This window comes from Zingiber officinale, chromosome 6B, assembly GCF_018446385.1.
Source record: "Zingiber officinale cultivar Zhangliang chromosome 6B, Zo_v1.1, whole genome shotgun sequence".
In the NCBI taxonomy this organism is placed as follows: Eukaryota; Viridiplantae; Streptophyta; class Magnoliopsida; order Zingiberales; family Zingiberaceae; genus Zingiber; species Zingiber officinale.
This window is the reverse complement of record NC_055996.1, coordinates 1,382,529-1,454,617: the sequence shown is the minus strand read 5'-3', so window position 1 is coordinate 1,454,617 and position 72,089 is coordinate 1,382,529. Positions and strand designations below refer to the sequence as shown.

Below are 72,089 nucleotides of genomic sequence, written 5' to 3'. Positions count from 1 at the left end.
TGCATCAAATCCTCCCTCCGCACGGCTGTCCGTGATTCCGATTGAGGGGGCGTCAGACTAGGCCTCTTCTGAGGAACCACTGATAAGCCGCAAGAGGCACCGGGTGGAGGCGACATCGCGATCTGCTTCCTCTGTGGCATAGACCCCCACCAGGACTAGCCTGCGCCTTCCTTACACCGAACGGGTTGAAACCTCGACGCTAGCTCTTCGACCGTTCCCCCTACATCATCGGATCGGAGACCATCCATGTCCAGTCTGCCATAGGGAACTATATTTTGCTTTTATGCCGCCGCCGCCGAACATTCAAAAGTATGGTATCTGGCCGGCATCAACATCTCGGCCATCCTACAGAGCGACCTCGACCCAATCAGCCCCGAGCGGTCATCGCCACATAACGGTGGTTAACCATCTTCCGACTGGGGAATGGTGTGAGTTGGACGACGCTGAATCCCGAGCCCCTAAGCACCAGATAATCATTCAGGGGCCGCGCACATAGATATGGGCAGACGCACGAGCCCGTGCAGCGGTCATGCCTTCGGGGGTGCTCGTGGACAACCATACCCAGATGTCCACTGGAGTAAGTATTTTGTATGTTCTTAATGTATCTCCGATCGACGCTTAATTTTTCCTGGTTCCTCACAGTATTAGGTAGAGAGCCTGACCATGTGACAAAGTCTTGCTTTTCAGGAGCAGGAAGTTAAGCAGCTGAGGGGGTTGAGCGGCCAATCATCTGCTTCTCAGGTGCAACTGGAGCATATGAATGCTGAGATGGCTCAACTAAGAGTCGATCTGGCTAAGAGCGCCAAGCACCTGGAGGCGGAGAAGGAAAAAACACTGAACAGGTCAACCAATTAGCTCGGCTTAATAAATAGGCCAGCACCTATGAATTCAAAATTCATTCGGCCAACACTAGGAAACTGCGAGCTATTGAAGATTTGGAGATCAAAAACAAAGAGTTTCGAGTATTGGCCCAGAACTTGAAGGAAGCTGAAGTTGCCCTAAAAATATAGCTGGATGGATGGTTACCCGAGCATACTGCCTTGAAAACCCAACTCACTACAAAAGATGAGGAGATGGCGGCGCTGAAGGCAGAGTTGGACGCCTCCCGAACGGACTTAGAGACTTATCAGGAGGTCGAGTCAAGTAGGTTCGAGCTCATGAAGCGATCCTACATCCGCTTGGATGCTTTTAATGACAAGGTCACTAATTAGACACTTTGTCTGTTCGACCTAGCGATCGAAGGGACGTTCAATCAACTCAGGGAAGGTGGCTACCTCCCCACCGCTCTATCAAACAAGGTTATTAGTCGGGAAAAGTTGACTGAGTTACTGTCTGATGATGTCTTAGATTATCTGATGTGAGCCTGTTGAGAGTTCTGCCTCTGTAAAAAATTTTGAAGTTTCACTAAATGTTTGTCCATCAGGATAACCTTTATATTCTTCTAGTATTTTAATTGTTTGACTCGTTTTTCAAGCGTCGTGTAAACTAAGTGTGGCCTCGTGTTTCTTTTGATCGACAGTGGCTTATCTACTTAGCCGATTAATCCATTTTGTTTTCAAGGTCGTCGCTTGACCGTTATAGTGTAGACATGGGTTTAAGGTCACCGCTTGACCACTAACGAAGATAGGGATTTAAGGTCGCCGTTTGACCACTGATGAAGATAGGGGTTTAAGGTCGCGGTTTGACCGTTGACGAAGACAGGGGTTTAAGGTCATCGCTCGACCGCTGACGAAGACAGGGGTTTAAGGTCGTCACTCGACCGCTAACGAAGACAAGGGGGTTTAAGGCCGCCACTTAACCATTGATAAGGTCGCCGCTCGACCGCTGATGAAGATAGGAGTTTGAGGTCGCCGCTCGACCATTAATGAAAATAGGGGTTTAAGGTCGTTGCTCGACCATTGATGAAGACAGGAGTTTAAGGTTACTGCTCAACCACTGATGGAGACAGGGGTTTATGTTGGTGCAGTAAGCATCCGACGATCGAACTCGTGTTTTGATAATGGCAAAGAATTCAAAGTTAAGATGTTTTGTAGTCTAACAAGTCTACTTGAGGATTTCAGGAAAGTCCTAGCTGCGGTTAGGCAAAGGGAAAACCCTAGGGGCGGTAACCCTAGGTCATAGGGGGTGGTAACCCTATGCGGAAAGTCTTGGTAGGTCGATGTCTTCAGGCAAAAGTCCTAGGGGGTGGTAACCCTAGGTGGAAAGTCTTGGTGTCGCGAACCAGGTGAAATACTGGACTAGCCGGGGAAGCGGATGTCCAGCAGAAAGTCCGGAAGCATTGAGTGCTGAGCAAAAGTCCAGTCGATCTGGAGAATCGCACTGGCAACAGGTAAATCTCCTGAGTGGAGTAGGTGAGGACGCGTTCCCCGTAGAGGGAACAGTAGGCGTCGGGTCGACCTAGGGTTTTCGGTTGGAAACCCGAAGTCATACTCGGACAGTCCGGAGACTGTCTATACTTCATTTATCATGTTTATTGTGCTAACTTTGTGTTGCAGGATAGTGTTTGGGACTAACGTATCTTGCAGGTGCAAAGGAGCAACCTAAAGCCTCGGATGAACAGTGTCCGAGGCGCCTCCATGGAGCTTGGAGGCGCCTCGGGTGCAAAGGATGAGCTGGCTGCGAAGCACCATTGGAGGCGCCTTGAAGAAGGCAGAAGGCGCCTTGAGTGAGGTTTAAGGCGCCTTGAATGGATGAAATTCGACCAGGTCAGATTTGATCCACGCGGAAGACCAGGCAGCATGGATGCACCTTGAACAGCCTTCAAGGCGCCTTGAACACCCTTTATAAGGGGGTTTCGACCAGCACTTCTACACAACGAATATCAAGTGATCTCTCATCAACGTGCTGCTCCAAAAGACACTCCGAAGTGCTGCTACAAGTGCCCGACGACCCGAAGCTTCAGATTTAGCATTTCTTGTTGTCGGTATAATACTTATAGCTTTTAATTGTACTCATAATTGTAATCTTTTAACGAGCTTATAGTTGTTGCCCACTGAAAGCGATCAAGGATCGCGGGCCTTCGAGTAGGAGTCGTCACAGGCTCCGAACGAAGTAAATCTCTGTGTCCTTCTGTTTGTGTTTGTTTGTTTTTAATTCCGCTGCTTTAATTACTCTAACGCTGTTTTCGATTCCGATACGTACAAAATAGCCACGAGCGCTATTCACCCCCTCTCTAGCGCGTCTCGATCCAACAATTGGTATCGGAGCCCAGACTGCCAGAAGGTTTAACTGTCGACTGTGTACAAGAGCTATGGTCTGATTGAGCCATGTGGGTACAATATTGACCTCGAACAAAGAAAGTGGGGGATCCTATGTTCGGATCAAGAGGACCAGACACCAGGCAGGAAGTCCTAGTTACGACTAGGCAAGGAAGTCCTAGTAGGTCGGGTGAACCGAGGGGCAGGAAGACCTGGTGGGTCGAGGATCGGATGTGGGAAGCCTATGGTCCTTTGTTTGAGGGGGGGCTTGTTGGGGTTGCAAGGTTGCAAACATAGTCCCATATTGGAAACACATGGGAAAGATCATGGGTTTATAAGAGAAAAGATATCTCCATTGGCATGAGGCCTTTTGGGGAGAGCCCAAGAGCAAAGCCATGAGGGTCTAGGCCCAAAGTGGACAATATCATGCTATTGTGGAGATATCTAAATTCTTTTCGATCCAACAGTTTATAGTCACCGCTTAACTTTTAACTTATCCTGGTCGGCCAAAGAGTCTGGAAAGCTTTGATTTTTATTCAAGTTGGTCTTGCATCCAGAAGGCATATACACAAGTACATTTATATTTGCTCACACACCTCTCATCCAGGCTTATAGGATTGGAGATGATTCGTGTTCCATGGTCGCTCGAGTCATCTTCCATTTTCATCTTACAAGTAATAGGCCCCTGAGCAGAGTTTCTGTACGACCTTATAAGGTCCCACCCATGGTGCCTTGAGTTTGGTGATGTCGTCGGCTGGCTTGATTTTCTTCCACACTAGATCACCGACCTGAAAGGACCTCGGGATCACCCTCTTGTTGTAGTTCTGCCTTATTCGTTGTTGGTAAGCCGTTAGCCGCACGACCGCTTTATCCCACGCTTCATCCACCAGGTCGAGCTCCATTAATTTTCGCTCGCCATTTCCCTCATCGTAGAGTTGCACCTGGTCGGATTCTACTCCCACTTCTACAGGAACCACTGCCTCTCCTCTATACACTAGCTACAATGGTGTTACGCCAGTCGCCTCCTTTGGAGTCGTGCGAAGTGGCCACAAGACACTTGAGAGCTCGTCGACCTAGCTACTTCTTGTGTGGTCAAGCCAGGTTCGTAAGCCTCTGAGGATCTCTTAGTTTGTGACCTCCGCCTGGCCGTTCTTCTGGGGGTAGGCGACTGAGGTGAAGGACTGTTGGATGCCATAGCCTTTGCACCACTCCCTGAGCTTCTGACCCGCGAACTGCCTCCCATTATCCGAGACAAGCCGGCGGGGGGATGCCGAACTGACAGAGGATGTTCTTCCATATGAACTTGATGACCATCGGCTCATTTATCTTTGCAAGGGGCTCAGCCTCCACCCATTTTGAAAAGTAGTTCACAGCAACGAGCAGGAACCTTCGCTGACCTATCACCATGGGAAATGGCCCCACGATGTCCATGCCCCATTGATCGAACGGGCAGGATACCATGGGCAAGTTCATCTCTTCGATCAGTCGGTGTGATGTATTGTGATACTTTTGGCAGGACAGGTATGTGGCTATCGTCCGAGCGGCATCCTCTTGGAGCGTTGGCCAAAAGTATCCGGCTAGGAGAATCTTTCAAGCTAGTAAATGGTCGTCTGGATGGCTTCCACAGGAACCTTGGTGCACTACTTGCAAGATGTACGTTGCGTCCTCTAGTCCAACACACTTGACCAAAGGCCTAGAGAAGACTCTTTTGTATAGCTGATCTCTAACCAAGGTGAACCGTCTGGCCCTCTTCTTTAATAGACGCGCCGCCTCTTGGTCTTCCGACGTACTTCCCGATCAGAGAAATTTGATTAATAGTGTTCTCCAGTCGCTCGGAAAGACAACTCCCTCCATTTGGTCAATATGCTCCACCAAAGAAATTTGTTTGATCGGTTGGCTGATCACGAATAGTGATAATGAACTAGCTAACTTACCCAGTTCATCTGCTACTTGATTGTCCGATCGAGGAATCTTCTGTATAGTGACTTCATGAAAATTTGTCTTTAGCTTCTCGAAGGCTTCTACATATAACTTGAGTCGGGGGTTGCTAATTTTGAACACTCCCGACAGCTGCTAGGTGGCCAACTAGGAGTCCAGGTGAATGAGGACTTTTGTGGCTCCGACATGCCTTGCTGCTTGCAAGCCGGCTATCAAGACTTCATACTCAGCCTCATTGTTGGTGGCGCGATAATCCAGTCAAATTGAAAGTTGCATTCGGTCTTCCCTTGGGGAAATGATCAAGATGCTGATTCTGCTGCCTTGTCGGGTGGAAGAGTCATCAACATATATTCCCCAAATTGCTTCTAGCTTGTCATTCTGGATTTCTGTGACGAAATCAGCCAAGGCCTGAGCTTTTATCGCCGTTCGAGATTAGTATTGGATGTCGAACTCACTTAGTTCAGTTGTTCACTTGATCAGCCGACCAGATGCTTCTGGGTTAAGGAGGACTCTTCCCAAGATATTGTTGGTCATCACAATGATTGGGTGGGAGAGGAAGTACGGGCGAAGTATCTGAGCGGCTAGTACCAAAGCTTAAGCTAATTTTTCCAGATCACTATAACAGGAGTTAGCGTCTTTTAATATATGGCTTAAAACATACACAGGTTGTTGCTCTTGCCCATTCTTCTTAACTAATGTCAAGCCAACCACATTTTTGGTGGATGACAGATAGATCCAGAGTGGCTCTCCTGCGCTCGGCTTAGTTAATATAGGCAAGGAGTTGAGATAATCTTTGAGCTCTTCAAACGCTCGGTCGCACTCCGCATCGTACTGGAATTTTATCGTCTGACGCAACACCTTGAAGAATGGTAGGCTCTGGTCGGATGATTTGGATATGAATCTAGACATAATAGTAATATGCCCGGTCAACCGTTGGGCTTCCTTTAAGTTGCGTGGCGGTAACATATCTTGTAGAGCCCAGACCTTGCTCGGATTCGCCTCGATCCCACGCTCAGTGATAATGTATCCCAGAAATCGACCACTCTTAGCACCGAAAAGACACTTGTTCGGGTTCAGTTTTATTCTATAAGCCCTCAGAGTTTGGCAGGTCTCCTTGATGTCTGTGTAAAGATCAACAACTCTTGGAGATTTTATTAATATGTCGTCGACATATAACTCTATATTTCGGTCGATCTATCGCTGGAACACCTTGTTCATGAGCCTCTGATAGGTGGCGCTGGCATTCTTTAGTCTGAATGGCATGACATTGTAGCATAATGTTCTATCGGCCGTGATAAAGCTGACCTTTTCTTGATCTTCTCGGGCGAGCGGCACTTGGTGATAACCTTGATATGTGTCGAGCATGCAGATATATTAGCTAACAACCTACCGTAGAGTACACCATCTGGTCTATCCGGGGCAGCGGATAGAAATCCTTGGGGCATGCTTTATTCAGGTCGCGGAAGTCTATGCAGACCCTCCATTTGTTATCCAGCTTGGGGACCAATACGATGTTAGCAAGCCAGCTCAGAATTTGTACCTCCCGTATATGGTCGACTTCCAGCAATTTATCTATGATCCGCTCAGATGACCAAGTTCTATTCTATGGTAAAGTCCCTTTTCTTTTGTTTTACTAGCCAAGTGTCTGGTCGGATGTGTAGTTTGTGCTGAGCCACACTTGGCGAAATGTCGGATAGCTCATGTGTTATCCAAGCGAACACATCATGATTTTGTCTCAGGCAAGCTACCAGCTCCACTTTTTTCTCATCCTCTAGATCGACGACGATGAAGGTAGTTGCTTCCGGGCGGTTAGGGTGGATCTGAACTTTTTCTTTCTCTTCATAGACTAGCATGGGGGGTTTTTCAATGTTGGCATTCACCTCTAGGCGAGGTGTCTTCCGAGCGGCTCATGCTTCCATTCTGACCATCTCGACATAACAACGTCAAGCAGCCAACTGATCTCCTTTGAGTTCTCATACTTTACGTCCACCAGGAATTTGATCTTCTAACAGTAGGTGGACACTACCGCTCGGAACTCATTGAGTGTCGGTCGGTCTAAAATGACGTTGTAGGCCGAGGGCGCATCTACCACTATGAAATTTGTGGTCCTTGTCCGCTTTAAGGGTTTTTCTCCAAGTGAGATGACCAACTTGATCTAACCGATCGGCAACACTTTGTTGCCTGTGAAGCCATAGAGCGGAGTTGTCATTGGCAGCAGTTCACTCCGATCAATTTGCAATTGATCAAATGCCTTCCTGTATATGATATTTACTGAGCTCCCTGTATCAATAAAAGTGTGACGAACTGTATAATTGGAAATTACCACTTGGATAATTAATGCATCATCGTAGGAGACCTCCACTCCCTCCAAATCCTTAGGCCTGAAGCTAATCTCGGGTCCCTCAGCTTTCTTCTTGCTGCAGCCAACAGCGTGGATTTCGAGCCGCCGCGCATGCAACTTCCTTGCTCGATTAGAATCTTCGCTGGTCGGTCCGTCGACGATCTTTACTATCTCCCCCCGAGTGGCATTACTTCAATTCTATTCTTCCCTTGCAGACGGTCTGGTCTGTTCGGAGGAGGCTCGAGCAGGGATTCGGTCCCTTTGTGGTTGGTGGTGGCGTGGCCCAGTCGTCCTTTCCGAATTCCTTCGTTCTGTAGATCGGCTTCGGTGACACCGATTCGGAAGTGGCGATCATTGGAGTATCCGCGCAGAACTGACCTGCTAGCTGTCAGGTCATAGCAGTCCCTAGTGTTGTGTGTCGTCGACTGGTGGAAGGTGCAAAACATTGGTGTCCACCTCTTGCTTCTTGGATGAGCGGTCGCCACTTACTGTATGGCATGTGGCTAAGTCTCCTGGTGTGGAGTGGCTCCCGACCAAGGCCCTTTAGGTGGTTGATGACTGCCCCGCTCAGATGCTCCTATAGGCTTGGTGGCTACCTCCTTCTTCCTTGCCGCCTGAGCTTCTTCCATATTAATGTATTCATTGACCTTCTTTTAGAGATGACTAAAGTCCTTCGGCAGCCGCCGAATGAGAGAGCGGAAGAACTCTCCCTCGATGAGCCTTTGGGTGAAGGTGTTCACCAACACATCTAAGGAGACTGCTGGAATGTCCATCGCCACCTGATTGAAGCGCTGGATATAGGCCCTCATTACCTCTCGGGGCCCTTGCTTCAACAAGAACAGATTCATGCTCATCTTCTGGTGGCGGCGACTACTAGTAAAGTGATGCAGGAATGCCGCTCGAAAGTCCTTGAAGCTCTAGATCGAGCTGTTCGGCAACCCTTTGAACCATTATTACGCTGCTCCATATAAAGTGGTAAGGAAGACTCGGCATTACACCCCGTCCATATACTGGTGAAGGGTGGCTGCGTTGTCAAACTTGGCTAAATGGTCGTCAGGATCGGTTGCTCCATTGTACTCCCCGATCGACAGCGGGGTATAATGCTTCGGCAGAGGGTCATTTAGGATCCTCTCCGAAAATTATTGATTGACCCGCTCGGGCGAGTCGTCTTCCCTCAGCGCTTTTCCCTTTCGTGCATCATGCACGAGCACCTTATCCGAAGAAGATCCCCGATCTCTATCCGCTTAGCCTCTTTCTTCTGGGGGAGCTCATGATAGCGCTTGGTTGAAGGGGATTGGTGCATTACGGGCCTCCCCATAGGAGCCGATCGATCTCTTATTTGGCTCCCGAGTGGAAAGTTGATCCGCTCGATCTTATTTTTCTCTTTCAGCCTATCGACCTGTTGCAGAGGCAACCGGCTCATGCGTTGCCTGATCGACCAACACTTGTTGTTGTTGCTCCAATATCTTCGTCACTCGAGCTTGTATTAGTGCATCGAGATTCTCTTGCGTTAGCGTCACTGTTGTGAGTCGTCCAACATCTTTCATCTTCTTATTCGGATACAGGCCATGTTCCCACAAACGACGCCAAAATGATCCTGTACGAATGAAGGAAGCTGGAAAACCGGGGATGGGGTGACTACTGACGAGATGAAGATCTCAATCCTGCAAAACAAAACCAAATCATGGAAGGGGTCTCCGGCGTTGGCCCTCCGACACTCAAGTTAGAATCAGGAAGAGAGAATGAGTAGTTTAGAAATAGATAAATCTTGCATGCCTTTCCTCATACCTGGTGTACTCTTTTATACCTTTCTTTGTGATCGTTCATCTGTCCTTATTTAGTGATATTAATTGCCAGAGGAAGGTTTTTTTGTCTTGACTTTCGTGCATTAATGATAAATGGAGTGTTCTTGGTCTTGACTTCTTCATATTTAATTATAATAGACGAAGTGTTCTCTTTTGTTTTGTTATCTCCTCCTATGTAGTGTCATTCTTGCATCGAACGGGCAATCTGAACGGCTCGCTTTCCTATCGGGCGGACGGTCTGAGCGGCTCATTTTCCGACCGACCGAAACAACAAACTACAGGTTGTCCATTTGTCTGATCGACTCATGATGTCCATTTATCTGACCGGTGATCCACTCGGCCACTCCTTTGTCGACCGGGATAACCAGACAACCACCTTTGGCCAAGGCTCTTTCCGTAAGGCTCGACGTTGATCGCCTTAACTTTGACCGACACCGTATCAATTGACTCGTGACAGGTGGGGCTCTCCGTTATCGCTGCATCAATAATAATAATAATAATAATAATAATAATAATAATAATAATAATAGTTGCACGAGTTAAATAAATGTTTAACTAATTTATAAAAAGAAAACTCGAACTTGAGTTGAGCTCGAAAAGCTTGAAGTACCCAACGGTTGAGTTAGGTCGATTTACACCCCTAATGAATAGTGATGAGTAGAGAGGACCACGCATGAAAGTGCCCTTTAATAAGTTGGAGCGAACCCACGAGACCATCTAACCCACCCACCCACCCACCCGCCTGCAGCAGTGCAATTATCCGGCCCGGCCCGTACGTACGTTCTCCATTTAACTATATACGCAATTACTCATCTGTATATTAATGCATCAATCAATTGAGTAGATAAGATATATAGCTAGGTGGGTTGTTAAAGATCACATGCAACGAAGCTTAACCACAAGTCAAATAACTGAACGCCCGTTTCTTGAAAATCTATATATTTATCCATGGAGATTGATCTCTCGATCGTCGAGGCATTTAATTTAATTTGCTCCATGAAACTTTCAGTTGCTGTTCTAATTATTTGTGCAGTAGAAGCTAGGCAAGCCATGAAGATCGAGCTACCTCTCATCATCTGGGTTGATATCCTTGCTCTGGTCTTGTCAAGTGAACGGTCCTTACTGATGCAACTCTTGTTCATTGTCTGTTCGACCTTGAATATAATTGAAGCTCAGGTAATTAATTAATTATATGATTAATTAACAGGTAGTTCATATCTCAATCGATTCAGATAGAATGATTAATTATATTAACAAGTAATATTTAGTAAATACAATTTGGTGCAACTTAATTGTCTATAATGATAACCTAGCTACAAATTGTAATACATATACAATATATATATAGAGAGAGAGAGAGCATGCATGCATAATCTTTCTCTACCAAATATTATGGTGTTTCAACAATCTAGCTTTTCTTTTTGATCTCTAGATACATTTACAGGGCCGAAGTCAGAAATTTCATATTGTAGGCTAGAGGTGTAAGATATGTGTTTACGTTGACGGAGGACGGCCTTGCCCCCATTCGCCCCCTCCCAGCTTCCCGCCTTCCCATTTCTATACCCTTACACCTCTTGCATTAAACAAACAAGTTAGACTGCTTATATAGGAGTCTTGGTTATCACTGAACATGAACATTCTGTTTACCACCTTGTTTTAGATCGATCAAACTGGCTGAAAACTCCTTTCTTAATTGCCATGGTCTAAATTAAATCGATCGGTCCCAACTTGATCCGATCTGGTCTACGCCTTCCATTCTTTTGTTCTCCAACTTCATTTTCTTTTGACTTTCCTAACTATATATAAAGAATATGTATGTTCTTATCATGATTTGTTTACTATTGTAATTAAACGTATCGATCTCTTTCGTATTCGTACAATGTATTTATACATTTGGATGAAGTTGTGAGAATATGTAAGAGCTCTCACACAACAATTATGAATTGACCCACTTGAACAAGTTTTCCAAAATAGACCCTAGAGACCTCGATCGATATACCTTTGGCATGTGATGGTGGTGAAGATGCATGGCGATAATACGGGAAGATAAGAAATCATAGAAGAAGATCGAGGAGAGAAACTATTGAAATAAGTTAGAGATTGCAACTATAATTCATAAAGTATGATGCATCAACATATATACATGACCACAACAATCAAAGGTTTGACAATTTTATTATGAATCATCTTGCTCACATGAAAGCATACTATAGTGAGGAGATAGATTGAGTATGCTCATGAAAGATCCAAAGGGGATTAATTAACAACGTGATGATGATGACAAGGAACTAAGATTTTGTTAGGAGCAATAGATGTTAAGCATCATCAAGAGGTTGTAGACATACACTTTGAGAGTAAGTAGAAATGGAGAAACCATCAACTTTGGAAGGCCAAGAGAGATCTTCCCCCTACTCAAGGGCATTTGATTTGATTATACAAGGCATTAGGGTTTGATAAATCCCAAAGTCGAAGAGAGTAGCAATTAGCAAATTTCCCAAAATATTGTATCTGCCAAAGAATAAATTAAATTTGCTCAAAGAAGCCAGATAAATTTTGGATTTTCCAAATGACCCATCCTTCCTTTTTTTTTATCCAAATCACCACCATATCTTTTTACAGACCTAAAGTACCCTTGGCTTCGCATTATTAAAATTCCTTTTTACTTTTATTTTTTCTGTCAGCTTTATTTTTATATATAAATGCCGGTATGCACGCACGTAGTTGGCGTAGCTACCATGCAAGCACATGCATGACCTAATTAATGAAAAAGGAAACGTTTAATTATTGGACGTGTTAGTTAAGTTAGTTAGCATTTATGATTAGGTAGGAAGTAATCTACATGCAATTCGAGCAATATGAGGTTAACCTAAAGAAAATTATAATCCAAATACACAAACATGATACAACTGATCAATATAATTATCACAAGACACGTTGAGCATAATTATTTTATGACCTAACCAACTTCAAGGTCGAATAGACATGAAAAATGAGTGTTAAATGAAGGACCGCACATTTGACAAGGTTTGGCATGGATAGAGCACCAGTTTAGCAGTTTGTATTCTATCTGTTTTGCTTGGTTCCTTCAAAGAAGGTATGTATGCTACAAATTTTAATTTTATTTTGCTTAATGATGATTCTTAATTACTTGTTCCCATGTTGAGTCAGTCTTTATTCTGTTGTATGCTATAAGTTCTTTGTAAGATGCTAGAAAGCATTATTGAATGAGTACTCTAGATATTCAAAGTTAATAGTGTTTAGTGCAAATGGATTTATAACAAATATTTGTCAACAAATTTTTTTTGTTTAATCGTTTTAGTTCAATTTCATTTGTTGATGCATCATTTATGTAATCTTAGTACATTCATGAATGACTATAGAAAAATTTCTAAGAATAATTAGTTTAATAAAAACATTATACACTGCTAGAAAACATGACTTTAGAGACAAAATATTTCATTTTTGAAAGTTGGTTTTTTGTCTCTAAAACATGTTTGAAACGGAATAATCCATTTCAAAATTTCATTATTGAACTATTTATAAATTTGTATATAAATTTCTCTCTAATTCTATTTTAAATCTGTTATTAGTTTGTCTTAAATTATATAGTAAATGTAAATGTAATCTATTTATAAATATGTTTATAATCATGTTTATAAATTCGTATATAAATTCTTTTTCTAATTTTATTTTAAATCTATCATTTCAAATATTATTTTACCAAAAATAATCACACATTTCAAATAAATTAAAAATATTTAAAACATCCAAAAGTATCATATAATTAAATACTCACATCATCCAAATATTCATATTATCTAACTAATTCTAATTTTTTATTTTGTTTATCACGACGCTCACGGGACCAAATCTTCCTAGATATAAATGATTTATATATCTCACATCTAGAATCATCTTATGAACCATCTCCTTGAGATTTTCTTCTCTTTGTCTACCTTCCTCGATAAGTTTTTCTTCCCCATGCCTATTTTCTTTCATAACGAGTTCCAATTTTTTTTTTTTTTACTTTCAATAAATTTTTTCTCCATCTTCTTGCTAGTAGCACACATGTTTTCAATTTCTTATGATAGTTCTTTGTTTTTCTCATTGGTGCACATTTCATTAAAAACTTCCATTGTATGATATTCCAAAGTATTGATTGCATCCAAATCTATACACCCTCCCCTTACATTGGTCACCTACTGTTGGAAGCGCTTTGAAGCATACGCGAAGGAGGACATTGAGACAAGTTGTGGGCTTGAATGCATCCAAGGGACGAGAGCTAAAAGGAAGAAGGCTTGAAGGCAAGAGTCGAGGGAAGCGACTTTGAGGCATGCGTGAAGGATGACATTGGGACGAGTCGCGGGCTTGGATGCATCCGAGGGATGAGAACCAAAGGAAGTAACCTTGAAGACAAGAGGTCAAAGCTGTGAAAAAGAGTCAAGTGAGTCGTGAGGGTCCGAGTGTTGAGAGAAATGTACTCGGAATGGGAAACCCTAGGTTTAAGGTTGTACTAGTCAACTAGCACTGGGATCAGTCGACTGGGGGTGAGCAAGAGCGCTTCTATGCCCGAAATGGCTAGGATCAGTCGACTAGTCCGTGGACCAGTGGACTGATAGAGAGCCGTTAAAAGAGTCGTTGGGCTGCCGCCAGTCGACTGATAACGGCAAAATAGAAGATTTGTTTTCTTCCAAGCTCTATAAGAAGGAGCTTAGGATGGCCGACCAAGGCGACGAAACTAGTGGTGGCTAACCCTAATTAGTAGTCAACAAGTGCTTAAGGTTCTCTCATGTCCAAGTGTTCTTGGTTGGTGTTGTGGTGAGATTTCTCCACCCACAAGGAGTTGCTTGAGTAGCCGGAGTTTGCCGGGGGCTAATCCACCGACGGATAGGGATCACCCACCTTAAAGATAGTCATGGAGTAGGGGTCCTAATCTCCGAACCACGTTACATCGACGTGTATTGGTTTGCATTCTTTCCTTTAGTATTTAACTTGTTTGTTTTGTAGTATTCCACTGCGCAAGCTAACATACGTAGGAAGCTATCGAATTGGGGGCACCATCTATCCAACACCCCTTCTAGCCGGCCACAAGATCCTTAACACCTACCACATCACACAATGATTTGAGATTGAAGGAAGGATGAATAGAGTGATCATCAATATTTTGCCTCTCTCTCTATTGTTCCTGTCCATATTACAGTAACTCATATTAGTTTAATAAATATAAAAAAAACAAGTGGGATGCCAATATGATATAATAACATATTAATGAATAATTAACTATGTTAACTTACACTAGGGCTGATTTGTTATTCACAAACTCTCTGGTACCTCGCTTCCTTTTATATATTCGTTCAAAAACTTCAAATTCATACACTTCTCATCGCAATTTTTTTTCTACAATCATATATAACATATGTTAATATATAATAGATCATATGAGATACATTGAATTTAAGTCTAAATATAAAAATTTAATATATGAGATGTGCAAATTATTGAAATAAACACATAAAAAAGAGTTTTACCATCCTCTCCCAGTGTGCTCCAAAAGAATTTGATCCCTCAGTATGTTTGGTAATAAACACATCCTTCATTATCATTTTATTCTTATGAGTAATATCACATTTGATCTTGTGATCTTCTCTATTCCACTAATTGTTAACTAGGTCATTCCAGATATTAGCCTCTATCCATTTAGGTCCCCTACCTATTATATCTAATATATTGGCTCCCTTCCTAAATCTTCTTATGCCAATGATAATGCTACTTTCTTAGCCAAATGAATTGTTATCTTATATCTCTCACTTGCATTTTCATTCCATATCTTTTTCATTTCAAAGTCCATAAAATTATCCTATTTATATTTCAACTGTATCAAATTCAATACACAATCAATTGTTATAAATAATATCAATGGTGAATTAATTCATACAAAATGAGATTTATTTTTTTAGAATTTAAAATATATTACTTACCTTAAAATTTTCCCAAAGCAAATCCTTAATATCTTCATACACATTTTTTCATGTTGGCCACATTCCTTTAATAATTCCTTTGATATAATTCCTTTGATATCATTTGTAATTTCACGAGGAACCTCAATTTCAAAAAAATCTAAAGACAACAAAATTAAAAATATTATAATAAGAAAAATAATTTATTACAAAATAAGCACAAAACTTATAAAATTTAAAGGTCATATGACTCACTTATTCATAGCCACATTTATTTTAGTTTGTTTATCAATATTTGATGGAATCTGAGATCCTTGATAAGGTCCTCTTCGTCGAACTACTAATGAACCACCTTCTTCATATCAAGCATCATTGATCATATCATTTTCTAAAATTTATCTTTCCTCCTCATCCTATGACAAATAAATACATATAATTAATGAAATTTAACAAATACATTATCAAGATAAAATTTACACACCTGTGTTTCATTTGGTATGTTGTCAAGTTCATATCATGTTGCCTACATATATCATCATTAAAGTAAATATTATGTAACTCAATAATTTATTCAAATTGTATACCATTAATAAAATTAAATATACATACTCATCTTGTATTGTAAGAGATTGACATCTATGTCGTCTTCTCCCCCTTGATCTTCTTTTATTGGAACCAACATCGGTTTCGTCCCTCTATTTGATAGCCTGCATCACATAAATAAAAAATTCAACAAAAGACTTCAACAAAAGAGAATACAAGGAAAAAATCAGCAAAAGAGAATTGTCGTAAACAACAAACAATTCAGTAAATAAAAATTCCTAAAAACAATTCTTATAGTAACAACAAATAAAATTCAACAAAAGACAACTGCAGTAAACAACAAATTTTGTTGTAAACAACAAAAAAGAAAAAATTCTATTGTGCACAATGAATAAAATTCAGCAAACAAGAATTGTAATAAACATACTTAATGCAACCTACTTGGAGAATTATATTTGATGTAAACCACTTGTTTTCATGTTGAAGACCAAAAAGAAAAATATGTTACATAAAATTTGAATGTGGAATATTAGAACTTGACATGTATTGCTAGAATAATATTCACAATAAATAAATAATTTTAAGACAGAAATCTGGAAATGTTGCTAGTTGAGATAGAGCTTAAGAATAAAATTCAAGAAAGTGAGCTATCTTTGTAAGACATAAATCTGAAAATTGATTTTCTCTTGATTTTCTTAAGAAAGAGATAGAATCTTTAAAACAGGAAGTCTATAAATCATTGGTGAACATAAATGATCTCAGGCATACAAAAGATGGAGATACTATTCTGGATACTATGAAATCTGAGGCACCAAACCAAATACTAAAGCAGAATTTATTGAAGCATGCTTCTGAATTTGTTGAAACATGCCCAACAAACTAATTTCTAATAAGTATTAACAATCTTCTCGTATCAAGGATAGCAATCTCACAAATTAATTTCTAAAATGTGGTAACTCGCATGTCCAACGTGGCTTACACTCGACAGTGGCCGCTGACACACAGAAAGAGGAAGAAGATGAAATTAAGGATTACCTTCTGAGAGAGAGCAACAGACGAAGTCGGTGAGATACATAAACCTGGCGAGATACACCTTCTGAGAGCAGCAGATGAATTTGGCGAGATACACATACAAAGTCGGCGAGAGAGACGAACGAAAACGAAAATGAAAATGCAAATGAAGGATTTAGCATAGGGTTTTATTAAAATAAAATAATAATAATAATAATAATAATAATATTAATTTAATAAATTTTGTTGTAATTTATATAAATTAAAAACAGAATTTATTTCAGTTTAAAAATTTATAAACAGATTGTTTTACGAATCAAATTTTGTATCAAATTCTATTTTTGAATATGTATTTATTTTTATTTATAAAAATTATTTTATAAATTCATTTTTAGCTCATTTTAAACTATGTCTCAAATATTTTTTGTATATTATATTTTATTAAAGTATATTAGATTAATAAAAATCTATTTTTAATTTACTAAAATTTAAAATAAATTCTAATTTCATTTTAAAAATTAATTTATGGAGCCTTGTTTCTTGTAGTGAATTAGAATGATAGCTTATGCAATTTATTTTATTTATTAAAAAGTATGGAGCTTAGCTATAAACTGATTCGGTGCTGCTGCAATCTTCTTATAGATTATCAATTTAGTATGTTAATTTATGATTTATTTGTTTATTTTTGCAAAGGTAATTAAACACTCAAGAGCAACTGTTCAATTGTAAACAACATCTGGTGTTCCAAAAACTCTAGATAATTCCTATTTTAATCAAATTTTAAAAATATGAGAAAATGGTCCTTCTTATTTCTTAATTAATAATTATTGATATAAGATAGGTTTGTTTGACAGGAGAATACATTTTGCATCCATTACTATTAATCCAGGGAGCATCAAATGATCGAATTTGTATTTTGATAATGGTAAAGAGGTTTAAAATTAAATTGTCTTATTATCTAATAAGTTGAACTAAATGTGCAAGAAAGTCTTAAGTGATTTTAGGCAAAAGAAAGTCCTAGCTATGGTTAGATAGGTGGAAAGTCCTAGCTACTGCTAAGTAACGAAGTCCTAGTCCGAGAGATTGGGCGAAGTCCTAGCGGATTGTGGAGACGTTTCTTGAGCAGCATGCAAAAGTGGAAGTCGCTCGGAATGTTGTGCTCAAGTTGCTAGTCGAAACTTTCTTTTATAGTCCACTTTGGGTGCCTGGAACCTCCCCCGGCCGCTCCCACAGGGCTGACGTGGTGTGCTCTTGTCGAAACTTGATCCAGTAGAAGTTATCAACCTCTGAGCGCCCGGACCGCCCTCGGGCGCTTGGACTGTGACGTAGCCCCACCAATCAGTGCGCGCCAACTCACTGGTCGATCATCTTTTGGTCGTCCGGGCGCCTAGAGCAATTCCGAGTGCCCAGACCGCCAGGGGGCCTAGCTAGGAACCTTGCTCCGGGCGAAGCGAGTCCGGGTGCCAGAGCACCTCCGAGCGTCCAAACCACCATTTTCATGACTTTGTCTTCCTGCAAAATTAGGTTAGTCCAGCAAATATCATGTAAAGAATGATAAAATTTGGCAGGACTATCCAGTCCTGGCTTTGAGTTTCGCTGAAACTCTAGATCAGACTGACACCTACTATTCCCTCTTCAAGGAATGCGTCCTCACTTACTCCTCTCAGGAAAAATTACCTTTTGCCAAACCGGTCCTCTAAACTGTCTGGACTTTTGCTCAACGTCCGAAACTTCAGGACTTCATGTTGAACGTCCGCTCCATGACTCGTCTAGTCTTCTACCTGGTGTCTGCGACCACCAGGATTTTTCACCTAGAGTCCTTGATTCTAGGATTTCACCCAAAGTCCTTAACCCGCCAAGATTTCGCTGAGTGCCCTAGACCAGGACTTTGTTGCCTAACCATATCTAAGACATTCTATCTGCCTAACCGCAACTAGGACTTTCCTTTACCTAAGATCATTTAGGACTTTCCTACACACTTAGTTCAACTTGCTAGACAACAAGACAGTTTAACTTTAAACCTCTTTTTCATTATCAAAACATAGATTTAATCATCTGGTGCTCTCTGCACCAACAATCACCCCCTTTTTGATTATGACAATTTGCTTCAAAAGTTAAGTAAAAATATACAAAATACTAATGAAGAACAATTAATGAGTAAATTTTCAAGTAATATGTTTCAAGGAAAAAATAAAATGTTATTCACATCCCCTTAAGTATTACTTTTGTTCAAAATAAATCCCCTTAATATTACTTTTTCTCAGAATAAAACTTTTTTACTTTACTTTTAACACATTTCCCCCCATTTGACATATATAAAAAATGGCTATTAGGTAGAGAGAAAAAATATTTTAAATTTAAAAAGTTAACTTTTTTCATCTCTTTCCTTTAAACACCCTAAAAATAGTACTTAACTTTTCTTTTCAAAAAATATATTTAGCTTAAAGAATCTTAGCTAAATACTTACCTTAAAATAAATTTCTTAAAAAAGTTTCAAAGGAATTTCTTTGAAAAATACTTAGCTTTGAAAAATATTTATTTAAAAAATACTTAGCTTTAAAAAGAATTTAAAAAAAAATTAACTAAATACTTAGCTTTGTAAAAGGATTTTTCTTGTAAAAAACTTAGTTAATTACATAGCTTTAAAAAAGAATTTCTTTTAAATTTTTGAAGAAGCATTTGATTTAAAATGATAAACTTTCTTTTGAAATATCACCCCTAAAAAAAATTAACTCCCTATTTCTCTCTCTCTTAAAAAGTTCAAGTAATTTATAGAGGATAGTGAGCTTAAATAATTTAATTATTTCCTTAATTAATGTCTTGATTAATGACTATGACTCTAGTGTTGGACGTTGAGAGGAGATGAAGGGGCATTGCTTCCCCTTCATCTCCCCTTTCTACAATCGTCAAGGAGACGAAGGGGCGTCCTTTCCCCTTCGTCTTCCTCTTTCTTCTTATAAAAAGCGTCCAAGATAAGATCAGCGGAGTGATCAAGGAGGAAAGCAAAGGTGGGAGGTGATCAGTGTGCGAGCAAGAGAGAACGTCTTGGGCTCCGGGATTTGGTTCGTGAAAAAGTTCGAGGAGGTTCCAAGCAGTGATCTTCTCGGTGACAAAAGCAACAGCTTCTTTGACGACATCTTCTGTGATTTCTTCGGGAGATCAATGTAAGTCATTTACAGTTTTAGTTTTTGGTTTTATTTCATGCTATCTGGATCAACAATGGTATCAAAGCCAAAATTATGGTTCTGAAGCATGAAATTAACTGTAAAATAATGACATTACGATTTCGTAATAATCGCCAATGCTGTCGAAGTCGCGATTTCCTCCCGGACATATGACAGCAGAGGAGCGCTGACGATCGCGTTAAAATATCGGTGGAAGTCGGCTGCGGGACGCCTCGTGTTTACCGCGAGAAAGCTCGCGTTTTTTTCTGTCACGAAGAAGATGAACAGTGAGCACTATTCATCCGTTAAATGGCTTGATCGGTTAATCAATTGATTCAATTGAATTGAATCAATTGAAACTCATTTCAATTGATTCAAAAACGCGCACAATTCTTCGATCGATTCATGAATCGATTGAAGATTGAAAGAAAGAAAAAACGACATGAACAGTAGGCTTTGACAGAGATCACTTGCATGTTTGTTTTTTTTTTATTTTTTTTTTCTTCTTCACATAGATCAACAGTTGGACGGTTCACCCTTGTCAAAGATCAGTTGTATAAAAGAACCTTCTCCAAGCCCCTTCTCAAATGCGTCGGGCCAGAAGGTGTCGAGTACATCTTGAAGGAAGTACATCAGGGCTCTTGTGGAGGTCACCCGGGCGGTCGTTCGCTGGCCCGGAAGATACTGCTGGCCGGATATTTTTGGCCCACTGTTCAAGAGGACTCTGCTCGGACAGTAGGCATTTGCCTGTCCTACCAAAAATATCAAAATATTTTGCACCGCCCGACTGAGGAGATAAAGACGTCTATTGTGTCTTGCTCATTCGACAATGGGGCATGGACATCGTTGGGTCATTCCCCATGGCGACAAGTCAGCGGAGATTCTTAATCGTCACGGTGGATTACTTCTCGAAGTGGGTGGAAGTCGAGCCGCTCGCGAGAATAACCGAGCATATGGTCATTAAGTTCGTTTGGCAGAACATCATATACCGATTCGGCATCCCACGTCAGGTCGTATCAGATAATGGGAGACAATTCGTCGGTCAGAAGCTTAGAGAGTGGTGCGAGGGCTATGACATCCAGCAGGCCTTCACCTCTGTGGCTTACCCCCAAAGCAACGAGCAAGCGGAAGTTGCCAATAGGGAAATCCTCAGTGGGCTATGGGCTCGGCTCGACCACACCGGAGGCTGCTGGGTTGACGAGCTCCCCAATGTGTTGTGGGCCCTTCATACGACCCCAAGGAAGGGGGACCGACGTAACTCCTTTCCACTTAGTATACGGTGGCGAAGCAGTCATCCCTATAGAGGTTGGAGTGGAATCCGATCGGGTGTGGTTCTACGATGAAGGAAACGTCGGACGAAGATTCATGGAGCTCGACTTGGTGGACAAGACGCTGGCTAAAGCAGCCATTTGGCTAATGGTGTACTGACAGTGGATAAAGCAGAACTACAACTGGAGGGTGATCCTGAGGTTTTTCTAGGTTGGCGATCTCGTGTGGAAGAAAGTAAAGCTGGTCGACGATGTCGCCAAGCTCGAAGCCCCATGGATGAGACCTTTTAAGGTCGTGCAGAGGCTCCGCTCAGGCGCCTACTACTTGGAGGATGAGAGCGGAAGGTAATTCGAGCGACCATGAAGCACAAATCATCTCCAATCCTACAGGGCCAGGTGAGAGGTGCTCAAGTAAACACGGATGTATTCGTATATTGCTTCATGGATGCAAGACAAATAAGCGAAGTACACCACTTTTGAGCTGAACCAATAGTCGAGCGACGACCTTAAACCCTCATCTTCACCAACGGTCGAGCGACGACCTTAAACCCTCAGCTTCACCAATGGTCAAGCGGCGACCTTAAACCCTCATCTTCACCAACGGTCGAGAGGCGACCTTAAATCCTCGTCTTCACCAATGACCACTAAACCCTCGTCTTCACCAACAGTCGAGTGGCGACCTTAAACCTCATCTTCACCAATGGTCGAGTGGCGACCTTAAACCCTCGTCTTCACTAACGGTCGAGTGGTGACCTTAAACCCTTATCTTCACCAACGGTCCAGTGGAGATCTTAAACTCTCATCTTTACCAATGGTTGAGCGACGACCTTAAACTCTTGTTTTCACCAACGCTCGAGCGGCGACCTTAAACCCTCATCTTCACCAATGGTCGAGCGGCGACCTTAAACCCTTGTCTCAATAAGCGGTTAAGCGTCGATCTTATAACTCAAGAACGATGAGCAGTCGACCGTGAATACGCGCTACTCAAAAGCTCCAAGTCTTCAAAATACGGTGACCATTCGGGATTATTCTGCTATGACTTCTCGTCACCAATCGAAAGGTCATAAAGGCACAATAATCAACTCGCAAACCTGCTCAAGGTTTTACGTGGCAACACATGAATAACTAAAATATGAGTCAAATCGAAGGATACTAAATAGCGGCAAGGGGATGAATGAATAAGAAAATTAAAGATCGCTGGACGGGCGATCATTCATTAATACTTGAAATAATGATTACAAATAGCTTGCATGAGGATTACAAACAGAAGGGTGAATACAAAATTACTCGAGCAAAGATCACTCTAGATAATCCAAGACATCATCGGACAGCGATTCAGTCAGCTTATCCCAACTGATGACCTTACTCGATAGAGCAGCAGGGAGGTAGCCGCCTTCCCTGAGTTGGTCAAACTTCCCTTCGATCACCAGGTCAAACAAATGAAGTACCTGGTCGGCAACCTTGTCATTAAAAACATCCGAACGGATGTAGGGTTGCTTCATAAGTTCGAACCTCCCCGACTCGGCTCTCTAATATGTCTCTAGGACTCTCGGGAGGCCTTCAGTTCTTCCTTCAACTGGGCAACTCTTCGTCCTTAGCATTGAGCTGGGTCATCATTGAAGTTTTCTCGACCAACCGCCCATCCCTCTCAGCCTTTAGCGCGGCCTCAACATCCTTCAAGTTTTGAGCCAACACCTGAAACTCTTTATTCTTGATCTCCAGATCTTCAATAGCCCGGAGTTTCCTAGTGTTGGCCGAATGGATTTTGGATTTAAAGGTGTTGGCCTGTTTATTAAGCCGAGCTATTTGGGTGGCCTGCTCGGCATTTTTTCCTTTTTCCGCCTCTAGCAGCATGGCGCTCTTAGCTAGATCAGCTCAAAGTTGAGCCATCTCAGTATTCATCTACTCCAGCCATTCCTAAGAAGCAGATGATGTTGGGATGTATACTATAAGCCTAGCTTTTGTATGAACATCTGTTTTGAAATATTTTGAAATGAGAATCACTTTTGTCAAATGTTTGCATTTTATATTTATATATATGTTAATGCAGTTGTTCATTTAATTTATATTGTAGATAAATGGTGTGTGTTGCCACACAGAAGATCATGTTATCGGTTCCTTATAAATTATAAATAATAGCTCACAACCAAGATGGATTGGGACAAACCATTGGAATAGTTGTAGTGTAATTTGGTATCAGTCTGTCTTGACTATAAAATTACACTAGTACACTGTGTGTATTGAGCAGGACTGTTTGAGGTTGTTTGATTTGTACTGACTATATAAAAGAATAAAACCTCTGTTATTATATATGTGCGTCCTCTTAATCCCTATATAATAACAAGCACGTATACTTAGTATTTATTTCTTTAACTTATCAATGGGTGAGATTTATTCGTTAAATCAATAGACCCTAGATAATATTGTTTATATGGTGTGTTGTTGATTATAGAAGGAATTTGTGTCATAATTATTTAGGCTGATGATGTCCCCTTGAGGAGCTCATAAGGATTATCATGTAAACCCTGCAAGTGGACTTAGTCCGACATGATAATAAAGTTGAGTAGTACTACTCTTGGAATCAAATGTTAATTAATTGAGTTGTCAGTAACTCATTTAATTAACGGACATACGATATCTTAAACATAGGGAGATTAACAAACTCATGAAAAAAAGGAGCTCATATTGTAATATGAGATTGGTGCGGTAGTTCAATAATAACCCTTTAGTAGTATGAGTTATTATTGATGGACTTGAGTTGAGTGTTCGGGCCGAACACAGGAAGCCCAAGCCCATCAGGAGACCTAAACCAATTTCTCCTCTAAGTCCCTGTTGTAGTCTTTATATAAAACCTCGCATCCACTCATCCACGGTTTGTTTTTAGTTAATCTCATCTTCCTAGGGCCGGCGGCAAGGATTATAAAAGGGAGTAGGTGGTGCCCCCTAAAACCTAATTTTCCCACAATTCTCTTCTCCTCCTTGCTAGGGCCAGCGCCTCTTCTCCTTGCTAGGGTCGGCGCTTCTCCTCCTTGCTAGGGTCAGTGCCTCCTCCTTTTCTAGGGTTGGCACCTCTTCCTTGCTAGGGTCGGCGCCCCTTGCTTAGCATCCTTTGTGGACAGCGGCTTGGAAAAGAAGAAGAAGAGGAGAAGGTGCCTCATCCTAGAGCTTCTCTTGATGGTTGACGGTTTGGAAACAAAGAAAGGAATGGTGTTTGTTATCTTGGTAGATCATCGCACACATGACATCCAAGAAGAGGAGAGGAATATAATAGAAGATCAAGAGGTCTTTAGCTACAAAGGAAAGGTACAACTAGTTCTTTGATTCCGCTATGTAATTAGTTTAGTTTTCTTTGTATCGATCCTGAATACCAACACAAGAGGCCAGCGATCTTGTACTTCGATCAAGGCGTGCTTTGATCCGTCAAGAACTTGCTTGATTGATCAAACACATGTTTGATCGAACATGCGGGTTGCTAGAAAAAGTTCTGTACTTGTACAATTTTTTTACAGGGGAAATTGAAACAGAATGGAATGATCAGATGACTAGCCGCCCCGCGCCTTCAGTTGCTTAACCTCCTGCTCCAAAAAAGCAAGCCTTTGGCATAGATCCAGACTCTCTACCCAATACTATGAATAACTAGGAAAATATAAGCGTTAATTGGAGATAAATTAATAAAATACAAGACTTACCCCAGTGGACATCTGGGTGTGGTTGTCCGCGAGTGCCCCCAGATGCATGACCGTTGCACAGGCTCGAGCGTCAGCCTATATTTGTGCGAGCGGTCCCTGAATGATTATCTGGTGTTCAAGGGCTCAGGCTTCAGCATCATCCGACTCACGCCATTCCTCGGTCGGAAGATGGAGAATTACCGTTATGTGGTGCTGACCACTCAGGGCCAAGGTCGCTCTGTCGGACGACCGAGATAATGACATCGGACGGATGCCAGACTTTCAAATCTTTGATGGCGGTGGCATGAAGGAAACTGGCGGCGTGCAGATGGTTCCCTGTGGTAGACCGGATAGGGATGGTGTTCGATCAAACAACATAGGGGGAGTAGTCGCCGGAGCTGGAGCTGGGGTCGATGTTTCAACCGCTCGGTAGAAGGGTGCGGGCTAGTTCTGGTGGGGGTCTGCACCACCAAGGAAGCAGATCGCGATGAAGTCTTCGCTCGACGCCTCTTGCGCCTTATCAATGGTTCCCAGATTAGGCTAAATCTGATGCCCTCTCAACCAAAATCGCCGACAGCCACTCGGAGGGAGGGTGCGCTGCACCAACCGCTCCACCGCTGGACGTCCGGCTGGATATCCCTTCACTCACTAAGGCTGGAGTTGCCTTGCTCTCATCATGCGGGTCTTCTTGTGAGCCAATTGACTACAGACCGCGGCTCTCCAATTCGGCAATGGTCGTCGTATTGATCTCAATGTCCGCAAGCTTGGCCTTCCCGACCAGACGCACACGTAGCATGATATCAACTGCAAAAGAAGAAGAGAAATCAATTAAAATCAAAGGAAGAAGTGAAGAAGTTGCATACCCAGGCTGTGGATAGAAGCCTTGTGTGGATCGGACTCAAGCCGAAAATGTAGAGGACACCCTCCAGCAACAACTTGTGGATGCCATATTTCTGATCAGCCAACATTGAAGCTGCATTGAGGTAGTTCGATTGGCTCTTGTACCTTTTTAGGGGAGGCTGACTCGCCACTTTAAGCTGCCAGTCGGTCGGGAAGTCTGGCTGCTCGGGAAGGCACACAAAAAAGAAGTACTCCCTCCAATGCTTGTTGGAGGTTGACATTTTATCGAAGAAAATTAAGCCCACTTAGGCTTGGAAAAGAAAAGTCCCCGGCTCGGACAATTTGGGATAATAAAAATAATGAAAAAGTCGGGGAGTGAGAGGAATACCGTGTAGGCAGAACAGAACCACGACCCTGCACAGCAGTCGAAAGGAGTTTGACACTAATTGATAAAGAGAGATGTGAAAAATATTTACATACAGCGTGAAAGAATGGGTGGATTGGAAATCGTAGACCGGCGGTAAACTGATCCCTAAAGAAACAAAGACAGCCGGGCGACGGAGCATTTGGTCGATCGGAAGGAGAAGGAAGAAGAACTTGGTAATTAGAAGGAAACTCATAGGCGGCTGTCAAGCTCTCACCATCGTTGGCGTCAAACCTGGACTCAGTAGAGGTGTACCAAGGCCCAGGGATGACTACGGGAGGCTATGAAGAACTCGCCATCGTAAAAAGCAAAAGAAGGCAGTGAAAAGATGTGATTGGAGGGAAGGAAAGCTTACTGGAATGTCGCGGGAGGAGCAAGAGAGGAAGGATATCGCCGAGAGACAAAGGTGGAGTATCGCCGAAGAGCTCGAAGATAGAAATATATGAAAGGAGAAGGCGGCGAGCACGGGTTTATAAACCCCAAGGCCAGTGATCGTCCGATCTAGGGTTGCGGAGACCTAGGAAGAAATCTGGCCATTGAATTCAAAGCGCCAAAGGTCACATCACCAGAGGATGTCCGCCTGTCACGTCAAGCGTGCGGTGGTAGCAGGAGGGACATGTGATGCTGGGCCACGGGATGGCATTGAATGAAGGCAATTAAGAGGCATGAAGGCGTGGTCAACTATCATGAGCAGGGATTTACACGATCTCCCAGAAATATGGATGACGTAAACCTAGATCGTGCCCACATCCCCATCTTGTGTTGATCAGCATAAGGAAGCAGACGTATCACCGAACGACAATCTTCAACAGGTCAATCGGCAAAGAAACTTCCTAACACATTTGTTCAGTTACAAGGGAGCAGTCACATAGCCGACCGTCGGGCTACGTTAGTTCGATCAGAAGCTAAGGAGTGTCATAAGCTGAGCGGGTGAAAAGCATCATTGACAATTTGTCCAGTCAGTCAGACTTACATCCTCCTTCGGCTAGACTTGAGGGGGAGGCATGTGATGCGGCGATAAGGAGGGGCCCACCCTGCAGGGGTTAGTGGCCACGATGGAGGTCAAAGTTAGGACGTTCAACGTTAAGGTATCAATGGAGTGGTGTTGGACGCCAAAAGGAGGAGGGGACGATATGCAGAATCCTGGCCGAGCAGCTACCCGCCCAGCTAGACAACAAGACTCGACACGAGCACAACAAAGTTATGGCCGAGCAGCTACCCCGCTCGGCTCGGCTATAGGATTCGGCACAGGCGCAGTAAAGTTCTAGCCGAGTGGACGCGACGCAGGCGCGGCAAAGTTCTGGCCGAGTGACTAACCCGCACAGCCTAGCAACGAACCCACTATGTTATCTATTGACATCCTTTTGGGAGTTAGTGCCGCTGACATCAGGCATGGTCGACAAGAAGATCGTACGACAGAATCTTCCACTGTCACATCAGAGATATGCTCAACTTATTAAAGTATTGTGTTAGAGACACTTTACTGGCAAGTCTTTTCAAGAGAAATTTCGAGAAGCGTGCTCGTCTGGGGAAGCGTGTACGTGCACTACATGAACTCTATATAAAGGGGGGTCCAAGCATCGACGGAGGTACGCGATATACACTATTTACGCTACAGTGTTCATTCTTGTTGCTCCGCCTTCTACATCATCGTCGGTGACTGACTTGAGCGTCGGAGGGCCAATGTCGGGGACCCCTTCCCTGGCTCGGCACTGACGTCATCTGTTTTGCAAGGCAGAGCAGAGTCTACGGGCGGTCAATGGGACATCCACATCCCCAGCTTTCCATCTCATCAACTTTCAGACATGATCATCATACATAGATCATGTAGCTATAGTAGGTTTTCTTTTTAAAAATACTCATTTTGATGTATGTCATAAATTATCATGCATTACTTTAATTTCTTGTAGAGTAAGGACAATGACATTAATCAACAAGTGACATCCTAGGTGAATGATTAATTTTAAAATGCCTAGATAGAAATACATCATCCCTTAGTTTAGGGTAAAAATAAAATCTACATCTCATAAGGACTATAAGTTGACTTGTATGTGTCTTGGTGCACATTAGATACAAGCGAGATGTTAAGAGGATGAAAAAACTCAAGATGTTGATTTAGTGTATCTTTTTTAGTTTTAAATTCATCAAAACATATAGTTTATGTGTTATCCAATCATGGGAAAGCAAATATATAAGTCATGTGCATTTAGTCCAATGATCATGGTTAGAAATTTGGTTTTGACAATAATTTTAAATATATATAGTTTGGAAAACCTTGGTGAAAACTATCTTTTGATAGGAATCACCATTGAAGAGTTAGACACAAATTTGGAAGAAATATTGAAGTTTTCAGAGTTTCCAACTTTGTTTCAATCTTTGAAAATGTGATATATTTTCTTAGAAAATTATTTTTCCATGATAATATATGACATAAATAATGTCTATATAAATTTCCATGATTTTTAAAATTTTATAAAATTATTTATGTATTTCTGAAATTCGACTGAAATTGATTTCAGAAATTCAGAAATCGTAATCGATTAGGGCAATTGATTAAACAACCTTAATCGATTAGGTCAATAGAATAAGTTGAATTCTAGTGAGCACAGTGGCTCACAGAATTGATCACTATGATCGATTAAGAAGGTTAATCAATTAGAGTAATCGATTAACACTCGGTAATCGATTAAATCCCAACTTTAATCGATTAAGAGAGGCTATAATTGACTGATAGCTGACACCAATCAATTAAGCACACTATTTTGGCTGAAATGGAATAATTTTAGTCTATTATACCCTATTTAGTCATGTTAACCATCCTTAACCCTAAGAAATTTATTTATGAATATTTAAGGGTAGTTTTCTTATTGAAACAAGAAAAGATTGGTTAAAAGAAGACAAAGTTAGAGTTTAAGATGAGGTTTAGTTTCAAAGTTGAATTTTGAACCTCAAAACTTCAATTTTAGATTTTTTAAAGGTTTAGAAATTTTAAATCATTATTGGTGCAATGACAGAAGGTTAGAGCATGTTTTAAGGGGGAGCTACTCCTTAAATACATGACTTAGATTTCTTTTTATCGAAACAATTGAAGGTTGCAAACCTTCATTGTTATAAATGCTCAAGGTTGAGCATGGGAGATAATGAAACATGGAAAATCTTCATTGTCATGGATGATTAATGCTCAATGGTGAGCATTGGACACAATGAAGGGTATGGAACCTTCATTGTGGTGTTGTGAATAACAAGTAAGGTTGTAAACAACATAAGATAACTCTTGAGGAGAAGAGTTTTGATATGTACCAAAGGGGGAGAATGTAGGGTTTAAGTTAGAAATTTCTCCATATTCACATGGAGAGATTGTGAAACCCTTTTGTTAATGGGGAGAATGAAGGAAACTCTCATTCATATTTTGGCATAAAGAGGAAGTTGAGGCTATGAGATTAGCCTAATTTAAACATATTATCAAATATAAAAAAGAGAGAGATTGTTAGCGCAATTTCCTTAGGTCAAAATTGATCAGTTTGACTAAGTTTGAATTGGCTCAAGTTTGAGTCTTAATGTTTAAATTTTGATATTTGATAATATATGAAGATTGCAGGTGCAATTGTCTGTTTGGGGAGATTATTGGTGTAATTCCCCTCTGGTCAAGATTTGACTAGTTTGGTGTAAAGAGCCAAGTAGGTCAAGGTTGACTGGATATTTGATTAGGAAATCCTAACTGGAGATTAAGCAAGGGTAAGACCAACAGGAAGGTTGACAGAAGAAAAAAATCTAAGTGGGCCAATGTTGACCAGACACTTGGTATGAAAGTCTTAATGAGTGAAGTCAGGTAGTTGAAAATCCTAGTGAGTGAAGCCAGGCAGTTAAAAAATCCAAGTGAGTAAAGCTAGGCAGTTAGAAAATCCTGGTGAGTGAAGTCAGGTGAAAAATCTTAATGAGTGAAACTAGGCATGAAGAAAGTCCTGGTGAGTAAAGCCAGGTGAAAAGTTCTAGTGAGTGAAGGTAGGCAGATGTAAGTCCTGGTGAGTGAAGCCAGGTGAAAAGTCCTACTGAGTGAAGTTAGGAAGATGGAAATCCTAGTGAGTGAAGCTAAGTGATGAAAAGTCTTGGTGAGTGAAGTCATGTGAAAAGTCCTAGTGAGTGAAGCTAAGTAGTGAGGAAGTCCTGGTAAATGAAGCCAATCAGTTGAAAATATATATGAGTCAAAGGTTGACTAGACACTTAGTGATTGGAAATTTAAGTGAGTCAAAGCTGATCAGACACTTGGCATGAGGAGAAAAGTCCAAGTGGGTCAAATGATTGATCGGACACTTGGTGAAAAAAGTCCCAGCAAGTCAAAGTTGATCGGATGCTAGGTAAGGAGGAGTTCCAACATGTTATGGTTGACCGAATGTTAGGTGAAGGTAATCCTAGACTTAGGTTTGGAAGTTAGGGTTTGGTAATCAATTACACCATGTGTTAAGCCATTAAGCTGTTGGCTTAATTACTTAAAGCCCAAAATTGTGGAAATAGAAGCTACTTGAATCACTTAGGTTAAGCGATTCAACATGGCTTAATCGCTTAGGCTAAGCTATTAAGGCTTTTCTGTGAGGAAACAAAAAGGGTCGTAATCAATTAGGGTAATCGATTATGGCATGCTTAATCGATTATGTTAATCAATTAAGCCAGTTTTCACAAGTGAACAGAAAGCTTCCTAATCAATTAGGCTAATCGATTAGGAAGGCTTAATTAATTAAGGTAATCGATTAAGCTTCAGACAAATAGTTGTTATGCAGGTTGCTGACATGGTAAGCGATTAAGGAGATTCTTAATCGATTAAGGTGACAACAGTAACCAAGAACAGGGGAGTCGCGTGCATTATTCATCATAACTCTCCACTCTATCTTCTCCGCCCATTCTTGGAAGCTTAAGGCTAAGGTGTTGCTGCACTTCTAAGCTTATAAGAGGCATTCACAAGCAACAAGAGATCAAGCAAGAAAGTTTTTCATTTCCATTTATGTATTTACTTCTTGTTTCAAGTTGTATTTCTTGTTCTTGAGTTGTAGAGGTTTCTCCACATCCGGATTGTTATGAGAAGGAGTGTATTTCAGAGTGGAGAGTGTGTTCGGTGTGGATCCTTGGATTAGTCACCTCTTCTTAAAGTGGATACCAAGTAAATCTATTTGTTAGCATTGCTTTGAGTGTATTCCTCTACAAATCATCATCGAAGCGAAGCGAGCGAGCTATTCACCCCCCCCCCCCCCCCCCTCTAGCTCCGAAGTGTCCCAATAGTATCCTAGTCAAAACAAACCTTAGTCGATAATCTGCCTGAAGAAACCAAAGAAGGTTTCTAAATTGAGATCAAGACAGTCTTAACTGTCATATTCATGCATCTTTATTATCTATTGTCTATCTCTATTTTGCATGATCATTATTTGTATTAGATCCCGGGAATGATCAATAGACGTCACGTAGATAAGAGAAAATTGGTGAAAACTATTAAAGTGGTTCTAATAAAGGAAATTTTAGGACCTCCCGGTCTCTCGGGCCTCCCAACCCTGACTCTTGGACCTCCCAGCCTCTCAGGCCTCCCAGTCTCTCGGGTCTCCCGACTCTCGGGCCTCCTGGCTCCTTAGCCTCCCTGCTCTCAACTCTTGGGTTACTTAATTCCCCTTTGGCTTCTCGGCCTTTTGGCGACATAGAACCCAAGACTATTATAGGAAAAGAATAAATCATCACACAAATCTTAGATTATTTCAGGAAAAAATAATGGCGTGATCAAGTCTTGCATTATTTAAAAAATTAAATAATGGCAACATGGAAAAAGGAATAGAAGGAAAAGGTCTATGATATCCTTATAAAAGCTAATCTTTTATGGTATCCAGGTACATACGCACACTTACATATATCAAAATCCTAATATTTATCTTCTTCATCCTCTAACTTGAGCGTGGGAGTGGCTACGCCAGGGAACCCCTGGCCATTATTCTAACCCTCTTTCTTATTTGTCTTCGCCAAGGCTCCTAACCACATCATCGTCCTCGTTATTACTCGGCTATATTGGCAATTAAGTTGGCAACATAGCCAACTTATTGGTGATTCACTCATCGACGTTCACAAATAGGATTAGTATTGTTTCTGTGCTAACTTTGTTTTGTAGAAAATCAAAGTTGTCATTGACCGAGGGGTTTAGTCGACTAATCAGGGAGGTTCAGTCGACTGATCCAAAAGGTTATTGACCGAGGGGTTTAGTCGACTAAACAGGGAGGTTCAGTCGACTGATCCAAAGGGATAAGCACAAGCAGGATTCGAGATATGGTAAAGAAGCAAACAGGGTTTAGTTGACTGATAACGGTGATTAGTCGACTAAACCATATTTAGTAAGAGATGTCAAATTTGATCGGATCGTGCAAGAAAGGAAATCCCGAGGTTTTGTCAATGGATAAAATTGATCAGTCAACCAAACAACATAATTTATGGGATCAAGCGGATCGAATCAGATCAAAGTAAACAAGGAAGGGCGTGGAGATTAGTTCATGGATAGAAGGTTCCATCAACGAAAAGTATCAATTGACGAAACGATTTATAGTCAATCGAACGATGCCTATAAAAGAATGCCTAGGGGTCTGATTAGAACAACAATCCAACTAATTCATTTTGCGCTCTATCTCTGCTGCTACTCATGCAAGCTTCAACTATTACGACGCTCCGACAACCTACGCTTCATCTAGTTCATTTATTGTCAGTATATTATTTTGTACTTGCATTTATTATAAATCTCATACTTGTATGAATCTATTTTTTCTTCAAAAATTTTTCAAAGAAAAGAACTATATTAGATTGCTCATTGAAAGCAATAAAGAATCGTGGGTCTTAGAGTAGTAATCGATAGATTACAAATCAAGTAAAACCGATTGTATTTTTGTGTCTTTGCTTTTGCTTTTAATCCGTTGCTAACTTACTTTGATTCAATTTTAAATTTTAAACAAATGAGATTCACCCTTCCAGTCTCTCGACTTATTATACGATCCTACAAATTGATCCAAATACAAGTTTGACATTGTTTCGAGAAGATTTAAATATAGTTACCTCATTTACGGAAAGATTGATTAAATAGAGACTGGTTAGAGATTAATTAAATGAGTAGATATAGAGAGCATTTGGTATTAGTTATATTGTAGATGAATTAAATGAGTAATTAAGTTTTTGAATTCAGTCAAATTTCATTTTATTCACTTGCTAACACTATTGGAAATAATAATAATAATTTCATTATTTTCACTTGATCTCCCATCAAATATAATATGCAAGGATCAAAGATAAGTGATATACGATGTGATTAAGCATAGACAAGAAGGCCAAGAACTGATTTCCCCTTAAAATAAGTCATTAAAGAACTCAATTTTTCAGACATGTAAACTAAAAGAAGAGCTCAGTTCTTCCTCCTACATGAAATTGTGCATGTTATCGCTCAGTTGACAATAAGAGCTGACGTATCATCATCTTGAATGGTGCTTCGCTATAGCTCATTTATTTTGGTTGAATAGGAAGAAAGGGAAAACAGGGAGAAAGACTGATCATTTTTCGCAAAATTAAAGCTTATTCATTCTCCTCCCTTTTTGTTGCCTCCTCTGTATGATTCGAAAGAACGGTACAAGTAGGTAGGGGCAATCGATGAACCGACCGGAATATACAGCATAAAACAGACATCTATTCTCATCTTTCTTGAGCAACCTTTGTTGGCACATTCAACTCTTGTTCAGTGGGACGACAGAGAGGACTCAAGGCGACTACTGGTCAGGGACTGTAAGGAAGTAATTCGACATGGCTTTTCTGAATCTTTTCTTGTACTGCAACGGCGATATAACAGTCGGAGGTGCATTTTTCAGGCTGCCGAGGATTCCTGAGGCCTTCACCCATGTTTCGAGCTGCTTGTCCCATGTATATTGCCGCATGTAGTCTATTATTCCTATAACAAGCTCCTTCTTTGTCTCATCAATGCCAGCAAGCAAGGAATAATCCATGACATCGATAGCCTGCAAGGCATGTGGAGATGGTATTTAGAAAATTTGAATGAAGAGAAAAAAGAAAACGTAAAGATTAAAAACAAGATAAACACTATCAGAAAGAGTATTTTATACATGAGATATTTCTGGTTAGTTTTTCCATTTTCAATAGTGAAAAGAATAATAAATAAAAAGATAATCTTAATGAAGTATCAAACAAGAATCCTGCAATATCCAACTGTTTGAATTTCACAGAGAAGATGCTTATCCATGAGCTGCTGAACTTGTTTTCGTATAAAGAGATGAGATCCAGCAGTAAGACAAATGTGTATTGAAAATTCATGCATGCCATGAATCCTGTCAGATGAAGATTAAATAATGTTCCTTGGATCTGAACTAGTTTCTCCATTAGTCCATAAATATGTATTCATTAACCATTGGGAGTTGGACTTTGACACTTAAAACTATAATCAATAGTATCCTCCCTCCCCAATTTTACCTAGAGAAAAATTAATATAATCACAGTGAATTAAACAAAAAATAGAGCAAGAATTGAGCTCAATTGGAGTCCAAAATCATCCCTAATTAGTAAAACTCTAATTCTATTCATTGAGCTAATTGAAACTTTGTCGAACAAAAATTCAAATCGTTAAACCTAATTTACGTCTAATTCCAACTAATTGATGAAATAAGCATGCATTTGAATTTAATTAAAGGCTTAGATACTACAATGACTATATAACAAAGCTATGTAATTGTCTAAAATTATTACATTGAGGAAGAATAAACCTTTTCAAGTTGCATTTATGCAATATGATTCAATTTACTGACATACAAGTTGGTATTGATATTATACTATTCAGGACATAGGTCGAAACCAATACAAACTCTAAATTTTATTCCTTTAAAATAGCCACTATTCAAAACCTTGCTTACATACAAGGTAATATGTCCTCAAATTGGAGACATTTTCGTATGCCTAGTTAATAATAAATATAGTGCATAAAACTACTCAAATTTGGGACATTTTTAACGAGTCACATCAATAATATAGCACCCTAACTCACAAAAAGATTTGATTGTCTCTAATCAATTTGACAACTACAGAATAGGAAATGAGGGAAGAGTAAAAGGAGGCTATGGGTCAGAGAGAACGTACAGAATCGATGTTATAAGTTCACAGCTATGAAACAGATAAGCCAACTAATACATGTACTTCATAGTCATAATTTACATGTTAATTTGTGCACTATCATAAAACAGCAAAAAGGAATGAAGAAAAGAAAGGATGATAGAAGTTTCCCATATTCCCATAGAGCAAGCGAATGAAGAAAAGAAATGATGATAGAAGTTTCCTATATCCTTCCATGGGAATAGGAAGGTGATTACTGATAATGCAACAAGGTTTTTGGTATAAATCCATAACCAAGTGGATCCTGACCTCCAATAAACTATATTCATATTAGCACTTCATCACACTAGAAAATCAAATGCTTACTGAGGTCTAGTACTATTTTTAATCATACAAGTGCTAAAAGTTTTTTGTGTGTATGTGAATGTGAATATTTATGTTAACAATGTGCACAGAAGTATGATATTTCTGGATACTTTCTCCATCTGTGTTACCCAATCACTCTGTTATTTTGCAGCCTCATATATAATAGAAGGCAGCTAAATCCAAATAAACAAGTGAAATTAACTTATAATTTATAGGTTAAGGAATAAGCGCTGTGAAAAACATGGACCACCATACACCCAAATGTCCAATGATAACCCTAATAATATAATTGCATAACTAATGCATGAAAATCTAACCTTGAAAAAATTAATTGAAGCCATTCATATTCAATCATTACAGTGCAGGCTAAGCCAAACACTAGCAAAATTTCCAAAAAACTAATCTTTTGAAGAAATAAAATCAGAATGCAAAAATCAATGTATCCCAATGAGAGACAATTAGCAAAAGTGTCATCATAGGCATTAACAAAGACAACCTATTATGACTTCAAGTTTTGATACAATGTGAACCGGTTCTCAAGATAAAAGATATATAAAGTATTTTAATTGAAATTCAATAATATGAAGTTATATACTACAATTAATAAAATATAGCATAATGCATAATAGGAATAAACTTCTTACTGCCAAGAAAGAGGTATCATTCCAGACTGCACGTTCCAATTTTCTTTTTGCTTTGCTTCCTATAAATATTGGTTTTGCCTCTAATAGATTCAAATCTAGTAGAACTGTATTGTTTCCTGAGGTATCAGGGTTGTAACGAGAGCGGACTGATCCTTTGAGATCATAAATTCTTGAAACACTCCTATTAAAGAACAGATTCTCCATTACCATGACATCAATTTTCATTTCCCTTCCACCTTTGAAGTGCTTAACAGAAACCTGATGCATGTATGAAACAACCATAAATAGTGATGATTTACTAATACGACAATGTTAATTGATGTATAACAGTAGCAGACTAGCAGTTACTAACCTGATAAATACCAAGGACTTTAGCAAGGCTGGTTGGGATACCAGTAGTTATAGATTGAGTTAAATATTTGAAATATTGTGAAGCAAAATCTTCAAAAGATTCCAACTCTGTTTTTGTGATTTGCTTTATGATCAATCTCTCATCTAGTGACTTGGCAAAATAAACATTGCTTTTACCACCTTGTGCACTCCACCTCTTGCAGCGGCTTAAGGAGCGTATGTAATCCAATTCACTTGGGCAACATAACTTCCTCAATGCATGAAACTGTTTTGTGAAGTAACATGTAACAGAAAAGTTTGCTTTGTTTGAAGGTATGGAATATTCATCATCAAAAGAAATTCTGAAATGTGTTTCCTTAGAATCTAATACCTGAGAAACTTGAGGCTCTTCAGGTCCATCAGAATGATGAGATACTAAACTTGTTCCATCTGCATAGTTGCTGCCATGGTTACCAAAACTACTAGTTTTCCTCATACTGAAGTCCTCGATCTTATCCAAACAAGATGTTATATAGTCACGATATTGTTGGGTGGTCATAGCATAGGATATGATACTGGAGGGTTCATCATCATAGACTGCAATAACAATATTGTCAAGAACACTTTGTGGTAAAAGTAAACGTGCTCCTGCAGCCATCTTATCCATAATTGATGTAATATGTATAAGCGTGTGAGTAAGAAGATTATCCAATCTCGGAACCGGAGAACTTTGTGAGTAGGCTCTTCTCACTCTTATAAGTGAATCACGTGTCATGCTTGGAAGAACTCCAGAGGAATCATAGGATTTCATTGAACTTGAATGCAAAGAAGCAGGAAAGAAATCGCCAATTACTCTCTTACGAAACCTTAAAGAAGAATCAAATGAATGGACTCTTAATGGGGAATTAACCCTCCTGTAGGATGGAGTATCCTTTAAAAGAACACTTTTATCAACTTCTGAACCACCTTTGGGTTGATCTACCAAATCAATTTTAACTGATAGGGTAGATGTGGGTAAAGTTGAATTCTCTAAAACTGTACTTCCACTGTCACTAAACACTGGTGTCTCATATTCAAATTGACTAGAGACAAAGTTAAAACCTGATGAACCTACATAACCCTCTATGGATTCAATGGACAAGTCCATTTCAACAATGTTGTTTGTATTACAGTCTAAAACCTCCAAGCTAAGATCCTCATTCTTCTTCTTCTGAAAACTTGACTTTTCAACAGTACCTGAAAAGGATGACTTCGCAACAGCTTCTCCAGGTGAGTTACTAAATGATTCATTCTTCCAAGATATTTCTTCCCTCAAATCACTCAGATCGCTTATAGAGGAAAAGTTTGCAAATTGTGAACCAGTCAAAGTACAATTTTTCTCCTTGGACAACAAATCCAGTAAATAGAGTTTACGATCCCATCTGTATGAATCAAGTAGAAGTGCACGTCTCAACCTATTAAGCTCTAAGATGTCAAATGTTTCCTGAAGGGGTTTATTTCCAAATGCAACTTGTTGAAGCATGACCTATGGACACAATAGAGAGATACTTTTCTTATCATACGGTTTTGCCCTCGAGAAATAAATTCAGATAGACCAGCAAAGAACATTCTGAAGTTGCAGGAGCACTTACATCATAGTCATATCTGTCTTCATTAATTAAATTCTTCAACTTGTTAATATGTCTCTGAATGCTTGCTTTCAAGGGTTCATTCTCAGATATTGTGATCTTCCTCTCAATTGTATGAAGCACATCAGATATCTTATCATGCAAAATTTTTATTTTACTAGATAACTGAGGGAAGAAAATTAAAGCCTGTTATCATCACACCTAATATTAATCTAAACAAACCTGCCAAGCAATGTAAAATAGTTTACCAAAAGTGCCTCGTCTTTCAACCATATCTGCTTAACATGGCAGTTGAAATCCAGAACTGATGGTGGTAAGCAAACAGATAAGATATCTACAGGGGAATAATGAAAGAAGGCAACCATGTTGCCAAACCTGCCACATACAAGGAAAATGGTCTGAACTTTGCATAAGAGTCGAATGAATTAGAGGTTGAATCAAACAAATTTTATTTTATCAAATACCCATAAAAACGAAGGCAATCTCTTTGAAGTGAGTGACCACAACTTGCAATACGGTTAGCAGTTGCATGGCTTGAGAAGCTAAGTTCCAAGAATTTCCCAAAAGAGAGCCCCCGTGCAGCATCTGACATGATGACTCTCTTCGCAGCTGGTGGAACTCCATCCTCATCTCTTTTGCACTTAAGGCATCTGTGCCACATCCATATCCTTCCATTATGTTCACCAGGTAATTTTACAGAAGGAAGTCGTCTGACCATGATAGTAAGGCTGCCATGTGGGTGAGTATAACACCGAACGTGGGCTTCTGTTGGCTCTTTACAAGACGGACAACAATATGTCTGATCAAAAACAGAGAGATTACAACCATCAGGCAATGAAAAGAAACAGGAAAACATATAACAGAGTTCTACATATTCCTTCAGCTAAATAACTCACCTCATCAAACAAATCATCACGGAGATATCTACCAAGTGGCTTATCAAAACTACCATAAAACTTGATTCGGAAAAGATGGAATCGCTCACAAACTCGGCTTTTTTTTATACAAGTGCTTGATAAGGAAACCAATATGCTATGGTGGTTAATAAGAAGCCAATCATTAGAAAGGTAACTTCTTCCTTTAACTGATTGTTCAGGTATCACACCTTGGTGATTGCTAGCATTGGTAAATAAAAGTGAAATATAAGTAGGTTCCTTGCAAGAGAAACAAGTTTTTGTCCCACTTGACCCACAAAGGCAAACATGGGGAGAGGATCTGAAAAAGGTACCATTTTGCTCAGGATGTGGATTAGAGAAACCATTCATGTCAGGAATGTTAGTTAACTCAAACAAGGAATTAGAATTTTGTGGATCTGAAATATGCTCAACTATTTCTTTGTTTGAATGGATGACATCCGAAGATGAAGACACACTCTCTATGCCAACTTTGGTGCATGACCTATCATTTTGATGATTATTACTGACAGTTTCGTCAGAAGCAGTCACACTGGAAACTGTCGAGTGAAATTGATCAGCCTCAGTAAGTTTCTTAGGCAACTCAATTGGCACTATAGGAAATTTAGGCAGGGAAGCACCCTCGTCTACTAGGAATGATCTCTCTAATGATAGATGATAAGCTGCAAAGCTTGCATACTGGATAACATGCTTTAGCTTCTTCAATTCTTCAAGGCATGCACCCCTCAAAAGAACCTATAAATAAGCAGAGAAAAATTGAATTATGATAGAATAAGTAAGAACCTTTTTCACATTATTAATGTTGAATGATAACTTATTATTTCCAAATCCAGATTAACACATACAATAAGACTTCCTTTTCATGTTATTATTGTACCAGCAAAGAAAAGAAATATATATCTCTCAAGTCTAGATCAGGGCATATAAAATCCCCTAAATTTTACAGATTAGCTTAACCTTATAAGCACAATTATACAAAAAAAAAAAAAAAAACCTTATAATAATTGTTTTTAAAAAAAAACAATCTCTGATAGTCTGACCTTTAGTATCTGGACTTAGAAAACAGAAGGAACATAGAGATACCAACAGGGACTCGAAGAAGTCTTGGAAGAGAAATTAACATAACCAGACCCAAGTGAATCTCTAAAGCTTAAGCTCAAGTATTTAAAGATATTGAAAAGCTAACATATTACAAGGTTGCATGAATGATGCAAATTCGAAAAAACAACTAAAAGCCAACTATATAAATGCTTGTTGACGAGAATAGCCTTACACAAGGAATAATATTTTCATAGTACCATTACAGCTCAAATTCCATTCATGGCAATACAACCGCAAGAAGAAAATAAGCATAATTATTTAGAAAAGAGATAACACTAATAGGTGGATCTGCATTTATTTTCCTTTTTTGACCAATTGAAAAAAAAAACTTAGGCAAGAAAGTACAAAATATTTTTAGCCATTGAATGGTTGAAATATAAATAAGAATTTATGAATTTAAGTATAATGGCGAAGGAAAAAAAAATATGAGCAAACATAACCAATTAACAATAAGTTCTTTTATAATAATCTACCCGATGGAGGAATCCTCAAATATTACTTTGAAGCAAGTGGCCAAAGTGGTTAAGTTGTTGACTGTCATACACCTATCATGGTTTGTGCTGAACAGAACTATCGTCACATGAAACCAATTGACATGTTCATGACCTCCATTTGAATTTGACACTCTATTGAGGCAAGGTCCAACTCCAAATTTATACTAAAAATAATACCTAACAGGCTATAATGTAACATTAGACTGATCCTAGAAAGTCACTGCCGGTATGGTTTCATATGTTGCAAAAGGTTCAATTTGATTTGGATTTCAATGTCACAATCTAATCGGAGAACGAACCAATCAGTTAACATGCCTAAATCATTTTCCAATGGTTCAAAAGACATACTTCTCATAACCATGTGTGCATAGTAAGAAACACTTCCCAGGTTATTGCTTCCAGCAGAACAATTAAAGATACATCCAACTTCAACAGTATTGCTAACACAATAAGTATCGAAGCCAATTTGAGACATCTAATTTCCTAGCCATTCAAAGAAATACAAGCTTGTACAAGGATTCTATCCTATTTAACATGCAATTGTCGTGGCAACTACCCAAATTCCAAAGGCTTGGATCGATGAATTAAGCCATGAATACCAATTAAATATGTATAATAACACTTCATTGTATAACGAATTTGAATACTTTTCATATTTTTGTTTGTGAAGTCAAAGCTCATATATATCCATAGCAAAAATGAAAAGCTATGCAAATAAATGATGACTTCCTATGGTTAAGTGCAACCAAATGAGAGTGGCTTGACAAAGGAACATAGATGAAATATAACATGTTCAATTAATACTGATAATCACATTAAATTCATCATTACCGTGCACCCTAAACGCGATGGACAACCTTCAAAAAACATCAATGTTTTGCTAGGCTTCTTTTCAGATGAGAACTCTTCATACACCTTTTCTATCCGAAACATTTCACAATGCCCTAACCTTGCTGAAGAAACACCATCTATAGACGGAACAATTTGAGCACCTGTACACCGTGATATCCTCTCTAATAATGGTTTCTTGACGTTTAGCACTAAAGATACCTCTTTTCTTTCAAAAAGATATTCTTGAGTATATGAGGAAGCATTTTTCTCAACAAGAAGCACATTGGGATGAAGTGCCTCTATCTTAGAAAGCATTGTGTTCATGTAATTGGTTTCCTGCATTTGAGTTTAAAATGAGAAATGAAAACAAGAATATAGATGAATATTACAGGCCAATCCTACAACCTTCTCAAGAACAGACACAATTGAGGCCAACTCATTTGGCGCCTTTTGATACTCCAGTGCACCTCCCAAAAGAAGTAACCTAGGGTTTCTATGCAGTGAAATCATACGTTTGTGCTTTACATTCTTTGTACAAACCACTCCCTTAACTAAGGTACTGTAAAATAATGACCAAACATTAATCTCTCAGTTCTAAAAGAAAAGTATATTATAAACTACACTTAAGTAGCAAAATAGCATACCTATCACTTGGACTTCCTGATGCGATACACTTGACTTTAACATAATCACCTGGATCCATGCTACCACCATGGCTAGTGTCTGGTTTGATGAAATTAGCAGCTTGCCATGCCAATGAGGATATTACCTCCAACCAGCTCTGTCCCTTCTGATCACTTCCAGCACAAACACCTTCTCCCTTCAATAACTGTGATACGAGAGCTCTAAAATGTGCATGAACGACACTCTTCAAAGCCTCCTTGTGAGACTCATTAGCCTTCTCTCTAGTGTCGAGGTGATTACTACTGAAGCTAATAGTTTTAAGGAGCCTGGATGATTCATCATCATCCTCATCAATATATCCAAAGAAGTTAGTTTCATTATCATCCTGCTCATCAGCAGGGATAGGAGGGTAAAAGACACGATCATTCTCAAAATCACAATGTTCTGTAGCCTTTTGACTATTTTGATCATGATATATCATTCCATTCTCAGAAATTGAATCACTGGTATTTTCCAATAAATCCTCAGAGTCTGCTCTGTGTTTGATGTACTGGTGATCTGGAGAATCTTGACTAAACAGGAGAGTCTGTTGCAGGAGAGGGCTAGCAAGCTCCTGCTCAATGGACAAACATGGACTGTGAAAAGGACTTGAATTTGCTGACCTGAGGCTGTACAACTCATTTCCAGCAATGATACTCATAGAATCTATGTCGGAAGACTCTTGAGAGAATGCACTCATTGGCGTGGAAAATTGTTTCCCGTAGCCATCACCCTGGTCGTCTTTATAACCTCTGCAAGTATGAGCAAACAAAACAACACTTGACGACGTAAACGTATCAAGGATATCAACAGATGGGTGTGAGAATCGATGGAGATACCTGTACGTGGAGCAATGAAGTTGGCACGAACAAGATAACTGTTGCAGCTCTACCAAATGGCTGAGCCTGTCAGTGCTAGATCTGGACAAGGGCGACTTAGGAGATATAAAAGGACCCGGGGTGCCATGCGATTGTGCTGCTTCCCAGGATCCATTGTCAACGTGAAAGCATAAGTTACAAAGAACCGGCTGCTGTTCAGTTCGATAGGAGGCCGTGGCAACAGCAAGCACACACTTCCGGCAAAGCAACAGGCCACAGCCCCGGCATCGGAAGCCAAACCCGGGCGAACCCAAACACTCTCTAGACTCGCTGCACATGGAACGATCACCGGCGGACGACATCAAGGATTCCGAGAACATGTCAGGAATAATGCTTGCCCAAGATCTGACCTTTTGTAACAGATCAAGAATCGGGTAATTAGCAACTCCCATAAACTGAAAATTCTAGCAGTTCCCCTTCCCTCCGAAATTCCACTCCTTTTTCTTTTTGGTCAGTCAAGATCTATCGCAAACTCCAAACTGACGAGATAGACACCCAACCAAGAAACAAAAGTAGAGAGAGTGAGAAAAATAAAAAAGCGAACCTTCCAATCCCCTTGAAAAAAAAAAGACGATTGCCAAGCACGAAGCATAGAAACCAAAACCCGTAAAATCTACACCCTCCGGAAGAGACCAAAACTTTCTCTAGCCGGCGACGTGGCGGTAATATGTACAATAGTGCTGAGGCGGAACAGAACGAACACAAACAGCATCCTGATTCCCCCAAAATATGTTCTTGGCTTCTTGCTGCACCGAAATTAGATCCGGACTCCCAGGAAAGAGCTCCAACCCATCAGCCGATCCCCGATTGCTCCACGGAAACCCCACTCGGGCCTCTGACCATCAGAGAAAAAGGCTCGACTTTTGGAGCCGGAGCGAGCGGAGCACGCTAAATGAGGAGGAGGAGGAGGAGGAGGAGGAAGTCGCAAAGAAACGCGAGTTGTCAATATCTCTTGGAGGGGGCCGGCAGGCAGCGGGCGACCATAACTCGGCGGCGAATCCCATCGTCGGCGACGGCAGACATCTGCGCTTCTCGTGCGGAAGGCGACAGGAACTTTTTGGCGGATGGATTTATTTATACACCACCGAAAGCTTTCCCACTGCATTAAAAAATAAACACAAAATTTAAAATATTTATTTATTTATAAATAAATTAATTAATTAAAGAAGTAAAATGGTTTTGGATAATTTTGATTTTGGTAGGCGTTCGCAGTCACGGCGAAATGAAATAAGAACAAACGTTTGATAAAATGTTGAGGGTGAAAAAGAAAATACGCGGAATAAAACAAAATCAATTTGCCCCCTAGAATATATCAACTTCAGAATTTCACCCTTCATATTTGGGAAACAAAATTTTATGTTAGGATTAAAATAAGTAAATAAATATGAGAGAATAGAATGAAGTCCAAAATTCCAAAGGGCGTCTTTCTTTTATTGCAAGTGTTAAATGTTGGACCTCGTAATTGTTTTAATATGATCAACTAAGTTAAAGTTAGATTTTATTTTATTTTAATCCCTGTGTCTAAGTATGTAGGAACTTAGGAGCATAGGAAGTCAAGCGGAAGACACAGTTAGCGAAAAGGATGACACGGGAAGGGAGTCGACGGGTTCGGTGCATCCGAAGGACGAAGTGCTGCGGAAGAGTATACCGGTGGATAAGAAGAACGTACGCGACGTTCGAGGGATGAGAAGCCAAAGCAGAAGCTTACTTGAGGAGAAGGCCGAAAATTGGATTTGGGTGAGCCCTATTCCGATTGGCCGCAATCACCCAGGCGATCGGAGCAGCAGTGAAGTAGAGAGAGGCTGTAAAGACTGCTGGAGGCACCCTCAACAAGGGTTGAAGGCACCTCCGAGGCGCGCTCGCGCCTCCACCACCTTCAGGCGGAAGGCGCCATCCATAAGCATAGAGGGTGCCCTCCATAAGCATCGAAGGCACCCTCCATGCTTATGGGAGACGACCTCGATCAAATTTCTAGCCGTTGTTAAAGGATAAAGTTTTATCTTTTGACTCCTCGCTGGAGGCACCCTCCAAGTCCTTGGGAGGCGCCCTCAAGATACGGATAGGATTTTCAAGAGCTATAAAAAGGCCCCTGGAGTTATAAAATAACACAACAACTGTTGTAATTAATTTCTTAGTCTTTTCTGAGCTTTTCATATATTGTAAGAGGCTTCTCCGCCTACACGAAAGAGATATTTCTAGTGGTGCTTTGCAACCACTTTGGATTAACAATCACCTAGGTTGTAATCAAGTTAAACCTGTTAGCCTCTTTTAATTATATTAGTTGTTCATTTGAGTTTATAATTATTGTGATAGTGCTACTAATCTTAGTTGGAAAAACAGAGAAAAGTTTTGTTTTATTTTTTTTAATAGACGTTGCACCCTCTTATCGGCCCTGCTACGCCAACAAGTGGTATCAGAGCCCAACCGCCTCAAAAGGACTAACCGTCGACTAAAGCATTAAGATCAAGACGATGGTTGGTGCAAGAATTCACCCACCAAAATTCGAGGGAGACTTCGCACAATGGAAACGCCGGATGGAGGTATTCTTCAAAACATATTTCGAAATTCTATTAATAATGAAATATGGTTTTATAGTTCTAAAAGATAAAGAAGAATATCAGTGGACGAAGAAGGAACAAGCCGACTTCGTAGCGAACAATAAAGCAGAATTCTATCTGCTCAACGTTCTTCCGCCCTAGGAAGTCAATCAAATCGGCAGCTATGACTCCGCCAAAGAGCTCTGGGAGAAGTTCATAGAACTTCATGAAGACACTTCAGAAGAGAAGTTAGCAAGGCGAGACATCCTCCGAACCCAGTTGACAAATCTACGGATAAATAATGGAGAAAAGGTAGCGCAACTCCAAGAACGAATCAAAGAGCTCATCACTCAGTTAAGCAATCTCGGAGAATCGGTAACAAATCGAGACTCAATTCGGTATGCGCTCAACGCCTTCACGAGAACTTCAGAATGAGCGTCCTTTGTAGATACATACTACATCTCTAAGGATCTTGAGGTAAGTACGCTAGAAAATTTGTTTTCCGCTTTTGAACTTCACGAATCTCGAATTGCAAATCTAAAGAAATAAAAAAGATAAATATCAATGTTGTCTTAGCATGGTAAATAGTATTAAAATGATAAAGATTTGACTTAGCATGCTTTTTACCATTGTTCAAGGGAGTAGGCTCAATAAATGATACCTTTTTTTTTTTACCTTGGAGACTCCCCCTTGAGGTGTGCTTCCTCCTTGAGCCTTGACCACCTTCTTCCCCTTGGGACATTGACTCCGGTAATGTCCCTTTTGATTGCACAAAAAACACACAATGTGCTCCTTGCTCCTTTTTGTTCCGGGAGCGGTCTCCTTGGGCTTCTCCTTGCCCTTTTATGCCACTTGGCCCTTCTTCTTGGCCAATTTAGGGCATTTACTTTTGTAATGCCCTTTTTCCCTACACTCAAAGCAAATGATATGATTTTTGTTATTTTCTATTGAAATTGTTATATCTTTGCTTGTAGGGGTGGCATCTTCTCCTTTTGATCCGGAGGTAGAAGCTTCCTCTTGATCCGAACTTGATACTCCTCCAATAGATTTGTCTTGACTTGTGGAGGTGGAAGCATCTTCATCCTCTTCTTCTTTTGACCCAGATGTGGAGGCTTCTTCTTGCTCTTGATCCGGTGTCAATGAAAATTGCTCCCCCTCAACCCTAGAGGTGGAGGCTTCCTCATCCTCATCTTGTACATGGAACAAGGAGTATGCTCCCTCCTTTCCTTCTTCATTGCATTCCTTTGAAAATGAAGCTTCTTGGACTTCCTCTCCTTTATAAATTGAGCATATCTCAACTTCGGAGTCCTCTTGCTCTTTATTTTGATCCAATGAGTCACCCTCTTTGGATTTTTCTTGGTCTGGTACAGTGGAGGGGATCTCATGAATTGATGTTAATTTGCTCCAAAGCTCCTTGCCATCCTTGAACTCTCCAATTTTTCCAAGAATGTGGCTAGGCAATAGATTGACCAAAAGCTTGGTCACTTTATCATTGGCCTCACATCTTTGGATTTGTTCTTGGCTCCATTTGCTTTTCTTGAGGACTTTGCCCTTGGAATTTGTTGGAGCCTCGAAACCTTCTATGAGAGCAAACCATTGCTCTATCTCCACCATCAAGAAATTCTCGATCCTTGATCTCCAAAGATCGAAGCTTATCATGGTGAATGGTGGAGGCACCCTCGTGTCGAATCCGAGTCCATCTCGGAATTCCATTTGAAGTTGAGTTTCTTGTGATGAAGTCTTCGACTTGTAGAATTGCTCCAACTTCTTCACCCTCTAGCTTTGCCCCTTCCGACGATGATTCCGATGAAGAGCGGCCTTGCTCTTATACCACTTGTTGGGACCGAAAAGTAGCTAGAGGGGGTGAATAGCTCGTCGTGCGCTTCGTGTTCTTCGTTGCTTGTTTCTTTGATGGTGTGCAGCGGAAATACAAGAAACAAAAACATACAACGCTAACACTTAAGGATTTACTTGGTATCCACCTCACAAGAGGTGACTAATCCAAGGATCCACACACGCACGCACCCTCCACTAATAAAACACTCCTTTACGGTAACTACCGAAGGCGGAGAAGCCCTACAAGACTCTCAATACAAGAAGAAAGAAAAGGGTAGTAAAGAATAAGCAAAAGCTTACAAGAAGTGCAATAAAAGCCCTAACCCTAACTTCTCTTATTCGCCTCTTGACTTAGACAAAACTTCCAAGAATCTTCAAGATCTGGCGTGGAGAGCTTTGTGGAGAAGCTGTGGAGTCGCCTGTGAGGATCGGAGCTATATTACGTGAAGTTCTACCGAAGGAATTGAACGCTTGCAGCTAAATACGACGCCAACGGTCGGATCCCGATCGATTGGAACGCTCCCAATCGATCGAGGAGGCTTTGGATTGATCCACTGATCGATCCAGAGCGCCTCTGTGCTCTCGGGAAATGCTTGGATCGATCGACTGATCGATCCAGGGCTTATCACGCAGAATCGCGACTCCCAATCGATCGGCTGATCGATTGGAGGCTCCCAATCGAACGATCAATCGATTGGGAGGCCTTCTGTTTGCGTGATGCTTCTCCCCAATCGATCCACTGATCGATTGGGGGAAGGCTTGTCGCAGGGACTCTCCCAATCGATCGGCCGATCGATTGGGCATGAGCCAATCGATCGGCTGATCGATCCAGCTCCTTGATTTTTCCCAAAATTAAGTCCAAAACCCCCGAACCAACATCCAGTCAACCATGATTTGTTGGTACATAAAACCTAGCATCCGGTCACCCTTGACCAGCTAAGACTCTCTCACCAAATGTCTGGTCAATCCCTTTGACCCACTTGGACTTTTCTCCTCTTGCCAAGTATCCGGTCAGTCTCTTTGACCTACTTGGACTTTCACCAGATGTCTGGTCAACCTTGACCCATCTGGATTTCCTTGTGCCTGGCTTCACTCACCAGGACTTCCCTTCTGCCTAGCTTCACTCACTAGGACTTCTCTTCTGCCAGGCTTCACTCACCAGATTTTTCACCTAGCTTCATTCACTAGGATTTTCACCTGGCTTCACTCACCAGGATTTTCCTCTGCTTGGCTTCACTCACCAGGACTTTCACCTAGCTTCACTCACTAGGATTTCCTCACTGCCTAGCTTCACTCACTAGGTCTTTCCTTCTGCCTAGCTTCACTCACTACCTAGCCTCACTACCTAGCTTCACTCACTAGGATTTCCTCACTGCCTAGCTTCACTCACTAGGTCTTTCCTTCTGCCTGGCTTCACTCACCAGGTCTTTCACCTAGCTTCACTCACTAGGATTTCCTCACTGCTTAGCTTCACTCACTAGGTCTTTCACCTAGCTTCACTCACCAGGACTTCCTTTGCCTAACCTCCAAGTTAGGACTTTCACCTGACTTCACTCACCAGGATTTTCTTCCTGCCTGGCTTCACTCACCAGGACTTCCTTTGCCTAAACTCCAAGTTAGGACTTTCACCTGGCTTCACTCACCAGGATTTTCTAGTCAAGTATCCGGTCATCCTTGACCAACTTGACTCTCCATCACAATCTCCACACATGAACAATTGCACCTCCAATCTCCATGTGTTATCTACATGTATTGTCAAACATGTATTGTCAAACCATCAAAACATAAACATTAAGACTCGAGTTTGACCCAATTCAAGCTCAGTCAAACTAGGTCAACCTTGACTTGTAGAATATTACACCAACAATCTCCCAACACCATATTCCTACATTAATAATTCCTTTTAAATATTTAATAATTCATTTAACCAAGGATAAATGGGACTCTTTCGCACAAGTTTGATATCGAGCACACATACTTACTGTAAATAAAATGTCAGGTCTGCTTGCAGTTAAGTAAAGTAAACTCCCATTTAAAGATTCAATTCCATGAGAATCAAATAAATCTAAGTGTAATAGGTCTAATATTCGATTTGTTCTGTTTTGATTTGTAAGTTTATGAGTTGATTTAATTTGTTTTCCTTGTTGACAAGAATTACAGAATTTATTTATAGGATTCCCTAACTTTGGTAAACCCTTAACAAAACCAATTTTGTTTAATTTCAGTAAATTCCTAAAGTGAGTGTGAGCGAATCTTCTACGCCACAACCAAGTTTCATCATGATTTGTTAACAAACATTTGGATATTGTTTCAGGTAGATAAATTGAATATATATTTTTATCTCTAAAGCCTTTTAATAATATATTAGATGAGTCATTATAACTTATCAGACATTCAGAGGACAAAAATTTAACCTTAAATCCTGAATCACAGAGTTGACTTATACTAAGCAAGTTGTAATGAAAATATTCAACAAGTAAAACGTTTTTAATTGAAATGTTGGATTGTAAATGAATTCCACCTATACCTATTACCTTTAGTTTGCCATTGTTTCCAAAGGCAACGGATCCTAAGTTTTTGAATTTGATATTTGTAAATTTGTGTTGATCCCCAGTCATGTGTTTGGAGTATCCGCTATCCAAGATCCATTTGTCCAGATCTTTGGATTCCTACAAAAATGTAGGTTTTTAAGCCAAAGTTCGGTTAAAGAATTTAAGTTTTATAAGTATTGTTTGTTTAAGTTTTTAAATTAAGTTTTAAAATAATTTTTTTTAAATAAGTTTTAAAGTAATTAAGTTTTAAAATAATTAAGTTTTTTTTTTAAGTTTTAAAATAATTTTAATTATGTTTAAAAGTAATTAGGTTTTAAAAGGTTTTAATAAAGTTTTAAAAGTTTTTAATAATTAAGTTTTAATATAATTTTAATTAAGTTTTAAAAGTTTTTAATAAAGTTTTAAAAAATTTTAATAATTAAGTTTTAATATAATTTTAATTAAGTTTTAAAAGTTTTTAATAAAATTTTGAAATTTTTTAATAATTAAGTTTTAAAATAATTTTAATTAAATTTAAAATAATTTTTTAAATTAAGTTTAAAATCATTTTTAATTAAGTTTAAAATAATTTTTAATTAAGTTTAAAATAATTTTTAATAATTTTTAATTAATTTAAATTAATTTTAAAATAATTTTTAATAAAGTTTAAAATAAGTTTAATTAAGTTTAAAATAATTTTTAATTAAGTTTAAAATAATTTTTAATTAAGTTTAAAATAGTTTTTAATTAAGTTTAAAATAATTTTAAGTTAAGTTTAAAATAATTTTAATTAAGTTTAAAATAGTTTTAATTTAAGTTTAAAACAATTTTAATTAAGTTTAAAACAATTTTAATTAAGTTTAAAATAATTTTTAATTAAGTTGAAAAAGTTTTTAATTAATTTTAAAATAATTTTTAATTAAGTTGAAAAAGCTAATAATTAAGTTTTTAAAAGTTTTCAAATTAATTGATTATTTAATTTTTATTTTAAGATTGAACTTGAAAAAGGTTATTGAACCCATGTTAGATTCAAACTTAGTTTTGGATTAATCAAGCAGACGTCCTAAGGATAAGCTTTCAGTTCAGTGGCGAGGCATATGACCTTCTTGTGTATCAACGGTGGACCACTTGCTGAAGACTTTCCAAACTGTTCCCGCCCAAAAAACTTAATACTAAATTTTGGTCTAACTAGCTCATGTTTGACTGGGGTAGTTTCGGTCAGATCCACTAAGTCTAGTGCACCAGGTAGAATTCCATATTCAGCCTAGACATGCCTTCGACAAAGTTTCCTTGACGTACTATCATCCCAATTCATTCTGATGCTATGTTGTAGGGTTTGGTAAACCTTTTTCATCTAACCATTCTAAGTAAAAAGTAAACATAATCCTAAGTGTTTGAGTTTGTTTAATCAAGTTGGTTGAATTATTTTTCTAATTGCTCTGCCTGAGTCATAGCTTAGATAAGGTCTATCTAAGTAATGGATTTGACTCTTAGAGATAAAGTAAAGGTTTGGTTTAATTGATTTGATTAAATGTTTTGTTTGGACCCATGCTTGGACTTGACTTCTAACTTTTTGACTAATTAAAGACAAATATGATTTGTTTGTTTGCTTAGGGTTGTAGCCAAGTCTTGATTTTGTTGTACACAGCTCGTTGCGACCCAAGTACCATATTTAGACACTTGGATCCCAGTTCGAACTTTTCCAACATTTTCTTGAGTCGCTCGACTTGTCCTTTCAAGTCAGAATTTTCTTCCTCAAGTTTTTTAACTTGAGTTGAAGTTCTGACTTGAACTTGGTTAGTCGAGTCACTCAAGTTAACTTGTTGCTTAAGGTGGTCTATTTCCTTAAGTAACAAGTCATTTTGTTTTTCCAATTTTGATAATTTTTTAAACAAACACTTAACTACTTTAAGCAAATTAGATTTAGAATAAATCGTTACCATATTTGGATCTTCCGATCTGGGGCTTCTCTCGGAATCGAGGTCGATTTCGGACTCGTACTCTTCATCGGACTCGGAGTCGGAATCTTCGTTTCTTGCCATAAATGCAAGATGGCTCGAGTGCTTCGTTTGCTCTGCGTTGGATTCGTCGAAAGAAGTTTCGTCCCAAGTTGCTTAAAGAGCCTTCTTTCGTCTTGTCGATTTGGGCTTTTCTTCCTTCCAGTTCGGGCAATCGATTTTGAAATGTCCTTTTTTGTTGCACCCGTAACAAATCACTTCTGATTTGTTTTAGGTCTGGTTGAGCGGAGTCTTCTTGACATTTCTTCTGAACTTCTTCGTCGTCAGAAGTCTCCGCACCATGTTGACCAATTCTTCTTCATTTGTTGAGTCAGAGTCTGACTTGCCTTCAGACTCGATCTTGGTTTTTGATTTTGTCTCCTTGCTTAGACCTGCATACAAAGCTACACCTTTCTCGACATGGCTTATATTAGACTATTCGTGTAATTCCAATTCGCAGAATAACTCGTCTAACTTAAGAATTGAAAGATCCTTGGAGACTTTGTACGCATCTACAATTGATGCCCACAAAGCATTCCTCGAAAAGGCATTTAAGGCGTACCTTATCGTGTCGCGGTTTTCCAGGTTGTGTCCGATCAGGTGGAGGCCATTTAGGATGTCCTTCAGTCGAGCTTGTAGTTGCGAGGCCGTCTCTCCGGGGAGCATTTTTATGTTAAATAAATTATTCAAAATAAGTCTCGTTTATTTACCTTCGAGTCGTCGGTTCCTTCGTGTAGTTTGACTAGAGAGTCCCACAATTCTTTAGCATTGTCGTAGGGGTCGACTTGATTCAATTCTTCTATTGTAAGCCCCGCACTGAATGGTGTTGATCGCCTTGTAGTTCAGTTGCGCCTTCTTGATGATTGGGGGAGTCCAATCTTCATGTTCAAGAGGTGTTCCATCTTTTGTCGGGGGAGTATAGCTTTTCAAGATTGTGAACCAGAGCTCGATGTCGGACTTCAAATAGCACTCCATTCTATTCTTCCAATAACTAAAATTTTCTCCTTTGAATAGTGGAGGTCGGACAGTACTATATCCTTCTTGATACGAGTTCGACATCCTTGCAAGACAAAACTCAAAAGAAAAAATATTTCCAAGACTTTCATCTTGGGATTAGTAGTGCTTGAAAGGATAAGAAAAACAAAAAGAAAATATTCTAAATTAAAGAAAAGAAAGAGTTTTAAAAATTCTTTGAAAAACGGTTAAGTTATTTCAGAGCTAACGAGGCTCTGATACCAATTGATAGATCGAAAACGTGAGATAGAGGGGGGGGGTGAATATCGCTTTTTTAAAATTTTTCTTTATCCTTTTTAAAAACAAAGTTAAGCAGTGGAAATTAAACGAATAGACAAGTTCTTTTACTTCGTTCGGAGCCTAGCTCGACTCCTACTCGAAGGCTCGCGGTCCTTGACCGCAACGATGGGCAAACACTATAATCCTTCTTTCCGAAATCTTCAAAAAGGAGCGAATCATACAAGTACAAGAATGTAAGATAGTAACACTTCTACTATCTTATATAAAAATTAAGTGCAATGTAAATGAAATATACCGACAGTAATAATTAAACGTCGAAGTTCGGTAGGACGGAGTAGCTTGCAGGTTTGATGAAGACTTGTAGCACGAGAAGCTTGCAGAAGAGAACTTGAATCGATCAGAATGTTGTCCTGGCCTCAGACTTCGAGCCTCATTTTATAGGTGTAATGGAGGTTCAGTCGACCAATCCATCTGTTCGGTCGACCGAACCAGCTCCCATCCTTTCCTGACTGGAGTCTGACGCTGGCTCGATCTCTAACATTAACTGATCTTTAATGGTTCGGTCGACCGATCCCATTTTTCGGTCGACCGAACAAGATTTTTCCTTGTTCGTTAAAATCTGCCGAGATCTTCAATTAATGCCGCTTTAATGTTGATTGGATCGATCGACCGATCCCTGGGTTCGGTCGACCGATCGACTTCTTTTCCTTTTCTGCTGATCGGTGCTGATGAACTGCTGAGCTGAGTCATCAAGGTTCGGTCGACCGATCTTACTGTTCGGTCGACCGATCAAGCTTTGATTGGGCTTGGACTCTGTTTAGGTTTGATCTGAATACTGAACTGAACTTGCCTGGTTCGGTCGACCGATCAAGTGGTTCGGTCGACCGATCGGACAAAACCTACAAAACAGTGTTAAGCAAAACACCCTGCAAAATCGAGATTAGCACAGTAATATAAAATGCATGAGTAATATAAAAGACAGTAAAACTGTCTTGATCTCAACTTGGAAACCTCCCCGGTTTCTTCAATTGGATCAACGACCTAAGGTCGTTCCTTTCGGGAACCCGACCTCACTGTCGCTCTTCCAGTTTGTTTACCTCAACCTACCTACCAAACTTTGATCCTCCAGATCTAGTTTAAACTTTTCACTCAGCTTTGATCGGCTCCCCAGGACTTTCTCTTGATCTTCGGTCCTCCAGACCTCTCGATCACACTGCCAAGCTTCGGGTCTCCTCGACCTACTTGGACTTGCACCTGGGTTCCACGATCTGCTAAGATTTCTCCTGCCTAGCCTCCAACTAGGTCTTTCCCGGTTGAGTAAACATCCTGCACACTCAGTCAACTTGTTAAATCATAACAAGACTTAAATTGAACATTTGACAACATCAAAACTTAGGTTTGATTCTGGTGCAACTTGCACCAACATAAAGCACTTTCGAAAGATTTAGTAAAATTGGAAAAAGAGAACGTTGATTTAAAAAGATAGTTAGATAAATTAAAATCACAAAATGATAATTTAAAAATTCAAATCAAAAGATTGAATGACCATGCATGCTTGAAATTGAATAGTTGTCAAAAATCAAAGTATAGAAAGTATAGTAGATTAAATTGGTATATTAGACATCACCAAGGACAACTTAGAAGAATTTTCAGAAGATATATATCCTCTCCCCCCCCCCCCCCCCCTCCCCCAATTCTTAATTAACCCAGTAGGTGTTGAGTGCTACTCTGAATTCTGTTCTGTTTTCCCTGTACAAAAATTTTTACAAGCACAAAACTTTTCCTAGCAACTCATGTGCTTTTCAGAAGTTAAATTTGGATTGCAAACAAAACTTAACATTATTAATCCAAGTTCAACTCATGTGTTCATCAGAAGTTAAACCATATTATAGAAGTTGATTAAATATCTATTTCTAGGGTTGGCTTCCAGGTTGTTGGCGAGGCACTCGACCTTCTTGGGTATGGGATCATCCACCACTTCCTAGACAAAGCCTTTCAAAGAAATTGAATATTTAAACTCCTTACAGTAAACCCTAGGTTTAACTACAGAGACCTCAATCGAAGCACAAGATCGCTAGCCTCTTGTGTTGGTATTTCAGGATTCATACAAAGGAAAACTAAACTAGTACACCGCGGAAACAATTTACTAATTATATCTTTCTTTGTATCTTAAAGACCTCTTGATCTTCTACTGTATTCCTCTCCACCTCTTGGACATCGTGTGGATGGCGATCTTCCAAGACAACACCACCCGATCCACTTCTTTTCCTCCAAGATTTTCGGCCACCAAGGGATGCTAGAATAGGGAGCCTCCTTCTCTTCTTCTCCTCCTCCAAGTAACCGGCCACAAGAAGATGGAGCCTCTTCTTGATGTCGTCGGCCCTTGGTGAAGGAAACAAGGGGAGAAGAGAAAAAGAAGAGGGTCGGCCACAAGAGAATAGAAGAGAGTCTTAGATTATGTTATGTCATAAGGCACCATCTACCTCTCTTTTATAATCCTTGATGAATGTAAAAAAGTAAAGATTTAAAATTAAAACCCTCCTATTATGTGTGGTCGGCCCTTATTTGGGCAATCAATTAAGGAAAAATTTTAAATTAAAATCTCTCTTTTAAACCATTGTAGATGACTACAAAAAAGAAAAGATTTTAAAATTAAAATATCTCTTTTAAATCTCTTTGTGGACGGCTATAAAAGGAAATTTTTTAAAAATTAAAATCTCTCTTTTAAATCCCTTAGAGGATGGCTATAAAAGGAAAAATTAAAATCTCTCTTTTAAATCCCTTGGAGGATGGCTATAAAAGGAAAAATTAAAATTTCTCTTTTAAACCATTGTAGATGACTACAAAAAAGAAAAGATTTTAAAATTAAAATATCTCTTTTAAATCTCTTTGTGGACGGCTATAAAAGGAAATTTTTTAAAAATTAAAATCTCTCTTTTAAATCCCTTGGAGGATGGCTATAAAAGGAAAAATTAAAATCTCTCTTTTAAATCCCTTGGAGGATGACTATAAAAGGAAAGATTTAAAAATTAAAATCTCTCTTTTAAATCCCTTGGAGGATGGCTATAAAAGGAAAGATTTTAAAAAATTAAAACCCCCTTTTAATTCCTTGTGGTCGGCCCCTTGCTTGGGCACCAAGCAAGGCTTGGCCGACCACCTCTTGGGATCCAAGAAAAGCTTGGCTGACCCATGCTTGGGCACCAAGCAAGGATGTGATTGACCCTATTACTTGGGTAAGAAATGGACTTGGTTGGATACGAGACTTTATACATAGAGGCTACAACAGGGACCTAGAGGAGGAATTGGTTTTGGCCTCCTGATGAGCTTGAGCTTCCTGTGTTCGACCCGAACACCCAACTCAAGTTCATCAATAATAACTCATACCACTAAAGAGTTATTATTGAACTATCACACCAATCCCATATTACATTATGGGCTCCTTCTTATCATGAGTATGTTAATCTCCCTGTGTTTAAGATATCGAATGCCCATTAATTAAATGAGTTACTGACAACTCACTTAATTAACATCTAGCTCCAAGAGTAGTACCACTCAACTTCATTGTCATGTCGGAACTAAGTCCACCTGCAGGGTTTACATGACAATCCTTATGAGCTTCTCAAGGGGACATCATCATCCTAATAAATAGGACATAGTTTCCTTCTATATTCAACAACACACCATATAAATAATATTATTTCTCAACTTATCGGGCCTATTGATTTAACGAATAAATCTCACCCTTTGATAAATTAAAGAAATAAATATTAAGTACATATGCTTATTATTATATCAGGATTAAGAGTACGCACATCCATAATAACAGAGGTTCTGTTCTTTTATGCAGTTAGTATAAAAGGAACAACCTCAAATAGTCCTGCTCAATTCACACATAGTGTACTAGTGTAATTTTATAGTCAAGATAAACTAATACCAAATTACACTACAATCATTCCAATGGTTTGTCCCAATCTATCTTGGTTGTGAGCTACTATTTATAATTTATAAGGAACTGATAACATGATCTTCTATGTGACACCATACGCCATGTTATTTACAATATAAATTAAATGGGCAACTGCATTTAACTAAATGCAGATATTTGACCAATGTGGTTCTCATTTCAAAATAAATGTTTATACAAAAAGCTAGACTTTTAGTATACATTCTAACAGTAGGAAGAAACCTATATTGGGTTCCAAAATCTTATTTAGATTAAACATTTTTTTGGATTTAAGGCTTTCAGAAAAATTAAATGTTTAAGTTCTTTAAAAGGTTTTGTCTAGAAGTGGTTGATGATCCAATAACTAAGAAAGCCTAGTATCTCGCCACAGCCTGGAAGTCAATTATTGAATTGAATATTTAATTGACAAACTGATAAGCTTGTGAAACTAGATAAATAATGCTTTTAATATTTGTCAATTATTTGAAAATTTCATTACTTGGAAATCGAGCGGAAGACGCAGCTAGTGAGAAGGATGACACGAAAAGGGAGCCGACGGGCTCGATGCATCCGATGGACGAAGTACTGCGGAAGAGTACGCTGGTGGATGAGAAGAACGTACGTGACGTTCGAGGGACGAAAAGCCAGAGCGGAAGTCTGCTCGAGGAGAAAGCCGAAAATTCGATTCGGGTGAGCCATATTTCAGTTGGTCGCAATCACCCAGGCGATCGGAGCAGCAGCGGAGTAGAGAGAGGCTGTAAAGACTGTTGGAGGCGCCCTCAACAAGAGTTGAAGGCGTCTCTGAGGCGTGCCCGCGCCTCCGAGGCGTGCCCGCGCCTCCGAGGCGTGCCCGCGCCTCCGCCACCTTCAGGTGGAAGGCGCCCTCCATAAGCATGGAGGGCGCCCTTTATAAGCATGGAATGCATCCTCCATTCTTATGGGAGGCGCCCTCGACCAGATCTCTAGCCGTTGTCAAAGTATAAAGCTTTATCCTTTGGCGTCTCGCTGGAGGTACCCTCCAAGTCCTTGGGAGCTGCCCTCAAGGTACGGATAGGATTTCCAGGAGCTATAAAAAGACCTCTGGAGCTAAGAAATAACACAACAACTGCTGTAATCAATTTCCTAGTCTTTTCTGAGCTTTTTATAGATTGTAAGAGACTTCTCCACCTACACGAAGGAGATATTTCTAGTGGTACTTTGCAACCGCCTTGGATTAACAACCACCTAGGTTGTAACCAAGTTAAATCTGTTAGCATCTTTTAATTATATTAGTTGTTTATTTGAGTTTATAATTATTGTAATAGTGCTATTAATCTTAGTTGAAAAAATAGAGAAAGGTTTTGTTTTATTTTTTTTAACAGACGATGTGTCTTCTTACTGGCCCCGCTGCACCAACAATAAAAAAAGATTTTTTTAAAAATTTTATCTAAAGGATACTCTATATATATTTTACTTTATTATAATTATTATCATCTTATAGCTACTATGTAATTATAGTAGATTTTATTACTGTTATATCTGTATAAGTAGCTATGATAAAATATTACTATAATATATTATTATTGAACGGTACTAATTAAAAATAATATGTCTATACTATAACAATTATGATTCAAACTGATATAACATGATATTAATTTGTGTTCATTAAGGTTGATAAATGTTAGAGTTCATATTATAAGAGTTATGATTTGTAATTACTATGCCCTTGGGTTATGGTGCAGCGATAAAATATTTAGATTATCATTTAGAAATCTATGATTCAAACCTCAATTATGAAATATTTGTAGGATTTTTTTCTCTAAATAGGGCACGTAATTAAATGATGTTAGACTCCTGGGCTGTCTTTGCAAGCGCTTCCCGATTTATCTTGATGGTCGGTGGAAAATTTTGAGGAGTCGAGTCGATCATCCCAAACTCGATATTACCCAACCTGATTAATTATTTTTTTTAATGAATTATAATTACTATAATATTATTAGTGTCCAAGTATTACTATAATATAATATAATATAATATAATATAATATAATATAATATTAATCAATATAGATCAAAAATAAAGTATTATTATAATATAGTTGATTAATATTGATTACCATTGAAGTTAATATTATGGATTTAGGAATTAATATTTGTATGGATTTAAACTTAATATTATAAATTATATATATAATTTAAAAATCATTATATTACATTATTGTATTATTCAATAAAACAACTATAAAAATGGAAGGAAAAAATAAAAAAAAATACTCTGCTTTTGTAAAAGAGAATAAGGCTAGGGCTGTCATTGGTAAGTTGAAAAAAATAATAAAAGGAAGGGAAAAAGTAGACGGCTATTTTTGAGAAGAGGTAGAAGAAACGAAAGTTGCTGTTGGAAAGAATAATAGAAAAACAACTTAATTATAGTTGGGGAGAAAAGAAAATAAGAATTGTTATGCGATCATTTCCTACGGATTACTTTTGTGGACTTACCATATCATTTTAAAAAAAAATTAAATATAATATTTTTCTCTTGTTTTTTTCTTCGTTTTGCCGAAACCCTCACCGTGCTCACCACTCCTTGCCCGTTGCCACCTGCCCGGCCGCTGGTCACCTGCCCTCCGCCGATGACCTCCGACCACCTAGACCCACCCTAACTATAGCCTGGAGGAAAAGGCGAACTTTTGGGGGATCGCGGCATGGATTCCGACCGTGATCCAACTCAATCACAGCATGGATTTTGGCTGCGATCCAGCTCAATCACTGATGGATTCCAGCTGCAATCCGGCGCGATTGCGGCCGAAATCCGTCGTGATCGCTGCTAGACACGATCATGTCCGGAATCTAGTGCAATCGCGGTCGAAATCCGGGCGCGATCGCTACCAGAATCCGTCGCAATCACGGCCAGACATGATCGCGTCCGGAATCTAGGCGTGATCGCGGTCAAAATCCGTCGCGATCGCGGCCAAACACGATCGCACCAGAATCCGACCGCCTACCCAACATGGACCTGCTCACTGCCCATAGCTCCACATTCTTTCTCCTCCGGCGGCCAACTAAGAACAGCATCCGAATCTCCTCGCCGCTGAGACTTCCTCTCATTGTAAACCTCCACCAGCTCCACCACCTTGCCCACAACTCCATGCGGACACTCGCTCGGTAGAGCCAGCGGGCGAGGAGACGCTGTTTGCGAGAACGTAGAAGAAGAACAAAAAAAAAAAGAGAAAATGTTGTATTTAAAAAAGAAAAAAATGACATGGCAGTCCACGAAAGCAGTCCGTAACGATTCGTAGGAAATGATCCGTAGCATAACAACTATATATATATATATATATATATATATATATATATATATATATATATATATATATATATATATATATATATATATATATATATATATATATATATAAGGTGGAAGAGGAAAGAAACTCCATTGTGAATGAGACTTTAATCCCACATTGAGAGTTTGAAGGTATTTTGGTGGGTTTATATTGATTCACATGCTTTGATTATGTAAATAAATACATGGGGAGATGCTCTCTCTCACGTGTGAGTGCGCAGGGGTACAAATCTAGGGTTTGGATGGCACTGAACAAAGGTGACTCGTGTGCGAGCACGACCTACGCGCGTCGAATGCCAAACCGGTCGGGGCAAAATTTACCCAAGTGGAACAACCAACATTTTGTCATGTAAACCTTTTTGCTGCTTGTGTAACGGATGCATTAAAAAAAGATTAATGCAGCAGAGTGAAACATTGACATTTCACAGCTGACGAATAATGATCATTAAATGATCATTAAACTGCTCATTGTTCTGAGCTCCTATATAAGAAGGTTACGATCATAGGCTTTCGTTACACGCTCAAAAAGCTGAAGTTTCCACCTACGTTCCTCTTCTCCTCTGTCGTCCATCTCTTGCTCGGCGGAGTGCCCATGATAGTGGTCGGGTACCTTTTAGTTCGTCGTGACCATCAGTGCTTAGTGGAAATCACGGTTCACCATTGTATCCTGGGAAACAGACGACCCGAGAAAGCCTCGAAGCACAGCCGGAGGTGGGGCGAATTTGTTTCAAGGAAACTACGTATCGCAGACCTCGGTTCACACGTTCGGTTGCTTGCATCGCTCGCCCAGTTGCAGCGCCCGCCCGGCCTCATAGCTCGTTCGGCAACTTGCATCGCTCGCCGGATTACAGTGCCAGCCCGACCTCTCGCTCGGTTTGTCTGCTTGCCCGACCGGCCTCTCGCTTGTCTTGTTTGCTCATCCGACGGTCACTCGCTTGGCCTGTCTGCTTGCCCGATCGACCACTCACTTGGTCGCTCGGCCTTTCTGCTCGCTCAACCGGTCACTTGCTTGGCACACTCACTCGATCGATCGTCCTCACTGCCCGATCGGCTGCTCTATTCGGTCGAACTTGCTCGACCTTACTACCCGGTCGACCTCTTTACCGTCCGACTCGGACACGGGGTTGATCGCTCACCCGCTTAGTCTAACTGCCCGCTCGACCTGTCTGCCCGGTCGGCCACTACTGCTTGCCCGCCCGACCCTTTAGTTCACTCGGACTTTGCTACTCGGACTCGGAACTCAATCTACACTCACTAATTAGCAGAAACCAGACACTGCTGGCAACCTGAGATTATCTGCTCAGGTCATCTCTACAGATAAGTTGAATTTAATTTTGTGTAATTTAAATTCGACAAAGTCCCAAATATCTCTTGTAGATTGTTATTTTTTATCTAACAATCTTGATACAAATTCGATTCTATTGAGATTGCCACAGAACAGAATGTTGAGGTGCAATAGACTCAACACATGAAGGCCCCCTCTGTCCCGATTGGAACTGTGCCAATCAATCACGGGGAAAAGCCAAAAAAGTTCAGTGTACTGAACTTCAAGAGGTGGCAACAGAAGATGCTCTTCTACTTGACCACGCTCAATCTGGCTCGGTTCTTGACCGAGGACCCTCCCAAGCGTACTGAGGATGCTGATACGCAAACCATCAATGCAGTGGAGGTATGCACTCATTCTGAGTTCTTTTGCCGAAACTACATCCTCAACTGCCTTGTCGACTCGCTGTACACTGTGTATATCATGAAGAGAACGACTAAATAGCTATGGGAGTCCCTGGATAAGAAGTACAAGACGGAGAATGCAGGGGTCAAGAAGTTCATCGTGGGTCAATTCCTGGACTACAAGATAGTTGACTCTAAGATAGTGATTAGTCAAGTCTAAGAGTTTCAGGTGATCTTCCACGAGATCCATTCAGAATAGATAGTTCTAAGTGAAACTTTCCAGGTGGCTGCTATCATTGAGAAGCTACCCCCGGCTGGAAGGACTTCAAGAACTACCTGAAGCATAAGAGGAAGGAGATGAATGTGGAGGAACTCATTGTTAGACTTCTCATCGAAGAAGACAACAAGAGTTCAGAGAGAAAGTTGTTCTCTCAAGCTACTATGAAAGCCAACATGGTTGAGCACGGTCAAAGCTCGAAACGAAAGAACCTCAAATCTTCCAAAATGGGACCCAGAGGAGGCATCAGCAAGAAGTTCTCCGTGAAGTGCTTCAACTGTGACCGAGTGGATCACAAATCTTCGAAGTACAGAAAGTCGAAGAAGCAAGAGGCCAACCTGAACGAGGGACCAAAAAGGACAACCTCTGCACTGTGGTCTCTGAGTTGAACCTGGTGGGTTCAAACCCGCGGCAATGATGGATCGATACTAGAGCCACTAGACATATGTGCTGCAACATAGAGATGCTGACCCCACAGGTCATCCGAGTTGGTATGTGGTGGGATGCTTGCCACATGAGGTCGCAGGGTCGAAACTCAGGGTAGTCGGGGCGTAAATCCCCGGTCCCTGTGCAACTCACCCCACCTGCCACATACTCGCTCAGGATGCTGTGATTTACCTCCCTCGTGATGGCCTTGGGTCGGGTGTGGCGGGGGCGCTGGGGGCGAGCGATTTTGCCTTTTTGCCACATGCAACATAGAGATGCTCACAACTTTAAAGAAGTCAATGGAGATAAGTTGTTCATAGGGAACTCAACAACCTCGAACATCAAGGGCCAAGGAAAAGTGGTGCTGAAGATGACCTCGAGCAAGGACCTTACTCTGAACAATGTGGGGTATGTTCCGGAGATTCGGAAGAATCTAGTGTCTGGATCACTGTTAAGCAAGTATGTCTTTCGCATTATTTTTGAGTCAGATAGAGTTGTACTGTCTAAGAATGAAATATTTGTTGGAAGAGACTATGTATCTAATGGGTTGTTTAAGCTCAATGTAATGGTCATTATGCCTAAGATAAATAAAAATGAAAGCTCTTCCATTTATATACTTGAGTCTTCATGTTTGTGGCATAGTAGACTAGGACATGTTAATTACGATGTGTTGCATAGATTAATAAATATGCAAAGCATATCTGCAATCCATCTTGACCTGAAATACAAGTGTGGAATTTGTATTGAAGAAAAAATGATACGGTCATTCTTTCAACATATTGAAAAAAGCAACTAACCACTCGGGCTAATGCACACCGACGTATGCGACCTCAAAGGTACACCAACACGTGATGGGAATAAATACTTCATCACTTTTATAGATGATAACACAAAATACTGTTATATGTATCTTCTCAAAAGTAAGGGTGAAACTATAGAGAAATTTACACTCTATAAGAATTATGTTGAAAACCAGCTTAATTGAAAGATTAAGGTAATTTGAAGTGATCGAGGCGGTGAATATGCATCATCGTTCGCTGAGTTATATGCTGAACACGGGATCAGACACGAAATTACAGTTCCGTATACTCTCAGCAAAATTGAATTGCTGAGCGAAAGAATCGAACTCTAAAGGAGATGATAAATGTTCTTCTATTGAGCTCTAGACTGCCAGCGTTTATGTGGAGGGAAGCTGTGTTAACAACTAATTACCTTTTAAATAAGGTGCCCCAAAAGAAAATAGATAAGAGCCCTTATAAGTTGTAGAATGGAATACAACCGTCCTACAAATATTTATGAATGTGGGGGTGTCTTGCCAAAGTGTTGATGCCTGATCCGAAAAGGATTAAGATAGGACCAAAGACTGTTGATTGCATATTTATTGGATATGCACAAAATAGTAGTGCGTATCAATTTTTTGTGTATGAATCACAAATATCGGAGATACACAAGAACTTGATAATAGAATCCAGAAATACCTCATTCTTCGAGCATGTGTTTTGATATAAGACCCGAGAGGATGCTAGCTCCTCAAAATGGGCACATGAAATACAAGGCGAAGAAGATGATGGTAAACCAGTCGAGGTTGATCTTAGATAGAGCAAAAGAGCTTGGGTAGAAAATCCTACGGATCGGATTTTATCACTTTCATGTTGGAAAGTGAGCCCTGAAGTTACTTAGAAGTTGTAGGCTCTTCTGATGAACCTCACTGGAGAGAGATAATTGCATCTGAGATAGACTCTATCTTGTAAAATCACACTTGGAAACTTGTGGATCTTCCTCCTGGAAGTAAATCACTAGGTTGCAAGTGGATCTTTAAGAAGAAGATGAAGTCAGATGGCACAATTGATAATTATAAGGTCAGATTGGTAATCAAAGGATGCCAACAATAAGAAGACCTCAATTACTTTGATATGTATTCTTTAGTATTGAGAATAACTTTCATTAGAGTATTGTTGGTTATTACCGCTCTATGGAATCTCGAAATACATCAGATCGATGTAAAGACAATCTTTCTAAATGAGAATTTAGAAGAGAAAATCTGCATGGAGCAACCGGAAGGGTTTTTTGTGTCAGGATATAAAATAAAGTTTGTAGATTGGTGAAGTCATTATATGGCTTGAAACAAGCATCAAAGCGGTGGCATGAAAAATTTGATAATGCCATGAAGGAATGTAGATTCAAAATTAATGAATGTGACACAACAGCAAAAATGACTTTTCGCAACGCGCAAATTCGCTTTCCACAGTACACATTGCATGCTGCACAATTAAAAGTTGTTGAGAATCCTAGATTATCCGCAGCGAGCACTGTGCGCTACAGATATTATTATCCACAACGCGCAATGCGCGTTGCGGAAAAATTGATACCTAACATTTTAAAAAAAAATAAAAAGATCATTATTTTATTTTATTTTTATTTATTTTATTCATATGTGTGAAAATTTGGCCAAAGATTCAATGAACCACACGTTAATGCATAGAAACAAAATGACATAAAATATTATCTAATATTCACAATAAAACATATTGCTTGGTATATATATTTCCATTAATTACACCCAGAATGGTCCAAAACCCCTATCTTGACTCTGAAATACGGCTTGAGCCTAGAAATTATAAAACCATATTTTCATTGTTTACATAATATCTTTGAATAAATATTACAAAACTTGATTAATATTAATAATCTCACAACATCTGAATTAGTTCCAACTTAAATCTCAATGGTTTCTTCGCATGGAGTTTTTAAGGATTTGTTGTTGATGGAGTTAGAACTTGTGCAAAATGTGAACGGAGTTAGAACCTGTGCAAAATGAGAACCATGTAAAAGTTTTATAATATTATACTAACACGAGCAAAGTTGTTCGCAATGTACTGATTGGAACAAAGTATCGGCAGATGATGATCCTGGTGGAGATTAAACAGTATTCTGATCTCCAAATGAACAACTAGTGATGCACAAGAACATAGGAGACAATGATACAGATCGTGCAGAAAGACTAGTTCAATAAATGGAATGAGAAACAAGAAAGAGTTTGGGCAAAACACTTGACTCATGCTTGAGCAAAGAGCTACAACATGGCACAAACAAGCAGCAGCGCATGCCACCATTCTCCCTACCTCAACAGGACCGTAGTCATTGTCTAAGTATGGATAGATAAGGGCATCATATACTGCATCTTCCATTGCTATCTGTAGCAAGGGGCTCGCCTGAATTGAACATATCAAATAGAATTCTCACAGAATATACATATCAAGAGGTTGTTCATGCAATTTTGAAACTTAAGACTGAAATGAATAAGCAGAAATTGTTTTTCTTTTACAACTGACACAATCAGCCAAACCTAAAGGCTTTCGTCTAGTGATCAGCTCCACAAGCAACACCCCGTAAGAGTAAACATTAGATTTATCAGTAAGTTTTCTAGTAGAAGCATACTCCAGAGCGAGGTAACTATTGTTACATGAGATTTCCCAGAGTGGAAAAATGTGTTGGTTTAGTTTTGACGATAACATGGAAATCAACTGTCATAGGGCACTCACCCAGTGCGAAACAATGACACAAGATGGTTATCCTAACTCATTATTGATAAGATTTAGCAAAGAGAGTGAAAGAAATTACATCTTTTGGGAGGAGAGTCTCCATATCAAACTCTAGTTGGGAATTCAAGGTGGAAAGCTTCATGGACAAGAACTGAGACAAGATGAACATAATTTAGACTGAAATATAGTTTGATGAAGAGAAATTGATCCTCTGTTATAGTTCTACCTCAATTTGTCGCTGCAAGGACTGCACGTAGTTGATGATCTCATCGAGCATAGTAGCCTTGCCTGTCACCTTTCAATTAAAAATCATATGGATTCGAAATCAGTAGATCAAGAACAAGTTATTTGTAGCAAACCAACTCCAAACTACTAGGAGGAAAGTTTTTTACCTTGTTGCAATCCGGCACAAGATTTTGGAGAAGCTTCATTCTCTCACTGATCTTTTCTCTCCTGACCTGGTGAAGAAGATAGTGACAGGCTCAAATTAGCAAATGTGGGAGATAAGAAGAGCACATCACTATAGAAAAGTGTGTTCTTTGCTTACCCTCTCGTCTAGGTTGTGGCTGTCGATGGCTTGCCCTCTTCTTGCCCTGACATGGATGTAATCCTTCGACGGCTCAAGCGGTTTGGCATCTTCTCCCATTTTTCGGCTACCATTGATGTTTTGCTTAATAGAGATAAAAGATAATTATCTAGATTGACCGGATCAAATTACCAAGTCAAATCAAATTAAGTATTAGGGTTATTCTAATAATTCAGTTATAATTATTAGAATAATTCTCAGAATAATTTTTAGAATTATTCTATTATTTGTTAATTGGTTAATTGACCGAGTACTTGTTTAAACCCTATATATTGTATTGTTCTTAGGACAAATTTCAATGAACAAGATTTATTATTACTCTCATCTCTTTCTATTATTACTTTATCATGGTATCAGAGCCAACATCTTATCCCACCTATTCTTTTCTAAAATAAACCTCTATTTCTCCACCCTCCCTCTCTGCATTGCCTTGTGCGAGAACGTCCTCGCCCAGCAATATATACCTGTTTTCTCTTCTTTTGTCCTTAGAATAATTCGCTTCTTTGCTGCTGCTCCTAAAGATCTCAATAGCTGTGGATTTTCCTTCTTCTGCCGCTGCATAAGAAGAAGCTGCCGGCAATGAGCAAAAGTCCTGCCCACGCCAAGGAGTTCCAAAGAAGATAAGTTATTGTGGTGACACAAAAGTCCTGCCCACGCCAAGGAGTTCCAAAGAAGATAAGTCATTTAATCTTTTTTTTTTAGAGCACCTCTCTCCACCATCCACCATCCCAGATAAGCTATCATTACATAACTCACTATTTTATAATGTCAGAATTTTCATCTCCATCATCTACCACAGAAACAAACCTTGGAACACAACTCTCTTCCTTACCCCTAAATGCCATATCTTATTTACCCATCAAACTCACCAATGATAACTATATGCTTTGGAAGATGCAATTTATTTCGCTACTTCGTGTTCATGATTTACTCGGAATTATTGATGGTACCTCTCTTAAACCGCAAGAAGATGATCCAGGCTATACTATATGGAATAAGAAGGATCAACTAATTATGACATGGCTGATTTCAACAATTAGTGAGCCTATACTTCCTGCGATTGTAGGACTTGTTAGCTCTCGTCAAATATGGGAAACTCTTGCTCGAACCTTTGCTTCACAGTCTCAGGCACGTGTTCTTCAACTTCGCATGCAGTTACAATCAGTGCACCGAGGAGACAAATCCATCAATGAATATATGCAATCAATCAGAACCATTGTCAATAATTTACCTGCGATTGGCAATCCAATTTCAGATCCAGATTTATTAATACATGTTCTTGCAGGATTGGGGCCTCAATATGATAGCTTTATTCCTAGCATAACTACTCGCATCGATCAAGTGTCACTTGATACCCTTCATGGCTTGCTCTCTTCACATGAGATACTTCTACAATTACAATCTCAAAGGGTTTCAGATTCTATTGCTCTTACGGCATGCAAGACTGATAGTACTATCCACCAAGGAAATCAAGGAGGTCGAGGACGAGGACAAGGACGAGGACAAGGTCGAGGACGAGGACAAGGTCGAGGACGAGGTCAAGGCCGAGGACGAGGACGAGGATGTTGTCAGATTTGTTTCAAGATTGGTCACTTTGCTCATCAATGTTATAAGAGATATGATCCAAATTTTACTGGAGGTTTTGCATCCACATCTCAAGCATCAACCTCAACTTCATCATATCACCCGGGGGCATTTTCTCTTGCAAGCAACCCTTATGTACCTACGACAAATTCTTCAGTCTCAGGATGGCATCCAGATTCTGGAGCAACCCATCACGTTACATCAGATTATGACATTCTTACAGAGGCCTCCTCCTATCATGGTCCTGATACTGTACAAGTAGGCAACGGTTCAGGTTTGCAAATTGCTCACCTTGGAAACACATTTTTTCATTCATCTGGTCGACTCTTTTCCATGCGCAATACACTTCATGTTCCTTCCATCACTAAAAATCTACTTTCAGTCCGTCAATTTGCTCTTGATAATAATGTGTTTTTTGAATTTCACCCTCACTATTGTCTTGTGAAGGATCCCACAACCAAAACCACCCTGCTCAGAGGAGAAATTAGAGATGGTCTTTACTATCTTCAACCTACATCCGCCAAATCTCTAGTTGGAGAACGCACAAATAAAACCTCCTGGCATGCACGACTTGGTCATCCATCTCTACGTCTTGTTCAAGGAATCATCAATCGGTTTGGCCTACCGACATCTTTATCATCCTCATCTCATTCTTGTGAAGCATGTTTGAAAGCAAAAAGTCATAAATTGCCCTTTGTTTCTTCTTCTCATATGTCTAGTTTTCCTTTAGAACTTATTCACTCTGATGTTTGGGGCCCTGCTCCTATTTTGTCAAATCAAGGTTTCCTCTATTATGTGATTTTTATTGATGACTTTAGCAAGTTTACTTGGATATTTTTCATGAAACGGAAATCTGATCTTTTTGATATCTTTTGTCAATTCCAAAAACACGTAGAACGTTTCTTTGATCGTAAAATACTCTCTCTCCACTCTGATTGGGGTGGAGAATATCAAGCGCTTAATCGTCATCTGGGCTCTTTGGGCATTCTTCATCGAGTCTCATGTCCTCACACTCCCGAACAAAATGGTTCTGCGGAAAGGAAACATCGTCATATAATCGAAACCGCCTTAGCTCTTCTCAATCATGCATCAGTTCCACTCAAATTTTGGGATGACGCAGTTCAAACTGCTGTTTATCTTATTAATCGTCTCCCTACTCCATTACTTCACCATAAAAGCCCCTTGGAAAAACTCCACAATCAGTCTCCTAACTATACCTTCTTACGTATTTTCGGTTGTGCATGTTATCCATGGCTACGACCTTATTCTAAACATAAACTTAATCCTCGTTCTCAATAGTGTGTTTTTCTTGGTTATAGTAATTTGCACCATGACTATCGTTGCCTACATATACCGACAGGGCGTATATATATATCTCGGCATGTTATTTTTGATGAATCTCTATTTCCTTTTGCAGCCACAACAACAACTCTATCCTCAAGCAGTGGTACTTTCTTACCCCCACCTGATATCCCATCTGAATTACCATAGGTTGCTCATCCAATTAGACACACTGGAAATGCAAGAGGAGATGGCATCCTGGGTTCTGCTCCAGAATTCTCTGCAAATTCTCCAAGATCACCAGAATTGACCCAAGTGGCTACTCCATTAAGAGCAGGGCATACTGATGAGAGGAATAATGTTGTAGAACCTATTCCGTGTCCAATCTTGGAAGCCTCGCCAGCTATGGATAATATGCTCTCTAACTCTGGATCGTCAAATAATACAAGTCCGTCATCGGAATCGCCATGTCAGTTTCCTTCCTCCTCCTCGTCAACAAGTGATTCGAATGATGGTCCTCCTCGTCGCATGCTTCCCTTAAGTGACATATCTGCACGATGCCCTCAAATAACAACTCGACATCCCCTTCCTCGAGCTCTATTGGTTTCTTCAAAATCTATTGAACCAACTTGTTTTACACAGGCAAACAAGGATCCAAATTGGCGTAATGCAATGGCTATAGAATTTGATGCACTTCTTCGTAATGGAACATGGAACCTAGTTCCGCGTACTCCCTCCATGAATGTGGTGGGCTCTAAATGGGTATTTCGTCTTAAGCATCGAGCTGATGGTTCTCTTGAACGACATAAAGCTCGCCTCGTAGCCAAAGGATTTAGTCAACAACCAGGTATTGACTTCAATGACACTTTTAGCTCAGTCATCAAAATTACATCTGTCAGACTATTGTTATCAATAGCTGTTAGTTCTAATTGGCCCGTACGACAATTAGACATTTCAAATGCGTTTCTCCATGGTCATCTTGAGGAAACTATTTTTATGGAGCAACCACCTGGGTTCATTCATCCACAATTTCCATCTCATGTTTGTCAACTCAAGAAATCATTATACGGTCTTCGACAAGCTCCTCGTGCATGGTTTCATCGATTATCTAATTGGTTACAAACTCAAGGATTTTCTGGATCAAAGACCGACTCGTCTTTATTTTACAAAAATAATGATGGATTTATGATATTTTTTCTTATTTATGTGGATGACATTCTGGTAACCGGTAATGATCACAAAGGTATCACAACTTTATTAAGTCTTCTCAATCAAGAATTTCCTACTCGAGATTTGGGCATTGCTCGATTTTTTCTTGGCATTGAGCTTATTCCACATGAGGATGGATATCTTCTCTCTCAGAGCAAATACATTACTGGACTTCTTTAAAGAGCTAAAATGGATGGGGCACGTCCGGTCTCTACACCAATTGCTGTAAACAACTCTCTATCTTCATCTTCTCCTGCTCTGTCTGATCCACAGATTTATCGAAGTATTGTTGGAGCCTTACAATATGTCACTATCACACGGCCTGATATTACTTTTGCAGTAAATCGTGCCTGTCAATTCATGCATGCTCCGACTGAACAAAATTGGGATAATGTAAAAAGAATACTTCGTTATCTCAAAGGTTCTATTCTACATGGTCTTCTTCTATATCGCCAATCGTCTCGAGATTTACATGCTTATAGTGATGCGGATTGGGCTAGTTCTCCTGAAGATAGACGCTCTACTAGTGGATATGCGATATTTCTTGGACGAAATCTTATCTCATGGAATTCGAAAAAGCAACATACTGTATCTCGTTCAAGCACTGAGGCAGAATATAAAGCTATAGCAAATACAACGTCTGAGATTATTTGGCTTCAATCACTTCTTTCTGAACTTCATCTTGCATCAAATATTGCACCAAAAATTTGGTGCGATAATATTGGAGCAACATATCTCTCAGCAAATCCGGTCTTCCATGCTCGTACAAAACATGTAGAAATTGACTTTCATTTTGTTCGTGAACGTGTGGCAACTCAACATTTATCTGTCTCTTATATCTCTGCTGAAGATCAAATCGCTGATATATTTACTAAGCCATTATCCAGACACCGTTTCAACAAGTTAGCAAGCAAACTCAACGTTAGAGATCTCCCGTTAAGTTTGTCGGGGGGTAATAGAGATAAAAGA

At 39.7% G+C, this 72,089-nt stretch overlaps 1 protein-coding gene across 2 annotated transcripts; it reads right to left on the bottom strand.

Annotated features, from left to right (window-relative positions):
- Window positions 1–33,765: 33,765 nt before the first annotated feature.
- On the bottom strand, window positions 33,766–44,189 carry LOC121991668 (putative 1-phosphatidylinositol-3-phosphate 5-kinase FAB1C). Of its 2 annotated transcripts, XM_042545662.1 has the most exons (12): window positions 43,084–44,189; window positions 42,226–42,996; window positions 41,987–42,140; window positions 41,582–41,917; window positions 39,138–39,890; window positions 38,706–39,040; window positions 38,490–38,616; window positions 38,245–38,406; window positions 37,005–38,138; window positions 36,636–36,899; window positions 36,284–36,541; window positions 33,766–34,171 (listed from the first exon to the last, which is right to left on the bottom strand). In XM_042545662.1, the coding sequence occupies exons 1-12, from the start codon at window positions 43,512–43,514 to the stop codon at window positions 33,926–33,928; spliced, it is 4,971 nt and encodes a 1,656-aa protein (XP_042401596.1). In that variant the 5' UTR covers window positions 43,515–44,189; the 3' UTR covers window positions 33,766–33,925. The 2 variants fall into 2 exon arrangements, with proteins under 2 accessions (XP_042401596.1, XP_042401595.1); XM_042545661.1 differs by having other exon boundaries at window positions 36,636–38,138.
- Window positions 44,190–72,089: the final 27,900 nt, after the last annotated feature.

Coding starts and splice junctions, on each gene's coding strand:
- LOC121991668 (XM_042545661.1), bottom strand. CDS start 43,514: ATGGGAGTTGCTAATTACCCGATTCTTGATCTGTTACAAAAGGTCAGA. Junction 38,407..38,489: donor TGAAAGACGAGGCACTTTTG/GTAAACTATTTT, acceptor TTCTTCCCTCAG/TTATCTAGTAAAATAAAAAT. Junction 36,542..36,635: donor AAGTCCTTGGTATTTATCAG/GTTAGTAACTGC, acceptor TACATGCATCAG/GTTTCTGTTAAGCACTTCAA.